This window comes from Equus asinus, chromosome 23 (genome assembly GCF_041296235.1).
Source record: "Equus asinus isolate D_3611 breed Donkey chromosome 23, EquAss-T2T_v2, whole genome shotgun sequence".
Lineage (NCBI taxonomy): Eukaryota > Metazoa > Chordata > Mammalia > Perissodactyla > Equidae > Equus > Equus asinus.
In genome coordinates, this window is record NC_091812.1 from 62,095,210 (window position 1) to 62,167,298 (window position 72,089).

The 72,089-nt window shown below is 43.6% G+C and overlaps 1 protein-coding gene and 1 long non-coding RNA gene across 3 annotated transcripts; one reads left to right on the forward strand and one right to left on the reverse strand.

Annotated features, from left to right (window-relative positions):
- Window positions 1-7,810: 7,810 nt before the first annotated feature.
- TMEM215 (transmembrane protein 215) lies at window positions 7,811-11,012 on the forward strand. Its single transcript, XM_014857503.3, has 2 exons — window positions 7,811-8,060; window positions 8,310-11,012. The coding sequence occupies exon 2, from the start codon at window positions 8,368-8,370 to the stop codon at window positions 9,073-9,075; it is 708 nt and encodes a 235-aa protein (XP_014712989.1). The 5' UTR covers window positions 7,811-8,060; window positions 8,310-8,367; the 3' UTR covers window positions 9,076-11,012.
- A 9,546-nt stretch (window positions 11,013-20,558) lies between these two features.
- Window positions 20,559-38,241, reverse strand: LOC139041709 (uncharacterized). Of its 2 annotated transcripts, none has more exons than XR_011497428.1 (3): window positions 38,029-38,238; window positions 34,873-34,938; window positions 20,559-22,038 (listed from the first exon to the last, which is right to left on the reverse strand). It is a non-coding gene; the product is annotated as an uncharacterized lncRNA (long non-coding RNA). The 2 variants fall into 2 exon arrangements; XR_011497427.1 differs by having other exon boundaries at window positions 20,570-22,038; window positions 34,751-34,938; window positions 38,029-38,241.
- Between the last annotated feature and the right edge of the window lie 33,848 nt (window positions 38,242-72,089).

Consider the following 72,089-nt stretch of genomic DNA (forward strand, 5'->3'; position numbering starts at 1 on the left):
CCATCAGTGCAGGATGTTCAATCTAAGGACAAGAGAATTAGAAAACCAGATCAATCTTTAGTTTGGGGATCAAACCACATCAGAATTCTCTACCTCCAACTCTTCATGATTCCTAACAGTCCATTTTCTTGTCCTTTCTTTAGTCCCTTATCCAAGATCCTGTATAGAAACAAAAGGAAGACCACATGCAGAAGGATCTAAGCCGTTGAGTCAGCCCGGTCCTGGAGAGCAGGATGTTGGGCTGGAACCGCTCCAATACCTAAAAGGTTTTCATCTTTGGAACTATTAATCTAACATTTTCCCTTGCACCAGCTTTATTTTTTAACTTAAGAAAAGATTTGCAAAAATTCTAGGCTTCCTTTGTACTGAGTTCTGCACAATCTGATGAACTCTAATGAGCTGCAAGAGATTTTCAAACTCTGTTAATTCAGCACTGGAAAAACAATGGAAGCTACTTTACATCTCTGGGGGCCCCACGCGGAATAAGGAAAGCTAGAGGTGTAAACACAGCCTAGAGTGAGGATCTGAGCTACCTCCCAAGAGGTAGAGAAGATGGGAGGAGGTACAGAGCAGGCATGAACACAGCCAGAAAGGAGGCGGCTCTCAGTAGAGGTTTGCTATACAAATGAGTCAGAATTATAGCCAAGAAGAAAAAAAATCAAGCCTTTAACCAAGTGCTTCGAAACAATCATGTTTAAATCAAAAAAGGGGGGGGGGTAATAGTATATTTATTATTGTTTAGGTTGAAAACAGGGTTATAAGAAATCTCAAAAGTGGATTAGTATAAATTTAGTAGGAACCATAAGATCCCACCTCAGTCCAACATGAAAACCTATTTGTTCTCTTTCAATTTTCATCTTTTCTCAATTTATCCACATCCTTTTCCCTTGTATGAGGACGTGCCGGAATGAGGAAGGGGTCAGGGAACTCAGGGAGAATATAAAGTTGAGAACCCTTGCATTTGTTCACTCAGTCTTTCAAATCTTCATGAATCATTAATCAACAACCATTTATTGAGCACTTAATATGTGCAAGAGACCATTCTTTTGTTTTAAAAAAACTTTATCTTCTTATAAAATATGACTGGAAATTTTTACTATTTCATAAAAATATAGAGAAAATAAAAACGATTATGTGATGTTCCACCATCTGGAAATAACCACTGTTAATATTTTGAGAGTATTTCGTTTTTATTTTTTTCTATTCTAGTTTTTTTAGTAATCGAAGTCTTATTAAATATAGAATATTTTTCAAGTTATTTTAACAGAATTTTTTATTCCTATTTCTTTTCATTAGCGTTATTGAGCCCATTGTCATGGGTCATTAAAAAATCTTTAAAATATAATTTTATGGATGCATGATATTCCCTCAGTTGAACATGCAGTCTATCCTCCAATGGATGCACCATACTGTATACAACCTTTCCTCGGTTATTGGACATTTCAATGCTTTCCAGTGGTTTACTACTAGGATATTATAAATTAGTTTTTTTCACATAAATATTTTTTTGTGCCCCTAGATTCTAGATTGCTAGGATCATAATGCCTGAGCCAAGTGGATCATGATAAGCCCTCAGCTCAGCCCACCCAACAGAATGTTCTGTGATAATGACACGGTTTATATCTGCACTATCCAATATGGTCGCCAATCACCACATGTGACTACTGAGTACTTGGAATGTGAAAGTAAAACTAAGAAACTGAATTTTTTATTTTATTTAACTTTAAATTTAAATGGCCTTCTGTGGCTAAAGGCTACAGTATTGGACAGTGGAGCAGCAGCTGCTCTGAGGTCCTCATTTGATTGACTTCTGGAGAATTCCACAAAATGGCCCTCATTCTGTTTCCATAGCACTGAGTTCAAGAAAGTACTCAGACCAGTTGTGGGGGCCTGGAGAGTCTGAGGATGATAATGAGGATTTTTTTTATGCCTCATGAACCATGCCCTGCTGTCATATCAGGCAGTCTCAGCAGACATGAGGCCAGGCCATGAGGAGGCCGGGATCTGCCTCATGAAGATAAGTCTTATGTATATATGGTGAACCTAGAGAAAAACTCTTCTACTTCTATTGGGTTAGATGTGAGTCTCTCTTACTCAAAGATTACCATCCCCAGCTGTGTGCCTGTTGGCAGAGCTGTGGCAACTTCCTTCTGTGCCTTGAGATAAGTAAATGCTGATTAATTTACTCAGATGGTGCCTGGGTCTTTTCTTTCCATCAATGCATACCTGTGGTTGACATTTTTCAATATAACGATCATGAAATGGTATGATTTTTTCAAGGGTCTTGACACGTCTGGACAGATTTCCTCCACTCAGGAGTCAGTATCAACCCATTCCCACCATCAGTGTGTGGGAGTGCTCATCTTACTGCACCACCCCTAGCACTGGTATTATTTTTTATATTTACAAATTTAATGGATAAAAAATGATTTATCATTGTCATTTAAATTTATATTTCTTACATTTCTCTATGGGCAAAATGTTAAGATAGCTCTTATCTTTTAAAAAGTTTTCTCTCTTGACCCCACACTCCATCTCTGGCTATCATCTCATTTCTCTGTTCTCCTTAACAGCAAAACTCTTTGAGGTGTCTTTGCTCTCTGCCTTCCTTTCTTACCCTGGACTCATTTCAATCAAGTCTTCACCCCCACCCACTCCACCACAACTGCTCTTGTAAAGATGACCAATCACCTCCATGTTGCTAAGTCCAATGGTCACTTTTTAGTCTTCTTCATCCTTGACCTATCAACAGAATTGATGCAATCACTACGCCCTCCTTGAAGTGCTCTCTTCTTTTGGCTTCTTGGACATCTCATCTTCTCACCTCACTGGCCAATCTTTCAACAGTCTCTTTGGCTGGTTCCTTCTGATCTTTCCAATCTCAAAATGTTGATGCTCCTTAGTACTTAGTACTCGAACTTCTCTAACCTATCGGTGCTTCTCCCTAAGTTGTCTCCATGGCCCGGGGCTTTAACTGCTAACCGTATCCCAACAGCTCGCAAATTTCTATCTCCATCCCAGACTCCTCCCCTAAAGTCCAGACTTGCACGCCAACTCTATCAACATCTCCTCTTTGATACATCAAGTGAACATGTCCCAGACCAAGTTCCTGATTTCCCACCTGAAATCTTGGAATCGTCCTTGATTATTCAGTTTCCTTCACATCCCAAATCTATTAGCAAATAGTCAGCTTTACATTAAAATACATCCAGAATCTGACCACTTCTTGCCACCTCTACTGCTACCACCCTGACCCAAGCCACCATATCTCTCACCTGGATAGTTACAATAGTATCCCAGCTGGTCTCCCTGCTTCTGCCCTGGAGTCGTCTTGAGTCTATTTTCTACACAACAGCTAGATTAAGCCTTTTTTTTTTTTCCCTAAGAAAGATTCGCCGTAAGCTAACATCTGTTGCCAACATTCCTCTATTTTGTACGTGGGTTGCCATAACAGCATGGACACTGAGGAGTGGCGTAGGTCTGTGCCCAGGAACCAAACCCGGGCTGCCAAAGCAGAGCGCATTGAACTTAACCTCTAGGCCACGGTGCTGGCCCCAGACTGAGCCTTTTAAAACATGAGTTGGGATTTCTCCCTCCTTTCTCCAAACCCCCTAACTGGTCTGGTTCTTCCATGTGTGAGGCCCCAGGCAAGAGTGAAAATGAACACTGCCTTTTTCTTCCCACCCCTGGCTCTGTTCTGAACCATCGAGGGGCTGACCTGCAGAGTGTAGACACCCTATCTGGCATGCCGAGTTTTATCTATACTTTACCTATACAAAAACACAGTGGCCCCTTGACCATCCCACAGGTCTAGGGGTGCACACACCTGCAGTATGGTCAACCCTTGAGAGGATGGACCCAGCAAAGAATTGTTCATGAGCCCTGGGAGCTGGTATGGAGTTGTTAAGGTAGGGAATTCTAAGTTCCCAGATGCCCATGCCATGGTCTAGAAAGGGAGGGCAGGTCTGCAGATGGGGCACATCACTTTGGCAGATTCTTTGGCCTATAGGGAGGGGCAGAGCTGGAGGTGCTGGAGAGAAGCCGCTGAAGCGAAGGCTCAGCACGGGGCCTCCAGTTGCCTGGATTCAATGGACTAGCAATGTCCCAGATGCAGGCTGCTTGTCAGCCTGGAGCCCAGAGTGAAGACAGCGTGGGGCAGGGCTATAGCTGACTCGTGGTGGGCATGTGGCACGAGCATCCAGCCTTTGAGATCTGGAAGTCTTTCGTTGCCATGGCATAATCTAGCCTGTCTTGACTAATCCCCATATCCTGCTCTGTGAATGTGAGTTCCGTAAAGCAGACCGTACCTCATCTCGCCCGTGTCTCCAGCACTGAGCCCAGCGCCAAGCACACAATAAATACTCAAGTAATAGTGAATGAATACAACCTTTCTGGGTTTCATCTGTACAATAAAGGGGGTCAGAGTAGATATTCTGTAAGATATCTTCAAATTCTATCATCTCATGATCTCTATAATTTCAGAAATAAAAGGTTCTGTGTTTCATTCTCAAATACCCACATGCCAAAGCCTCATTCCAATCTGAATTTCCTTTCTCTTCTGATGAAACCTTTTGTACGTGCCTGTATATGCTTTCAGCATTGCAAGAACTACTTAAGGTCTTAAAATCCTAGTGCAGTCAGCCTGTACAGGCAAGAAATTAAATACCAAGAATGCCTTTTCTGTCTCTGAATATTGTGACCCTGAGTGATGTCTCCCACCTCCACCCACTTGGGGTGCTGCTGACGTGGACAGGTACACCTGCTGTTCAAAGACCATCAGAAACTCCCTCTAAGATGGAACTGCTTTGAGAATGAGGCTTATAATTAAACAGTAATTGAAGTGGCCTATGGTTTTATGCATGGGCCTTCTCTAATGCCTTAAGTAGATGAACTGCATGGCTTAAAAGTCAGAATGGAATTAGATGCTTGTGTGAGTGAGTGGAGGTCTCTGTTCAACCATGTTGCTTCTTTAGGACCCAGCTTGGTTTCCAGCACTATCGTGGGAGCACCTGCACAATGCCGACATCAGTTCAACCCTGCAGAAGAGACGTCAGAGATCCAGGGGCTAGTAGAGCTGAAATGGACCTCTGCCCCTCCTCACCCAAAGCCCTTGCTTCACAGGAAAGTGAAACCCAGGCAGGAAACGTGATCTGCCTCAGGTACAGGCGGGAGAGGAGGAGATCAAGGGTTATGGGAGGGAAGACTAGGATGACTTGGGTGACTCCTGGATATAAGTTGTTAGGGAGAGAAAAGAGTAGAGGACAATTCCAAAGTTTCTCAGCTGGGGTCAAATGAGAAAGAGCAAGTGTGAAGGAAATTTGATGAGCTCAATCTGGGCCATGTTGAGGGTGATGCGTCTGTGTGTCATACAGACAGATATCAAGCAATTAGATATTATAAATCAGAAACTGAGGAAAAAAGATGAGGCTAAACAGCTAAATGTAGGAGTCCTCAGCCTGTCTGGTTGGTGTTTGCAACTACCACAGAGTGAGAGGAGCAAAGAAATCGGAGAGGGGCTAACAGAGATGCAGCCAGCAGAACAGCAGCATCGAAGGGCTTTGTCAAAAATAAAAATAAACAACGTAGAGAGGAGTCTGCAAATTGGCCCACAAATGAGTGGCCAAGGAGATGGGAGGGAAACAGGAAGGACTGGTGTCAGCAGAGGCAGGAGAGAAACTTCCAGAAGGCTACCGTGTCCGGCAGGTGCAGCACACACTGCTAGCTCCTTCCCCAATCGTCATTCCCCCTTCTTTCCTTGCTAACAAAACCTTGATTTTTTTCAGAATGGCAATAAATCTGATCAAAAAAACACAACAAAACATGACTTCCCAGGCTACTTTGCATCCAGAGGTGGCCCCTATGACAACCTTCTGGCCAATTAGATATAAGCAGGTGTCTATCCACTTGGTGGGGCTGCCAGGGAAACTGTTATTTTCTTGATACAAATGATCAAACAGCTGGCATCTCACCTTTGCCCTTTCTTCCTTCTGGACTAATGATTCTGTGTCCAGAAAACAGCAGCTATCTAATGAGCTGAGTAGAAAAGACACACTCCACAGATGCTGGAGTGGAAAATTAGGAGTCTGATCCCGAGTCTGATCCTGACAGTGAGGAACTAGGGAGTCAACCTTGACTCTACAGCCATCTTCCTTCCTAGGACCCAAGACACTGGATTCTACCCTGAAAACTCCTTCTAAATCCCTTTCTTCTAACCACCCCTACCAGCCCCGCCTTGATCAGGCCCACATCATGTCTCGCCTGGCTAACTGAACTGCCCTCCTAACAGGTCCCCTGCTTCCACACGCCACCCCCTCTAACTTGTCCTCTAACCTGCAGCCACCACCTGTCAAAAATGGAATACTTTGTGTTGTTTCCTGTTTACAATACTTCCACGGTCCTTCACTGCCTAGTGGATAAAGTCAAAGGTCCACAGACAGGCCCTTCATGACTTGGCTCATGCCTTATAGTAATTATGACACGCTATGCAAATATACATTTCAACCATTTCGTGAACAAGGACCACGTACCAAGCACTGTGCTAGGAAGTATGCATTCATTTAGTCTTCATCACGTTCCCTCACATATTTGATGGTGATATTCTCATTTTACAGTTTCTCAGAGAGGTTAAGTCGCTTGCCCAAGACCACATAGTTAGTCTAAGTGGGGAAGGCCTGGATATCCAAGTTCACTCCACCAAGGCAGGGCCTTGACAAGAAAGACGGCACCCCCAGCCCTGCGGCCCTGTACCTCTATTCCCCCTCTACCCTGTACGCGAAGCCTTGCTGAAGAACCACAGCCGAAGCCGGTCTTGCCCCCGCGGCCAGAGACTCCATCCCCCGCTGCAGTGGGAAGGAGAGCGGTTCTCCACTCCAGCTTCAGCAAGGGAGGAGAGAATCGCCCCGGGCTGGAGCGGCAGCGCGGGCCATTCGGCCTGTCCCGCCCAGTCAAGGCCCCTTCCTTCTCCTCGCTACCTGGGTGTTGGGTGGCAAGCGCCCAGATGGGGATCCGGGGGCCGAGAGCCCTTCTCCTTTGACCCAGCCGGCCTGGCTGGCACCACGGCCGTGTCGGAGTGGGATCCGGGCTCCAAGACCACCCTCTCCCGGGTCCGGAGCTGGAAGACCAGGGGAAAGGACTCTGGTGACTCCCCCAAGGCTCGAGCAAGACCGGGCATCCACTAACCCTCACCACTAACTCAGCCTGGGCGCTGGTCCTGTGCGCTCCGCTGCGCAGCCTGCTCTGGGGCAAGAGCGCTTGGCGCGCCGCTGCCGCCCAGCGCCGGACCGAGAGCGCCCGCGGGCAGCGGGACCCTGGAGGAGCGCCGCCCTGGAGCCTTGAGGTTGAGAGACGCGTGGTCCGGGAACCTCCTGGGAGCTGTCGTCGGGGTCGGGGAAACCCAGATTTGTAACTGGAGAAGGGTCCAGCTCCCCGAGGGACATCTCCAGCTGGCACCTCTGGCCCTCGGACCGCGGACTCGGAGCCCCGGCTGCCCCGTGGGCAAACCGATCTGAGTTCTGGTCTCCGGCCAGCGAGAGCCTGGCACCCGAGATCCCCCCCGGGCACGGAAGCGGATCCTGCCGCCCCGCTCAGCCCTCCCGAGCAGAGGCGCAACGACTCCCGGCTGCTCCAAGCACCCCAGCTGGACTCTGGGCAGCTTCTTCTGCCCCGGTGGCCTCTCCCCGAGGTCTGACCCCCTCGCGCCCCCGCGCGTCCTTCGTTGTTTCTGAGCTTGCTCTGAAAGTGATGTAACGAGGCCAAGCTCGCGCGCCGCTTTCCCTCTTCCCAGACTAAGTCCTCCCTCCCTCCAGCAACCGGAGCTCTGCGCGCAAAGCCAGGCGCTGGGCTGCGCCGCCGCTCCGCTGCCAGAGCCCTGGGGACGGACGGGCGCTGTTGAGAAAGATACGCTCCCACGTCCCACCTCCTGGATGCAGAGTCAGTAGGAAAAGCCAGGTTTTCCTTCCAGAAACAAGGGAGAGAGCGGAGGAGACAGCTGCTGTGGAGGTTTCTAAGGAGACTCAGACTGGCTTCTTTCCCTGCTCCCAGGAGACGGCAAGATACCTCAGGTACCCCGGTGACCCCAGTGGGTGGATGTTTATATGAGAGACAGAGGTTACAATAGTAAAAGAGAGAGAGAGAGTAAAAGAGAGTGAGAGCAACACAAACGGAGAAATAGAGTCATATTCAGAGACCAAGACTGATGGACAAGCAGAGAGAGATAAGAGTAAGAGAGAGCGAGCTGGTGGATGGGAAATTGACTTGGGTTTGTTTTAGTCGGTTTTTTTTTAAACCCTCTGCGGTTTTGCCTCTGACAGAAGAGAGAAACGCTGCTCCCTGGCCAACAAGCAGCCCCCAACCTGGATGGAGTGAAAGATGCGGCCTGATGACATTAACCCGAGAACTGGGCTGGTGGTGGCCCTGGTCAGTGTCTTCCTGGTCTTTGGCTTCATGTTCACCGTCTCTGGGATGAAAGGAGAGACTCTGGGAAACATCCCCCTCCTGGCCATCGGGCCAGCCATCTGCCTACCAGGCATCGCGGCCATTGCCCTGGCCAGGAAAACGGAGGGATGCACCAAGTGGCCTGAAAATGAGCTGCTGTGGGTCCGCAAGTTACCCTGCTTCCGGAAACCCAAGGACAAGGAGGTGGTGGAGCTGCTGAGGACACCTTCGGACCTGGAGTCGGGCAAGGGAAGCTCAGATGAGCTGGCTAAGAAGGTGGGCCTCAGGGGAAAGCCTTCCCTCCAAGGGCAGGCTGAGGTGCCCATGGCCAGCTCCATCACCACCCCCACCCCCACGGAGGAAGGAGAATGCCAGAGCCTGGTCCAGAGCGGGCATCGGGAGGAGGCATCAAGATACCTGGATGGCTACTGTCCCTCGGGCAGTTCCGTCACCTACAGTGCCTTGGAAGCCAAGTGCTCAGCCTGGGACCGGTCCCAGTGCCCTGAGCCTGAGGACAGCATCTTCTTCGTGCCCCAGGACAGTATCATCGTTTGCTCCTACAAGCAGAACAGTCCCTATGACAGATACTGTTGTTACATCAATCAGAGCCAAGGCAGGTGGGACCACGAGACAATACTCTAAGCTTTGCATACAAAGGTTGCTGTGTTGATAGACACATGACTACACTCAGCTCCCGAAAGAAGGAAACTGCTCTGCTCCAACAGCCTTCACACTGTTAGAAATGGACCTGGTATGTGACGGGTGTGCAAACGTCTGGTGCCTGAGAGCCATGTACATAGGCATGTCGGAGACACATTTCAGGGAAGGGTGATGAGGGCTACGGACACTGGAAGAGGCAGTGGGTAGGAGAGGAAGCAGTTCCAGTCACTTTTTAACGATTTAAACTGTGCTGGATGTTTTGTAAAATAACCCAAAAAAGTGCTACCCGGCACCTGCTCAAAGTAAGATAGGTCTAGAGTGGGCTGCAGATGCCAGGCATGAAATGATACAGGGGCTGTCCACAGGGAAACAGAGCTGCTTCCGGTCTGAAGAAATGGAAAGAAAAAACAGTTGAATGCTTCATTATGTGAAACGATTTTTATCTGGTGAAAGCTTTTCACACTTAGCATTTGCTGAAAGAAAGATAAATCAAGAAAAAACAGCTACATCCCTCCTCAGGTGGGGTGCTTTTCAGACAAAGGGGAGTTAAAGACAGTTGAATTATATAATTGAGTTTTATGATATTATCCTCTGACAAGATCAGGGATTTCAAATAAAGTAAAATAAGTGTGACCAGCTGTGTGAAAAACTAGCATTTTTAAATGGCTATGTTACTTCTTAAACTCTTCATTTAAATTGATTTACTGGGTCTTTATCTGAAGTGTTTTTTAACATTGATGATCATTCATGTGTAATTTCCTCATCAGGTGCAAAATAACAATGTAATATCTTCATAGATTAGAATTTGTTTTCATCAAGTCAAAATGGATTTTACATATGTATCGAAGTGTTTTTAACATTTCTGGGAGACATGTACTGATAATTATCCTTCCTATATGCCTTTTAAAATCTAAAGACTGTGAAGTCAATACATTAGTCTTGACTTTATGCAGAATTTACGTGAAATGCAATGGTTAAACTTCTGGAAATGTCATTATTTGTACATTTGTTGAACACCTCCAGAGACTGCAAATGCCAATGAAACAGGAGTTAACCTACTAGATTTAACTAAATCCCAGATTTTATTAAGTTCACCTGATCAGTGAACATTACATGACAAAGGTCAGTTTTATTTCGTACTTTATTTTTTTGCTGCTGAGGAAAAAAAATCACAGTGGGATCCTGAAATGTATTTCTCATTTCACTTGCTCAACTGTAATAGACAAGACGGCAATCAGCCAGAACACCATGTGATCCCCGTTGAAGAGAAGTGTTGAATTACATATAGAAATAGTGGTAAATTTCATCCTGGAGATCAGGATAATTTTGCATCCTTCAAAGGATGATGATTTATTTTTAATCATCAGATAGTTTCAGCCACTTTCTCCCAAAAGGGGAATTGAGGATGAAAATTTGGGGTATACCTCTTTTGTGAATTTCAGGCCCAACTCTGCAATTCTTCAGGTGTAGCAATTATGCTGTCTTCAGACCCATGCCCTTAAAAATCACCATTTTCAAATCAAATTCAACATCAAAAGTATGTAATTTTTGTTTTAGTAGGGCTTAAAAGTCAGAAAATGAGATGTGTGATCCTGGGCAAAATTTATTTTCTCTCACCTCAGTTCCTTGAAGCGGGAGGAGTGGAACCGACTGACACCAGATTATTTCTATAGTTCACTCCCAGTTTGAATATTCTATGGCATTATGTCAAAGGCACTTTATATACTGCCAGGAAATGAGTTACAGAAAATGCATGCCAAAGTTACGCAATTCATGAAAACACTTATGCAACGTGGAGTGAATTCTTGCTACAAAACTCAAAAGAATTTTGTAGATGTACGAAAGCAGATTTGTTTTATTACCAAATATCATTTATTCAACCAAATACATTTCTGGGAATAAAATAAAGATGTTGAGAGTAAAATATTTTTGAAGAGAAGTTTTTCAATATTGGCATAGCCCCAAATAGTCTAATGCATCCCCTTGCACTAAATGTACTTTACTTTGGATTTGGCATGGAGGGAAAACAGTTTCCTAAAATCACAATACCCCTTAATATTTCTAATGCATTTTGAAAGATGGAATTCATGTTTTTATCAAAGTGAAAATTATTGGATAACTTTTAGGAATAAAATCTTCCTCTAATTTGTTCCTCATTTGTGAACATCTTTAGAGATGAGGAGACAGCAAGCCCTCAGAGAGAGATGGTCACAGAGCCTCAGCAAACCCTACACAGGGTCTGAAAAGAGATGCTTGTAGAGTCAGGTGTAGTTTGGGGTTTGGAAAAGTTACTTTCTAATTTCTTGGAACCAGCTCAAACTCCTGGATATCGTACGCACACACACACACACACACACACACACCAATTTCCAAATTCAAAGTCAACTACTAGTTTAGAGATATAAGGTGTTTTATCATATTTTCAAGTTCTATTTCAGAAGAAGCTTACTTTGGGTTTCTTCTTGCATCCACCTACTTAAGATACTGAAGGTATCTCAGTATGCATTTGAGGGAATTTTCTGCAGGGCTAAAATATCAGCATGCAAGTATTGTGCTGGGAGGCTTAACTTTGATCAGAAAGAATAAAATGTGTGATTGTGTGTGTGAATTTTTCTTAACATCTTATTTTAAGCAACCCCCTCCTAACATGAAGCAAGGTAGCCTGGTGCCCCAAATCAACTACTATTCAGGGTCAGACTGTCATTCTTTTGAACAGAAGTGGAAGCGAAGGAAAACAGGAGAGAGAAATGTCTAAGCACTTGAGAGGAAAACAGAGCAGTTCATGCCAATCAACAGTTTTAGTAAATTGTTCTTATTAACTTAATAGATGTGAGGATTGTTCCTGGTATCCTTTGGAACTTTTGGACAGATATAAATTTAAGCATGCATTAGTTACTTTTTTTTATTTGCTGCTAAAGCAAATAGTCATTTCAACTTGATTTTTAAATAGGCATTTTATTTTCAAAATTTCTCTATTGAATTTCCCTTGCTCTATATTCCTACTTATTATGCAGACGGGTTCTTTTTCCGAACTGCTTCTTGATTCCAAGGTGTGAATTCAGCCAAGATACCCAAGCTGGAGTATATTTAGACAACTGTTTCGAGATTTAGTTTCTGTTGCAATCATCATGGCAAACAAAATCCAGATACACTTAGGTTCAGGCCCTCTTCCAAACCCGACTAACCAGCTCCTTTGAAAATGTTTTCAGAACCGTGGATCTTAATAACCACTGAGCTGACAAATGTAGGGAAGGAAGATTCATTCCTTTAAATGTTTTCTCTTTTGTAACATCCAACCTCTACTTATTTATTAATATCGCCCCTCTGTACCGACAGTACCATTTATTTGGTGAATTCACTGTTATTACTATTATTTTATAACATTAAAGAAAATGTTTTTGAAAATCCACAGTCCCACTATCCTAAGAGAACTACTGTATTTCCATTTTAGTATATTATCTTCCAGGCCTCCTCCACATGCTTAGGTACCTTACATATTATAATCATGTGTTTTTCTTTTTTCTCTTAATTATATCCTAAGTATGCTTTCATGTTTCTATGCAGTGTTCCTAATTATCATTCAACAATTGTGTAATATGCCATTGTGATGTACATAGTGATGTACCATAATTTATCATGCCATTCCTCATTGCTAGCCAGAAACCATGTTTTATAGGTGGTTTCGTATGTTACTTTTTTCTACTGTTGGTAACACAGCTACGTTATTTGTCGTTTGCCCGAAGAGGTGAAAATTTACAATTGAAAAGCTGTCTCCTCATAGACGAGAGTAAGGGGGCAGAAATGTGTGAATGGGTTAAATGCTTCATATTGTTGGTTTTCTCTTCACACGTGTAGACGCAAGACATAGGGTAAGAGACAAAATAATGCTTCTTCGAAAAGGTCCCCCCTCAGGACCAGAGCCAGGATTTTTAGGAGTGAGACGAGACATTTCTGCAGTTATTACTAGCATGTATTTCAAAATCAGATGACAGAGGTGTCAATCTTCAAGAGCATAATGTTGAACAAGCAAAACGAAATATAGATGTAGACAATAATAATTACTTTGTAATATTTCAAAAGCATTTTCTTAAAGTATCTCACCATACATTTTATATTATATTTAATATGTATGTATATGATTACCTATCAATGACTTACAAATGAACTGGAATTTCAGAAACTCAATAGACTCCACCCATGAGTTTTCTATGTTTCAGTTCCTCACTGGAAAAATTAAACTGAAGACGGAGATATGGACAAATGCTTGGTTCAACTAAATATCTCAATAAAGAACTGAACTCCATTCAGCCTCTTGTCCAGATTACATAAAATCATGTAAGCACCATTGAGCCAGAGGTCGTGTCCTTGATTTCTCACCACCGACCACAGGGTCCTTACTCCATGGAACCCAAAGGAAAGAAATTTGTACATGACGCTGTCCAGATACTCACACAATAGACCAGCACTGACATTAGAGCTCCACGGTTTTTGGCAAGTTATTCCTGGACCTGGCCCTTGCTAGAGATCCTTTCCTTATTTTTCCCTTTATTCTTCCTCCTGACCCCATGTTAGAGCCGGTAGACTTGGCAGCCTCAGCAACAGCCCAAGCTTTGCAGGTTTTATCCACAATAAGGTACAGAGTGACGGAATGGACCGGTTATGAAACAGGACATAAAGCTATTAAAACCTCTCTTGTGCTCCTCTTGGACAAATCTGGCCCGACAAAGTTAAATATAAAAGATAGTTTTGCAGTTAATCACTTTCCTATTTTTCATGGTAATGAACTATTGTATATGAGACAACTCATCAGTCTGAGGCAAGACCATATTTGTTTAAAATAATTAGGCTTTTGAAAATCACCTGAATCACATGTAATTCAACATGAAGAGTGTGGACGATTACCTTCGATGTAAGTGACTAGACAATCAAACCAACTCAGAACGGCCCACCAGCCCCCCTGCTCTTCCAACCGCCTCCCCCGACTGCAGCGGCATCTTGCTGTTCCGACTATGCCTTGCAGCTGACCACCGTGAGCCTGCGCCCCAATCATTTTCTCTGCCTCAAGTGTCCAACCTGCCTTCGCCCCTCTGCTGCTTGATGCCCTAACATCCTTCAAGGGGCGGCTGCCACAGCTTCCACAATCTTTCAGATTTTCCCACTCAGAACTGACACGTCCATTCTTCTCTGGTCTGACACCTCCGCCATTACCATTGTGCATCTTAGTTGCGTATGTGTCTGTCTCTCCAGCTAAAATGTGAGCTATTTAAGGGCGGGGGCCACATTTTACTCATCTTTCCACTCCGCCTTCTCCGCACACACACTCTGCCTTGCTCAGTGAAAACTCTCAGTCGCACCATTTGGGTCACCGTCAAAGCTTACTTCCCCTTTCTGGCAGGAGAAAAAATTCTGCCTTGTCGAATTGAATTAAATTAAATTGAATATAGTCAGCAACAATGTGGGCTAAAATAGGCTTCTCTGGGCTGGGACCCTCACTTTGACTTAGCATATTGTTTCTTTGGGGAAACCACATCTTACATAACGAGGAGAAGAAAGAGATAAACCTCTCCAGGACATTTTCTCCTCCCGCCACGGTTGACCTGACTCCCACTCCCTGCCTCTCTCCGTGAGTCAGTGGCCACACCGTCCTCGTGACAAGAATGGGTGGTTCCAGAAGCACTTGACAACCAAGCTTTTTGAATCCCCGACCAGAAAGAAGGTGAAGCAATGTACTCAGGTTAATCCTGTAAGTAGGTCAACAAAATATAATTCCTCGCCTTTGACTATTGTCCCTCTGTTATGCTTCCATCCAATATTTCTTCACAAGACATTCAAGGCCACCAGGGTATTCTCTGGGGTCAGTCAGGACCAACTTGCAGACCCCCACTCCCGACCCCCAGGGAAACTTCCCTTCTCCAAGAAGGCTGGGAGATGCTCAGAGACTGTGATTTGTGGCCTGGAAAAGCCCTGGCTTGTTCTAGAAGATCATCGCATTGCTCAGCAATCCCCCTGAGCATAGTCTTAATAACTTCCGACCGGTATAATTTGTCCCGTGATTTTCCCAAATGATCTGACCTGGTAAAAGTAGGATTTAAATTAAGTAACTCTTTTCCTTGACCATGGTGAACATCAGGTTCCCCTCTAACAAGAGCGAGAAGGCTCTGCTTCGAGTGTGGGTGGGGAAGTGGGCCGCAAAGGGAGAGCAAGTCTGACAGAATTGTCAGCACAGAGGGAAGAACCAGACCCCCTGATTAAGACAGTCACCTCCTCTGTGCCCCCCACATCACATTTCTCACCTGGAACTTGGCAGCAAATGCTAGAAAATGGACTAAGAGGATAAGCCAAACAGAAAAGTGTTTTTAAATGCAAAGAGTAAAAGGAAAACGCCAGAGAATTTTGATACATTTTTTAAATGACCAAGAAAAGAAATATACACATTAATTTAAAAGCGTATTCCAATAAGGGCAAAATTTAGCTAAAAATATCCTGCTGAACGGGGTGAAAAGGAATATAAAATAGCATCCAATAAACAAGATCAAATAGTCTAAAACCTCAATAATAGACTGAAAAGTACAGTAAAAACTAGGAAGTTAAAGGAGTGTAAAGTGAATACTATTAGCTAAAGTATTAGACATATAAAAATAGTAAAATTAAATGCTTTTAAATGCAGAAATTCAGCCCACATGTCCCACTGAAAGAAGAATGGGGTGTTAGATGCAAGCAGTGTCACCGTGGTCAGGACTGAGAGCCCGGTGAGGTGTGCTCGCTGAGCAAGGACAGACGCGGAACAGGGCGGGCTCATTCTCCTGCCGACAGGACTCCCCCAGGCAGGCTCTCCCCCTTCAGAGCCCAGAAATGCAGCCCCTGCCAGCCCGAGGTCCCTCCAAAGCTCACCTCTGACCCTCCCGGCAGCAGACTAGAGGCCATCAGCAAATGTGTTTAGACGTAATGGGCTCCCATGGCCGTGGGGACGTCCTCACACAGACATGCCCTTGACAATGCTCCTGTCAGCTGTGCCAGGTCTCCGTCCTCCTCATCTCTCCTTCCCACAAGCCGTCCCAGCGTCCGTTCCTTCACTCACCAAGTCCTGGTTCAGGGGCGGGTATGAGTCAGGCACTGTGCTGGGCCTGGGACCGGACAGTGAACAGAACAGACCAAGCTCCTGGCTTCATGGAGCTCACAGCTGAGCCAGGGAAGCTGATGAGTAAACGACCTGAAATGAAGACGCTTACAGCAGCACTCGGCAGGGCCACCTAACCCTCACCTTTTTGGGGGAGGGTGGTGAACAGAAGAGGTGTCTAAAGGGGTTCCACCCCCAATTCCAATGTACGTGTGTGGGAAGGGTGTTCTCATACGTCCAAGCAATTCTCCAGCACCAGCGGGGTGTCCTACAATTCCCCTCGTTCTGACACTATTTACCCGGAGACAGCATCAGATCCCACAGGATGAGGGTTCAGTCCTACAAGACGGCCCACCCCCAACTTCAGATGCCAGTCGCAAGTCCAGGTTGTCACGCGTGCTTCTGACCAACCAGCCGCAGATCAGAGGTTCCAACGACCTCCTCCTAGGTTTTGATTAATTAGCTAGAGTGGCTCACAGAACTCAGAGAAACATTTTACTTACTCGATTCCTGGTTTATTATAAAAGGATATAACTCAGGAACAACCAGATGGAAGAGATGCACAGGGCAAGGTATGGGGAAAGGGCACAGAGCTTCCATGCTCTCCCAGAGCACACCAAATCTCCCCAAATCTCCACGTGTTCACCAACCCAGAAGCTCTCCCAGTCCCGTCTTTTTGGGTTTTTATGGAGGTTCCATCACATAGGCGTGCTTAATTAAATCATCGGCCATTGCTAACTGAACTCAGTCTCCAGCTCCTCCCCCCTCCCCGGAGATCCAAACTTCAAATCACAAGGTTGGTTCCCCTGGCAACCAGCACCCATCCTGAGATGAGGTCCAAAAGTCACCTCATTAACATAACAAAAGACACCTTCCTCCCTCTCATCACTTAGGAAATTCCAAGGGTTTAAGAAGTTCAGTGCCAGAAGCCGGGCCCAAGACCAAATATATATTTCTTATAATAAATCATAGTATCACAGTGGCATAGAAGAAAAATATCTGATACAAGAACTGAGGGATGCGTAAGACATAGCTGACCAAAGACAAGGGAGAAAGAGTGTTCCAAGCCAAGAAAACGTGCATATGAAGGCCAAGAGGGGAGAGAGTATAACACACAGATTTGTTTGGAGAAATGCAAAGGATCATCAAATGGCTGGAGATGGAACCAGGGAGGGAAGGGCAGTTATGGCTTGGGCTTCTCCTCCTCTACATGAAGGCTTTGCTGATCCAAGAGACCCTGTGTTGGATGGACTGTCAGAGATGGAAGGAAGCTTAGAGATCATCCTATCGGCCTCTTATCCTGCAGGGAAACAAGCCCTGGTCAGCCTGCTTGTCTCCAGAACAGCATAAGGAAGGACGGTTAGACTCATCTTGACTAGGGCTTGCAGGTTGAACTGAATTCTCTTTAAGAATTCATTCAACAGGCAACTATTGGGTTTGGTTGCATTTCAGGGGTGGGGTTCCTTTCCACTTGGGGGCAAAGAACTAACCCAACTAAGCAGTCCTCCCCTCCAAACAGTCGTCCTGCTGTTGCGTGCCCTAAAAGAACTCGGAGCTCTTAAATGAAAATAGCTGATATGAACTCAGCTTCTAAAATCACCATCCCTGTGATGCTTATAATTACCACAGACAGCTTGACACGTGGGAAAACTTTTTCCCTCATGGAGAGGCCGACAATGATCATGACATTAACCAGATGTACGTCTCTAGGGTCGACGCCTTCTGTGCTTCAAAATCTCCCTAATTTCTTCCTTACTTCGGCCCTGGCACTCAGGTCCCTGGCACAACCCCGCACAGATAATCTATCATTCTCAGAGTGTCCCATTGAATGTTAGTTCCTTGAGAGGTGAATAAATGTTACGTAACAAAAGGTTTTAGTAGTGAAATAAGTTTGGGAATTGCTGGGTTAAACCAAGATAAACAGGTATTTTTTTTACTGTCTGTGTCCTCAACAGTCAGAATAGGACCTAGTACAGAGTGGGCACTAGATAAGTCCTTATGGAACCGGGGAACGTAGCACTCCATGGAGCCATTTGTTCACGTGCTCTGGGACACACAGGAAGGGACCGAGTGTGCAGTATTGCCATGAGGCTTCCCTCAGGATCAGCATTCAATGAAATGTACTTTGTGAAATCTTGCCCTAATCCCTAAATCTAGAAGCACCAATCATGACTAAGAAGCCAAATTTCCAGAAATCAGAAAGAATGAAGAGTCAAAGGAAAGAAGGGCAAGTTACATAACCCCCAGAATTACCCTCAAGTTCTCGGCCCCTGCCATTCACCCAAGACAGTTTCCCAACAAACCACTCTGCCCTCAGGAGGAGAATTGGACGATGAGGGCAAAGATGTATCTGCTGTCATGTTGTATTAATTTCCCCAGGTTCGCCCAACAAGGGTTGCCAGGTCCTGCCTTCAACTCAGAAATTGAGTTGATCCTAGATACCAGTAATCGGTGAGGAGTTTTTTTAAGAGTTCTAAGAAGCTCCGTGATGCAGTGCTGTGGAACCAGCAATCCACGGGAAATTGTAATCCCTGCCTCCCCTAGTCCCACCCCATCTGAACCAGCATTTTCAGCCTCACCCCAGACCTGAGCAAATATCATCAGGGTAGGCCAGTGGTTCTCAAACTCTAGCATACACCAGGATCACCTGTAGGGCTTGTTAAACCACGGATTGCTGGGACCCAGCTCCAGAGTTTCTGATTCAGTAGAATTCACATTTCCGAGAGATTCTCAGGTGATGCCAATGATGCTGGTCCCCAGTTACTTCCTCATCGCTACATGTGCTTTCAATTGGTTTTATAGCCACAAGCCTAGTGTAGACCCACGGGTCCAGCTGTGCCCATGCAGCAGTATTTGGATTTAATGGCTTGTACTTAATAGGCACTCAGTAAATAATGTGACTGGATTAATGAATAATTATCTACTCCTTAAGACTGGGGTTCTACTTTGGGGAAGTGAACTCCACTTTCCCTGATGGAACTGGAATCCACTCCTCTACCTCAACTTGATCAAGTGGACTCACAACCCCCTGCCTGTCTCCAGACCTTACAGGGAACATGAGCCCAAAAGCCAGACCTTTTGACTAGTGACCGGAGATATGAGTCGTCCAAGTGGGAGAGGCCCTCTTTAGATCCTAGGATGTAGACTTCTGGCCTCCTGGTAAAAGCCAATTCCATCATCATTCCATCAGTCTGGTTTCTCCCAGCCATTCCTGGTTGATTCCTCTCCTGGCCAGACCACTCGTGAGCTCCCAGCAGGACCCTGGCTGAAGCTTCACTGCCATGTTGGGATCACGGGGCAGGTATCTGAACCAGGTTCCAACAACGGTTTTGAAATAGACCTGGACTATCTTGGGAGCTTTCTCAATCAACCAGACTAAAGAATGGTTTACTTCATCATTTTCTCTTGTACTATCTTATTCATACTTTAAGTGCACAGACCCCAATAGCTAATTTCATTCTTCCCTCCCTGTGACCCATATTTGTGAACTATGTGGAAAAGAAAATTGTACTATGGCCTTGGGAGAGCAATATATCCAGGCTTTGATGGATGACGGGAAAAGTAAATTCCAAGGATGCAGGTTTTTCCAAGAAATTCAGAAGGAAAAGTTAAAATCTGTTGTTTATCAATATCCCAACATTTTAATATTCTGCACAATCCCGCACTACTAAGGAAGTCCAGGTAACCACGTATGTCTAGACACCTGATGGAAGAATGACCCATCTGTGCTAAGCCCCAGCCCTCCCACTCCTTTTGTGTTGCAGCTTCTACCACTGTTTCCCTTGGAAACCGAAGGAGCAGCTGCCTGCAAAAACCTCTTCTCTCCCTCCTCACTCATCAGTCCCAGGCATTAGCAGCCTGTTTTCTGGTTCAGTGAAAACATCTGATGTTGGATGGCATGCATAAGGGGGACAACACAAAAAAACATTACCACAGTGGTTCAGATACATTGTGCATTCTGTCTAGTATTCTTTCTAGGATGGTTTCATTTTTCCTCCTCATTGTATATAACACAATATCAATTTCTTCTCTGTGTTGCAATGATTTGTATACACAAATCTTCTCTACTAGATCTTAGGCTATTTAAAGTCTAGGAAGGAGGTGGTCTTGTGTCTGGCATTCCCTACAGAGCCCTAGCAAAGCCCTTTGCTTAATAAAAGTGAGCTCGATTATGTAATTATTGATTAATATGATTTTAACCCACTGATGAAAGTTTTAGCATTCATTGATGATCCTTACCTGAATTGGTTATTACTCTAACGGTTGCTAAATATTCATTTTTCTCACTCATTCTACTTTCATCAGTTGGAATCCGACCCTAAGAAAGAAACTTTCCTTCTCCTCCATTGATTTGTTCACATATTTATTTATAAATGAGTATGGACTCATGAATTATTATTTTATGCAATGGGTTACAATCTGTTACCATCATTTTTTAATGATCATATTGTCCCAGATTTGGCCAGGGGGAGCCCCTTCAAGCTTGCTTCTGTGTCACATTGACATGTCTCCATCTTGCTTTAAACATTACTCTCTGTCACAAGATGTTTCCATAACTTATTAATTCCACTTATTAATTACAAAAGAATTACTAATTCCACTTATTAATTACAAAAAGAAAAATAGTAATTTTACAGTGGATAAACCTGGTAGACAAAACCTTAACCAAGTGATCAAAGTTACTATCACCAGTAATGGCGCCTGATGTTATCATACGGTGAGAAGGACACGTCACCCTGATGGTATTTCTGCCAAAAAGTGAATAACCTCAATCTAATCATGAGGATTAGATCAGAAAAGTCCAAGCTCGGGGACATTCTACATTCTACAAAATAACTGGCTTATACTCTTCAAAAATGTCAAGGTGATAAAAGGCTAAGAAATGGTCTTGACCAAAGGAGACTAGAGACATGGTAGTAAATACAATGCATGATCCTGGGTAGGATATTGAACCAGAAGGGGAAAAAAATGCTGTTAAAAATTATTGGGACAATTAGTGAAAAAAACTTTTTTTGAGTATTGGCATCTGAGCTAACAACTGTTGCCAATCTTTTTTTTTCTGCTTTTTCTCCCCAAATCCCCCCAGTACACAGTTGCATATTTTAGTTGTGGGTCCTTCTAGTTGTGGCATGTGGGATGCCACCTCAGCATGGCTTGATGAGCAGAGCCATGTCAGCACCCAGGAGCCGGACCAGTGAATCCCTGGGCTGCCAAAGCGGAGCGCGTTAACGTGACCACTCGAACTCAGCGTGGCCCCTAGCGAAATTTTAACAAAGTATTATATCGATGTTTATTTTCTGATTTTGATAATTGTGCTATGGTTATATAAAAGGATATCTTCATTTTTAGGAATTTAGACGCTGAAGTACTGAGGGGGAAAGAGCATCACGTCTATGCCTTACTCTGGAAAGGTTCAGAAGAATGATAACGCAAAAGTGGAAATTTGGTTGAGGAACAAACCAGGGGAGAGTATGCGGGCATTCCTTGTGCTGCTCTTGCAGCTTTTCCAACTAAGAGTTGAAATTTTCAAAAGTAAGAGTTACAAAAACAGATTTGGATAAAAAAATTACTTCTACCATTTGTTTATTTTTATTCATTTATGCTCCACTACATTCTAAAAGGATTAAAGACAATTCATAAGCCTATCTGCTCCATAGGATCTTTACAGTTAATTAGTGAGTTCTCCCCGATGCACACACTGAACCAAGGATCCGAGTGCACGTAGTTTGTTTGGGACGTGATCCTGAAGAGCATCTTGCCTTGCAAGAAATGTTACGAGAAGTTCTTCAGAGAGGAGAATGATCAGGATGCTGGTCAGCAACTTGGATCTACATGAAGAAAGGAAGAGCATTAGAGATGGAATAAGTGAAGACAAAATAAGGACTTTTATTTTCCTTGTTCTTAGTTGATCTAACGAACAACAAGTTGTTCAAAATAATACTAGCAACAATGTATTTGATGATTATACCTTATGTATAAGTGAAATGAGTGACAGCGGAGACACAGAGGACAGGAGAGAGGAGTTAGGGATATTTTGTAATAAGGTACTTGCACTACTGGTGCAGTAGTACAGTGTTGTTTGGAAGCACACTTGGATTAGTTGTAAATGTATGTTGCAAACTCTAGGGTAACTACTAAAAAAGGTCAAAAAAAAAAGTATAACCCACATGCTAACGAGAGAAAGGAGAAAGAATGGAATCATATAAAATGCTCAATTAAAACCACAAATGAGGGGCTGGCCCCGTGGCTGAGTGGTTAAGTTTGTGTGCTCCGCTGCAGGCGGCCCAGTGTTTCGTTGGTTCGAATTCTGGGCGCAGACATGGCACTGCTCATCAAACCACACTGAGGCGGCGTCCCACATGCCACAACTAGAGGGACCCACAACGAAGAATATACAACTGTGTACTGGGGGGGCTTTGGGGAGAAAAAGGAAAAAAATAAAATCTTTAAAAAAAATCATTTAAAATAAATAAATAAATAAATAAATAAAAAATAAAACCACAAATGACAGAAAAGGAGTTGAAGACAAAATTAGGAACAAAGAACAATGACAAGAAATAGAAAATGGTAACAAATATGGTAGATATTAATCCAACTATATTAATAACCACTTTAAACAATGGTCTAAATACACCAATTAAAAGACAGAAACACAAAACAAAACTCAACTATATGTTGTCTTTAAGAAACTCACTTCAAACGTGAAGCAGATTAAAAGTAAAGGGTTGGAGAAAGATATACCATGCTAACACTAATCAAAAGAAAGCTGGAGTAGCTGTAGTAATTTCAGGCAGAGCAGACTTCAGAGCAAAGAAAATTATCAGGGATAAAGAGAGTGCTATGGACTCAACTGTGTTCTCCCCAGAATTCATATGTTGAGTCCGAAGGGCCCCAATATGACCATATTTGGAGACAGGGCCTATAAGGAGGTAATTCAGGTTAACTGAGGCCAGAACAGTGGGGTCCTCATATGACAGGATTCCTGTCCTTCTGAGAAGAGAGCTTGCTTTCTCTCTTTCTCCAAGTGTGCTCAAAGAAGAGGGCATGTGAGCACACAGTGAGGTGGCAGCCACTTACAAGCTAGGGAGAGAGGCCTCACCAGAAAGTGACCATGCTGGCACCCTGATCTCAGATTTCCAGCCTTCAGAACTGTGAGGAAATAAATGTCTCTTATTTAAACCACCTAGTCTATGGTATTTTGTTATGGCAGCCCATGCTAAGATGGAGGAGCATTGCATAATGATAAGCAGGACAATTCTCCAAGAAGAATAACAACCCTTAATGTGGATGCACCTAACAACAGAGTGTCAAAATACGTGAGTCAAAAACTAACAGAACTGCAAGGAGAAATAGATAAATTCACTGCTACAGTTGGAGACTTCAACACCCCTCTATCAGAGATGAACGTATCCAGCAGGCAGAAAATCAGTCAGGACATAGCACAATTCAACATCATCAATCAACTGGATGTAACTGAGATCTATAGACTACTTCACCCAACAATAGCAGAATACACATTTGTCTCAAATTCACATGGAGCATACTCGAAGATAGACCACATTCTCACCTCAATAAATTTAAAAGAACAGAAATCAGGGGCCAGCCTCATGGCCAAGTGGTAAAGTTTGCACACTCTGCTTCAGCGTCCCAGGGTTTCACTGGTTTGGATCCTGGGTGCGGACCAGCACTGCTCATCAAGCCATGCTGAGGCAGCATCCCACATAGCAGAGCTGGAAGGACCTACAACTAGAATATACAACTTTGCACTGGGGGGCTTTGGGGAGAAGAAGAAGAGAAAAAGGAGAAAAAGATTGGCAACAGATGTTAGCTCAGGTGCCAGTCTTAAAAAAAAAAAAAAGACTAGAAGTCGTATAATACATGCTCTCAAACCACAATGAAATTAAACTAGAAATCAGAAACAGAAAGATAGCTGGAAGATCTCCAAATACATGGAGATTAAACAACGTATGTATAAATAACACATGGGCCAAAGAAGAAATTTCAAGAGAAATTTTTAAATATTTGGAACTAAATGAAAATGAAAACACAACTTATCAAAATTTGTGGGGTGCAGTGAAACCAGTGCTTTGAGGGAAATATATAACATTTAATGCACATAGTAGATAAAGAAGAAAGGTCTAAAATCAATCATCTAAGCTTTTTGTTTTCTTTGAGGAAGATTAGCCCTGAGCTAACTACTGCCAATCCTCCTCTTTTTGCTGAGGAAGACTGGCCCTGAGCTACCATCCATGCCCATGTTTCTCTACTTTATTTGTGGGACTCCTACCACAGCATGGCTTTTGCCAAGCGGTGCCATGTCCTCACCAGGGATCCAAACTGGTGGACCCCAGGTGGCCGAGAAGCAGAATGTGCGAACTTAAACACTGTGCCACTGGGCCGGCCCCTCAATCATCTAAGCTTATACCTTTGGAAACTAGAAATGGAGCAGCAAATTAAACCCAAAATAAGCAGAAGAAAAGAAGTAATAAAAATCAGAGCAGAAACCAATGAAATTGAAAACAAGAAATCAACGGAGAAAATCAATGAAACCAAAAGCTGGTTCTTTGAAAAGATCAATAAAATCGGTAAGCCTCTAGCCAGGCTAACTAAGAAAAAAAGAGAGATAACACAAATTACTGATATCAGAAATGCAAGAGAGGATATCATCACAGCTCCCATGGGCACTAAAAGGATAATAAAGGAATACTGTGAACAACTCTATGCCCACACATTGGATAACCTGGATGAAATGGACCAATTCCTTAAAAGACACAATTTGCCAAAACTCACACAAGTAGAAATAGACAATCTGAATAGGCCTATATCTATTAAAGAAATTGAATCAATAATTAATAACCTTCCAAAACAGAAAGCACCAGGCCCAAATGGGTTCACTGATAAATTATTCCAAACATTTAAGGAAGGAATTGTACCAATTCTCCACAATCTCTTTCAGAAGACAGAAACAGAAGGCATACTTCCTAAATCACTCCATGAGGCAAAATTAGCCTAATACCAAAACCAGACAATGACTTTAAAAGAAAATCATAGACCAATATCTCTCATGAACATAGATGCAAAAATCTTCAACAAAATATTAGCAAATCTAATCCAACAATGCATAAAAAGAATCACATATCACAATCAAGTGGGATTTATCCGAGGTATACATTGCTGGTTCAACATTCAGAAATCAATTAATGTAATCCATCACATCAACAGGCTAAAGAATAATTAGGGGTTGGCCCCATGGCCGAATAGTTAAAGTTTCATGCACTCTGTTTCGGCAGCCTGGGTTCACAGGTTCAGATCCCAGGTGTGGATGTACTCCACTCATCAGCCATGCTGTGGAGCCATCCCACATAGAAAGTAGAGGAAGATTGGCATAGATGTTAGCTCAGGGCTAATCTTCCTCAAGTGAAAAAAAAAAAGGAAGATTAGCAATGGATGTTAGCTCAGGGTGAATCTTCCTCACCAAAAAACAAATAAATAATAAAGAAGAAAAATTAGATGATCATATCTATAGGTGCAGAAAAAGCATTTGACAAAATCCAACACCCTTTCAAGATAAAGACTTGAGGGGAATAGAGGGGAAACAGGAACAGAGGGGAACTTCCTCAACTTGATAAGAAATATTTACAAAAAACCTACAGTTAACGTCATACAACCATCAGTGATGGTGAGAGACTAGAAGCTTTCCTGCTAAGATCAGAAACAAGGCAAAGGTGTCTCCTCTTACCACTCTTTTTCCTTTTCAACACTGTGCTGGAAGTCCCGGCTAATGCACTAAGACAAGAAAAGGAGATAAAAGGCACACTGATTGCGAAGGAAGAAGGAAAATTGTTTTTGTTCACAGATGACATGATTGTCTATGTAGAAAATCCAAACGAAGCAACAAAAACCCTCCTGGAACTAAGAAGCCGTTACAGCAAGACTCCAGGATATAAAGTTAATCTATAAAAATCAATCACTCTCCTATATATCAGCAATGAACAGGTGGAATTTGAAATTAAAAATACAACACCATTTACATTCACACCCCCAAAAAATGAAATACTAAGGTGTAAATCTAAGAAAATATGTACAAAATCTATGTGAAGAGAACTACAAAATTCTGATGAAGGAAATCAAAGAACTAAAATAAATGGAGAGATATTCCATGTACATGATTAGGGAAACTCAATATTATCAAGATGTCAGTTCTTCCCAACTTGACCTACAGATTTAATGCAATCCCAATCAAAATACCAGCAAGTTATTTTTTGGATGTTGACAAACTGACTCTAAAGTTTATATGGAGAGGCAAAAGACACAGAATAGCCGAGTCAATACTGAAAAAGAAGGACAAATTTGGAGGACTGACACTACCCGATTTCAAGACTTACTATAATGCTACAGTAATCGACAGTGTAGTATTGGTGAAAGAATAGGCAAATAGATCAATGGAACAGAATAGAGAGCCCAGAAATAGACTCCCATTAATATAGTCAACTGATCCTTGTTGCAGGAGCAATGGCAATACAAAGCAGGAAAGATAGTCTTTCCAATAAACGGTGCTGAAAGAACTAGACATCCACATGCAAAAAAAGAAAAAGTGAATCTAGACACAGGCTATATGCCTTTCACAAAAATCAACTCAGAACAGATTAGAGACCTAAATGTAAAATGCAAAACTATAAACTCTGAGAAGATAACGTAGGAGAACTTCTAAATGGCCTGATGACTTTTTTTGGATAAAACACCAAAGGCACAACCTGTGAAAGAAATAATTGATAAGCTGGATTTCACTAAAATTAAAAACTTCTGCTCTACTAAAGACACTGTGAAGAGAATGAAAATACAAGCCACAGACTGGGGAAAAACATTTGCAGAAGACACATCTAATAAAGGACTACTATCCAAAATATGCAAATAATTCTTATAACTCAACAATAAGAATACAAACCACACAATTTTAAAAATGGGCCAAACAACAGGTCCGTGAAAAGATGCTCAACATCACTAATCGTGGGGGAAATGCACATTAAACCACAGTAAGCTATCACCTCACACTTGTCAGAATGATTATCATCAAAAAGACAAGAGATAACAAGTGCTGGCGAAGACGTGGTGTAAAGGGAACTCTTGCGCACTGTTGGTGGGAATGTAAATTGTGCAGCCACTATGGAAAACAGTATGGAAGCTCCTCAGAAAGTTAAAAGTAGTACTACCACGTGACCCAACAATTCCACTTCTGTGTATATATTTGAAAGAAGTGAAATCACTATCTCAAAGAGACATCTGCACTCCATGTCCATTGCAGCATTATTCGCAATAGTCAAGACATGGAAACAACCTAAGTGTCCATTGGTGGATGAATGGATAAAGAAAATATGTTATGTATGTATGTTATGCAATGGAATATTATTTGGCCATAAAAAAGAAGGGAATTCTGCCATTTGAAACAACACGGAGGAGCCTTGAGGGCATTATGCTAAGTGAAATAAGTCAGACAGAGAAAGACAAATACTGTATGGTCTCACTTATACGTGGAATCTAAAAAACCAAACTCAAAGAAACAGAGAGTAAATTGGTGGTTGTCAGAGGCAGGGAGTGAGGGTAATGGGTGAAAGTGGTCAAAGGGCACAAACTTCTAGTTATAAGATGAATAAATTCTGGGGATCTAATGTACAGCCCGGTGACTATAGTTAATACTGCATTATACACTTGAAAGTTGCTAAGAAAGTAGATCTCAAAGGTTCTCACCACGGGGGGAAAATGGTAACCATGTGAGGTAAGAGATGTGTTAGCTAATCTTATTGTGGTAATTACTTCACAGTACATTCATATATCAAATCATCACATTGTACATCTTAAACTTACACAATGTTACATGTCAGTTATACCTCAATAAAGCTGGGAAAAAATTTAAATTTTAAAAAACGTTTTAAAAATGGGCCAAAGACTTTACCAAACACCTCACCAAAAAAGATACACAGGTGGCAAATAAGCATAAGATGCTCCACATCATGTCATTAGGGAATTGTAAGTTAAAACAACAGTGAGACACCAGTATACACTTATTAGAATGGTCAAAATCCAAAACACTGACAATATCAAATGCTGACAAGGATGTGGAGTAATAGGAACCCTCATTCTTTGCTGGTAGGAATGCAAAATGGTGCAGCCACTTTGGAAGGTAGTTTGGGGGTTTATTATAAAACTAAACATACTCTAACCATATGATCCAGCAAGAGTGCTCCTTGGTATTTAGCCAAAGGAGTTGACAACTTGCGTCCGCACAAAAAATTGCACACACGTGTTTATAGCAACTTTATTCATAATTGCCAAAACTTGGAAGCAGCCAAGGTGTCCTTCAGTAGGTGAATGGATAAATTAACTGTGGTACATCCAGACAATGGCATGTTATTCAGTGCTAAAAAGAAATGAGCCATCAAGCCATGAAATGACAGGGAAGAACCTTAAATGCATATTGCTAAGTGAAGGAAACCAATCTGAAAAGGCTACATACTGTATGGTTCCAACTATAGGACATTCTGGAAAAGGCAAGACTAGGAGACAGGAAAAAGATCAGTCTTTACCAGGGGGTAGGGGAGAGGGAGGGAGGGATGAATAGATGAAGCATAGACAATTTTTAGGGCAGTGAAACTAGTCTGTGTGATGCTTTCATGGTGGATACATGTCATCACACATTTGTCCAAATCCATAGATTGTACAACAGTAAGAGTGAACCCTACAGTAAACGATGGACTCTGGGTGATAAGAGTATGTCAAAGCAGGTTCACTGATTATAACAAATGTACCACTCTGGTGGAGGATGTTGATAGTCGGGGAGGCTATGCATGTGTGAGGGAGGGGGTTTATGGGAAATCACATACCTTCTACTCAATTTCGCTGTGAACCTAAAACTGCTCTAAAAAATAAAGTCTATTTAAAAGGAAACAGAAATTACTGATTTTAGCTGAATGGAAATTATTACAAAACATTTCTGCCCTCTGAAAGCTAATAAGAATCCACACAGCTCTAGAAAGTATATCCTACGTAATGGGTCCTTGAAGTGGAATCCATGACCAAACTCTATAAAAATGTGTGTGGGTGTGTGTGTGTGTGTGTGTTCTTACATACATGCACCTTTCCCCTTGGGAAAAATTCCAAAACTTTTATCAACTTTCTTAACGCTTGATCACCACTCCCTTCCCAAAATCTTAAGGATCCCAGCCTATGACAGTCAGCTCTGAGTATCTGCTTCCAACATCTTCATTTTTGCCCCAGTGGCTGATACACAGTCAGCAAACGGTACAGTCACAAGGTCCTTCGCCAGCCCCACATAAGACACCAGTCTGCAGGCTGCCTGCCATTCTCAGATTTTGGCTGATTGTCCCTAACAGAGCATCAGCTCACATCCCTTCACAAGAGAGACTGCAGATGTTCTCAATCTGGAAACGCCCCCAGCACAGGAAACACATGGTGACACTCAAGAGTAGCATCTTCAGACTCAGACGTGACCAGTTGCAGGACATCTTTCCCTCAGGAGAAAAGAGGAGGTGGAGGAAAATGTATGGCATAAGCTCATAATTATCAATATTGTTACAGCTGTGCCTGCCCCTCCTGGAATTGCTTGACTTTTTAGAGTCTAACCTAAAACGATTTTTTTTAAAAACCTGCATACCTCAATATATTGTGTGGTATTTTCTTCCTGCTACGAAGTAAATATGATTTAAAGAAAATGCAGAGGGAAAATCTCTGTTCTCTCCTACTTTGTCCCTTGCAGAGGCATCCACCTCTCCCCAGCACGTGTCACCAGTCCTCCTAACCCCACAGTTCCAGGTCACCATGTGTTTTTCTAATCATATGGAGTTGAAATCTCAATCTTCTTACCTTTGACTTCTCCATTCTCTTCACACTCCTCACGTAGCCAGTCCCCAAACCCTCTCGGTCTCCCATAGCAACAATTCTCACACCTAGTTATTCCTCTCTCCCGACCCTGGCGCGGTCCAGAGCACGCCACGCAACAATGCTGATGACATTTGCTCCCTCCATCAGTTTATCCTACCACTTGTCTTGACAATAACAACATTTCTCTTTTATTCGAAAATACAATATTAAGTGATTGCTGTGTACCTCAGTAGGGCCTAAGAACTTGAACACAACTCTGGGAAGTAAGCATCATCTTCCTTCTTACAGAGTAGGACACTGAAGCTCCCGACACGAAAGGTGTGAGTTGTTAGGACCGCCAGAGATAAGGTGACAAGATGATTAGAAAAAGAGGTGTGCAGAAGTCTACCAAATCCCCCTTCGTGAGTTTCCTTACGTCCTGGCTATGTGCTAACACAAGCAAGGGATCTGAATGGACTCAGATGACAACGCTCCTATACTGACACATTTAGACAGACACGCTGAAGGTAGAACACAGCCAAGAAGTCCACTTGAGTTTGACTCGAGAGAGGCCTCCCAAACTTTGGCAAGCCCTCTATCTGTTTTGACCAGTGGTCGATAAGTCAGGGGTTGGGGCTATTTCCTTATATCTTCAAACTTGACAAAAATGGTGCATTCTTCTCAACAAACCCACATTGGCTAATTAAAATGCCTATGCCATTGGCTGGGGCTATCCCAACTCCATGAAGTAACGGGGTTTGCTCCTGCTAATCAGAGCCTCCAGTTGGCAGTGACATAGACTTTTGATTAATAAAAGATTAGAGAACAAATTCAGCATGTTTAGTAAGTACAGTTTTACAGGGAAAAACTTTTTTCTGAAAACATTCATAGAGTCCTTGATGGAAGTCCAAGAAGAAATCACTGGCCTTGATCACCTGCAGCCATTTTATTTGCTGATTCTTCTCGACATTGGCTTTGACACGGCCAGGCGTTGACCTGACCTGACCTGACCCCCTGCAGCCTGCCCTCTGGTTGCTGGTGTTACCAGCTAGCACTGCTGGCACAGCCAGACCTCCAGCCCTGTGGTGTTGGCACTCGTAGCTGTAGCAGCTCAGCCATCTGACCCTAACATCAGCCCTCAGGACAATAACCAAAATGTGGCCCAAGGGGACGGTGAAAACAGGAGTTCAGGACATCTATTTCTGCCTGTTTCATTAAGTGAAAGCTAAACCAGCAGACTGCTTAGCACTTACAAGTTGTCCAGTCCCAAGAAATAAGGTGAGCTAGTGCGCATCACGATGTGGAAAGACAAATAGCATGCCAGACTCACGAGAAACATAACATACTTCACAACAGACACCCGGGATAAGAGGAGCCAGTCACTGCCAGACGTAGTTGAAAATTGTCTTAGTAAATATTCAATACAAAAATTATCTTTTGAAAGACCACAAGGCACTGGACACATCAAGATGATTGAGACACAAGCCTTGCTCTCCAGGCATCTACAATCTAGATAAAGAACAACTGAGTAGGTACACAAACGGTTATCTAGTGAAACTGAGTACTTGCTAAGAAGTGACTATGACAGTGTCATTGGGGTTCAAAGAAGAGAGAGGTTTCATCAGGTTTCATGGAGGAATTAGTGTTTGGGAAATTCAACCAGCAGAGCTGGGAGAGCACAGTGAGCGAAGGAAAGAGCGAAGGCGGGAACCCCAGGAAGGAAGAGAGGTGAAACAGCGCGCCACTCACTTCCCTGGGATACACGATGAGCAAGCAGTGAAAAGGGAGGGTGGAGAGGAACGTGGGGCCCACCTTAGAGAAGCGAGAATTGTGGTATTAAAGGGTATGCACACCCAGGGCCACACTACAAGGGTTCAAATCTCCACTCTGACTCTCGCAAGATTGCGACCTTAAGTATAACTTCTCTGTACCTCATTTTCTCCAGCTGTAAAATGGGGACAATAATCGTACCTGCCTCACAGAGTTGTGGGAATGAAATGGACGAACATGTGCCAAGTGCTTAGAACAATGGGGGGCACAGAGCAAATGCAGCATGAGTGGCACCTGCCAACGTTATTACCATGGGGGGTCTGAGAGGCCAGAGGGAAGTGTCTGCACTCCCGTTTGGACAGAGAGCCAGGGACGCTTTTCTGAGCTGGGAAGTGATAAGGCTAGAACTGGATTTTAAGAGCATAAGTCTGGTAAGCTGGAGGCCACGGAATGCAAGGGGGGTGGGGGTGCTAGTGAGTGAACACAGTGCAGGTAATGGGCTCGGGGCCCCGCTCTCTCCCCGAAGACAATGCGGGCCGTTCTGAGGGGGCCCTGAGTGTGTGAGTGGCTGCATTCCTTCAGATTCCTCCTCCTGATTCAACCACCTGATAAAAATGTAGAGAAAATTGAAAAGGATTTAACACCTGTGGCAAGAAGCTTCTACCAGCCTGAACCAAAGGATAGAAAGCAACTCTTGATACATCAAAAGGAAAACCAGCCTCTAAAAGCTTCCAGTTTCCCTTCTGTAGCCTCAGCCAAGGCTGAAAGGAAATTAACCGTCTTGTTTAAAAGGACACACAGTTCTTCACAAGAACAGACACTGTCCTCCGCGGAAGGTGGCAAAGATTGCTGAAATTCCCCTTCCACGGGCTTCCCCACAAACCTGGGTTCTCATCGTGTGTTACTTCCATGAGATAAAACAATGGTGACCTCTATTAAAATGTAAAATATCACCTTTCCCACCCAAATCTAATATCACAACGAAAGTAATTACTCAGTTAACAATAAGCCAGTCACTAACGAGGCCCCACAGGACGGGTGGGTTTGACTGAGAGCCTGGAGGAGGACACGATTTAGAACTCGGGATGGGAGAGTGGCCGTGAGTGTGGGGCCAAGCAAAAGCACAGGGCAGGAGGGTCGGGGGGAGGCCACATTAAGGAAGGAAGCGGATGTAGAAAGAGCAAAGGGGCTTAGAGAATACAGGGATTTGGGGATTTGCCAATCTCAAAATCTTGTTGAAAACCAGCCCTGACACGTTTAATGAACCTATGTCTGCCACCCAAACTGGACAAACTCGATCCTTGCTGCTACCTGACTCAGCACTCTCTCCTTTTGGCTGCATGAACACTCCTGCCAGGGACCTCTACTCACTCATTTTCCTTAGGAAAAAGGAAAAAAAAAGAGAGAGAAGGGAGGGGAGACTGACCAGCCATTTACAGTTTTAATCCTCAGTGGTTTCAAATGATCCTAAAGGAGTAGATGTCTCCCTTCCCATTGGCCTGAGACGCCACTAAAATGTCAAAATTCCAGGCCCTCCTGTGCTTCCTGAGAAGACTGTGACAGCCTACATGGCTAGAAAGGGTCGAAAACGAGGTATATAACAAAGAAATGACCCTAAGCTGAGTTACAGAAAGGTTCATTGTTAAATACTCTGGGAATTAAACTAAAAGAGCTTCTCTCTCGTCCTTGAATGGGGACGGTGGTGCCACAGACCTCCATGGGGACTGCAGCAAACTTCTTTACTGCCAGCCCATAGGTGACCATGCCCCCTTTTCCCTGGGGAGTGTTTAATTAGGGAAGAAATAGCCAGCTCAGCCAGAAAGGGAGCCATCTGGTGACAGACTGGCCAACTCATTGGACATGACAGAGCACATCCTCAGCTGCCCAGGGAACCCTGGGGTCCCCAGAGGCCAGCATCCCCTGAGAGACTGCTCTTTAATTGGCTCCCCACATAGCTGCCGAGAGCTCGCCCTGCACTCAGGGCAGTGACGACTCCTCCGTGGGCACCTCGACACACCGGCTGACTAATGAGTCATGGTCCCCCACACGCACTCGCTGATGCTGCCGCGGCTGAGGAGTCCCACGTGTGCTGGCAACCAGGAGGGGAGGGACAGACTGGGCTCTGCAGGTACTCAGCCCTTCCTGCAGAGCTAAAAGAGGATGATGACCCAGTAACTCTGAGGACTGACATCTTCTTTGGAGGATGGTTACTAAGCAGGCAGTAACCCCAAGTGAAAAATGAGTGCCCCTCCTTTCCTGTGGATCAATAACACCCTCCCAACCCACGGGGCAGAGCCTTGGCCTCTCATTCACATGGAAACTGGTCTTCGGAAGCTTTTGCTCTAGATTCACTTTCATGCACTCTGAAAAATTATATACATGCACCTGTATTGCTGATCAAATCTCACTGAATTCATCGCGATCCACTTCATTAGAGAAAGACTCATGCAGGCAGCACTCTGTGCAAAACAAACTTCAGAGCTAAGCCACAGGAGCAAGTTGCTTTTCCTTGGGCTTTTCTCCGTGGGTTACCATGGCACTCCCTCTGAACATATTTCATATTTTAAATATACAAAAATACCACAGAAACTGTTTGGACAATGTCTGGAGGGAACCACCCACAAATAATGCACACGCATCTCACATTATTTTACAGCTGGTTAAATTGGCTTCAAGCAGAACTCGTTTATTGAGTGTCTTACTAAGCCACACAATCATTACTCCTGTGGCTTTCATCTGGAGGAGCTGGAGCAGAGTGAAGTGTCTCGGGTCACAGCAGAGTTAGTGTGAGCAGAGAAAGAACCAGGCTCTGGTGGAGGGAGAGACAGTGGTGCCCCTTTCCCAGACTCACCTCCCCATGGATGGAGCCAAGGATTTAGGGACTGAAAACCTCACCTGCTGCAAATTCTACCAATGGGTTTACTGAGAGGAGAGACCCACGGGACTGTAGTGGCTAGTTTCCTTGCAGTGATTCTCTCACAGGTGTGCCTCCACAGGTACAGGTGGCCAATAGCTACCTTGACTTGTAGATTCCCACACGCATCAGTGTGTTGCTCCAGGAGGCGGTGTGCATCTGACCTACACTGGATTTTCAGAGCAGAAGGACAGAAGAGGAAGGAACACAGTTACACAAACCCAGTCAACATCCCCTGCTTTTGCCTTGCCCTGAAAAGTCAAGCAACTCTAAAGCATGATCAAGGAAATTCAACTCCAAGAATCTCACCAAGTAAAGAGGGACCTCAGGGCACATCCCAGCAAACATCCCTAAGTGCTTCATGGAATGTCCTACACCTGATTAGCTTTTCCCACAGCAGTTATGTGGCAGGGGCTGCTGACCTGGGAAGACCTTGCGTATTCTAGAGACAAGTTGATGTCTACTCTTTTTGGACAGTTCTCCAGGAATATCTGCCCTTTTCTTATCACATACCTCCCGCCGGCAGCCAGCTTTGGACTACCTGAAATAAGAATGTTCAGAGCAAGAAGAAAGACAGAAACCCCGTGAAAACAGTACAGTCTTACCTAACCATTCCTTACATCCAAAATGGTGGGCCTCTACCTGGTCAGGTACATCCCGCATCATGACTTTAGTCATAACCTGTACTATGATTGAGTTAATATTTTTCTTTAAGTGGACTCACGTAATTCTTTTAACAAAGAATAGCAAAACTTATAGAGTTAAAAACATCCTAGCACCAAATGAGTCTCCCTTTTCCTTGACCTACTCACAAGGGCTGCAAAAGAACTGAAAAAGAAATAACTTTCTCACGATATGATTTAACAATATTTAAAGCCTGTCCCTTGACCTCCAAAATCACCTAGTAGTGTGACCCCATACTTGGGGGTGAGGGGCTCTAGGGAAAGCTCAAGCACCTTCCCCACACCTCTACATACACACACACACACACACACACACACACACACGTCACCAAAGTGGAGCTCTGATCCATCCTCAAGTGCCCCAAAGCGGGCCACAGCAGTCAGTGGAGGTTGGAACTTTGGATGGTTAAACCAAAGGGTTCAGTCTAGATGGGAAATGGACCCTTTTCCACATCTCTTCCAGGTCACTTCTGCTCCCTCCCTTCTGTCCCACCCTACTGGGTGGTCAGACAGGCCAGAGGCTGTCTCCCACTTCTCAGGGCTCCCAATCCTCCACACTCACTCTTCGCCCTCATGAACAAAGAAAACTGGAGGAAACTAGAGGAGGCATGGAGAGGACAGCCTGTTCTAGAACTCATAAAAAAGGAATCTGTTCTCCTTAGGAGTCTTTTTGGATCTTCTCTTACCCAGAGCCTTAGAACCTTGCGCTGGGGGAAAAGGACCAAGGAGGCCTCACCCTGCCTTCCCCACATCTAAGCCTTGAGCTATAGGGCAAAGGAGTCCTCCCGGCTCAGAACTGTTCTGCTCAGTCAGCAGGATCCAGATGTCACTGTTTTCCTCTGACACAGTCAACCCTAAACCTTGATAACAAGTGACAACACTGAGGGGCCCTAACTCCTGTTTTAATCACCCTGCCCACCTGATTACATTTCATAAAGCTAGGAGGTAAGCAAAATTTGGGTAATGTCAACCAGAATAATTGGTTCCTGAATAATTGTATTAATTGTAGGACCCAAACATGAATGAACAAAAGAAAAATGAAAAGTGTGTTCATTTCATTATAAAGCAGATAATAAACTTGACGTAGCACTTATTTTCTATTTTTACATTAAAATTCTCTTTTGAAGCCCCATAACGACTTTGTATCGTATTAATAATTATTACCATCTGTTGGCACTTACTATGTGCCAGACATTGTGCTAAGACTTTACTAGCATCCCTCAGAGGTAAATAGACTCACCTCCATTTTACAGACTAGGCATCTGAGGCTGAGGAGGTTAAATGCATGCCCAAGACAACACAGCTTATAACATGCAAAGCCAGGATCCCAAAGTCAATGCTTTAAACACTTCAATAATATCACTCTAAATCCTAAACTATCCCCACTCCCATAAAGATAAGTCGTGGGAAGCAGAAAATGGGTGAACTTAAATATTACTGTCTGTATAGAACAGAGAACACATTTTCCTAAAAGGAAGGCCTTATTCTGAGCTTTTGCCAACCCAGTAGAGGATTGGAGAGAAGACTTTTAGTAGAATTCTAATATTTTGCCACTAAATCTTTTACTTTTAGTTAAAGAGCTTCCATTAATGAAGGAAAGTGGTTTAGAAAAGGGCATAGGTCCTTGAATATCATCTTTTGTTTTTCACAAAGTGAAATAATCTGGGTGGTATGCATCATAACAATCCAACTGGAAAGTTTCCAGTTGGTGTTTGACTTTGGACCAAGTCAGCCTTAACAGTCCCCTCAGCTTGATTAAAGTCCAGACAGGCTTCTTCCTGACTATAAGCCCCTGATCTCCCTTCTCTTAGAGCATTTCCTTTAGAAAACTTGGCATTGTAAATTCTTTGTTTGTGCCTTTCAGATGTAAATCTTCTCCCAGCCTCTTGCCACTTTTACAACCCAGGAAAGTCTTTCTCAAAGACCTGGGAGCCATCCCTTTGAAATGTAATCGTCAAGAAAGATCATGCCCCTACCTCCCAGTCCTTTTGGGAGGGTGGGAGCCTAACTTTCTTAAGCACCAATTAGCAAACACCATGGCCTAACTGCATTGGCTAACCTGCCCCCTAACATCCTCAGTACTCCATCACTGGCTCATCCCAGCACTTGAAAACTCTACCCCTTTTGTTTCAGTAGAGTTGAGCTCAATCTCTCTCCTCTATTGCAATAGTCTTAAGTAAAGTCCTCCTTGCCTGTTTAACTCAATCTGGTACAATTGTTCTTTGACACTTTTGATTCACTATAACCTATGCTAACCAATTCTTTCTCCATTGGCAATGACTCTGTGCCGACAGTGACCCAGGGACTGCAAATTCTCACAAGATGAGGAGGTAGAAATGAGTGCTTGAGGGTTACAGGTACTGAACATTGCTGACTTGTGTCTTCTACTCCCCTGTGACCAGCTCTCGGAGAGACTACAGTGAAACCGTCCCAATATAGGCAAAAAGCACCACATTCAGCCTTGCTCTATACCCATCCCATCCCTACCCCCATCACCAGAACTACTTTCTACTTATTGGAGGTTTGCTTAGGTTCATATGCAAATACCCCCTACATTGAACTCAAATAGAACATACCTGGAAATGTTCGGGATCCCCCCACTGTCTTTAAGACCATGGAAAACATGCAGATCACAATCAGCTCGCTGAAATGATGACCTTATATTTCACAAAATTTCCATCCAGCTTGCACTGCCTTCTGTACAGAGCCCCAGTAGATGTTTCCTCAGCCCCCAAGTCCCACCTCTGCCCTTCAAGCTTCACTGGTTCTCATCTGAGCAGTTGTGATGTTGACGCCCTGAATTGAGTCTATTTAGACTTGACATAGAAAGTTAAAAGAAAAGAGTTTCAAAGAGTTTTTTCAAAGGCAGCAGGCAGAGGCATTACAATACAACTTAACGTGTAGGAAAACACACTAACTAGCTCCTTGGAAAACCAGATCTTTAACTCCGTGCCAACGGGGTCATTCGCCTTGGCTGGTTGACCCCATTCTGTAAGCTGTTTTCACAGTGTCTCCAAATAGACAATATCTAGGCATTTTGGTCCCAATAACTCTAGCAACCACTGGCCCTAGTCAGGAGAAAATTCATGAATTCAGAACCTGTAAGCCTATGAAGCAAGTTGTAAGTCTAAGGTAAGAAAACATGAAGCTACCAGTACTCAATGTGTATCTACTATGTACCAAGTGCTTTGCATTCTCATTTTATTTGATCATCCTAACAACCTTGAGGGGCAAGCCCTATCACCCCCATTTTAAGTCATACAACTAGCAAAATAAGAGCTAAGTTTCAAACTAGTGCTAGTTTAATTCCAAACTCTGTTCTCTTTCCACTGTACAATACTACACTTAGTTTTGGGAGGTATCTAATCAGCCTTTAACTCTTATTTCTTCATTCCTGAAAGGAATGCAGCCATTTGTTTAGCATTCAGAGAATTTGCTCTGTGGTTCAGACAGGAGGCATCTTATAGGCAGTATATGATTAACTGAGATAGAAATTGAAGGAGACTTTGATGAGAAGTTAATAGGTTTGGTTTAGACATGTAGACTCTTATGCACATGTAGGACATCCAAATGGAGGCATCTCAGGAACGTTTGTCAACATTTGTCTATAGCTCAGGAGAGAGATGTGGGGTAAAGATAATGATTTGAGAGTTTTTATCAACAGAGTTGTTTGTAAACCATAGAAGTGGATGAAACCACCCAGGGACAATGGAAAGAGTGAGAGGGCAAGAGGGCTGAGGACAAAGCTCTGGAGCAGAGAGGAGAAGGAACCAGTGAAGGAGACCTGGGGAAGGGGCAGCCAGCAAGGTAGGAATAAGGAAAGGGGAGTTGTACGCAGAGAAAGGGGAGAGATGGATGAGATGGTCAGTAGAGTCCCATGCCTCAGCCAGATCAAGTGAGGTGAGAATTAGATAATGTGCAGGGCACAGAACAATTTATAATGGGTTGAGGGGTTCCAGAAAGTTGGAGATGGTGAAGACAGTCAATGGAGATGATGCTAAGGAATCCAGTGTTGTAATAATAATGGCTAATACTTACAGAATGCTGACTAGAAACCAGGCACCATTTACATACAGCACCTCACTTAATCCTCATAGAATCTCCTGGAGAAAAGTACTATTATCATCTCCATTTTATGGATAAAGAAAATGAGGCACGAGCAAGTAAAGGAACTGGTCCAAGATCTCAAATCTAGTAGATAGCAACATCAGGATTTGAGCCCAGGCAATCTGATCTCAGATCCCAACTTTCTAACCCTAAAGGTAAATCGCTTCTCTTTGTAGAAGAAGGAAGACAAAACTAAAGTTAAGTAAAGAGAGGTGCCAAGAGAGGCTTTCTATACATGTTTGATTCTGGACAGGAACGTTTTGAGTATGTTTTCAGACTGAGGGAAAGGGATCAGTGGAGAAAATCTGACGATCCTAGGAAGAAAAGCAAATCAATGGAAGAAAGTCTCATAGGAAGAAGTGGATCAGAAGCTATTCTTTATCTATTATTAATTCCTCAAGTCCTCAGTGAATGCCTACACATCAGACTCTGCTTGGCATTAGGGATACAGTGGTGAAACAAAGAGATGGGGCCCTGACCCCAGGAAACTTCCAGCCTGCAGTGGGGAGACGGGTGAAAAGCAGGAGATATTGTATGTGATCAAGGGAACAAATGGTGCCGAGACAGAAAACAACCTCCCCTAGTCGGAGAAATTAAACTGAAACCTGGAGTTTGGGAAAGAGGTAGCCTTGTGAAGATTGGAGGGGAGGGGTCAAGGGGGAGCATGGAATAAGGTGCCCAGGAGAGGTCAGCGCTATCCCCTGGGTGGCTTTTTAAAAATGCTGTTGACCAGGAAATTAGAATATCTGGTGGAGGTGGCTGGGCACAGTTATTTTTTAAGTTCTGCAGTGCAGCCTGGGGTGAGAAATGCCATTTTAGTACAAGCATTTCTTCAAAACCACAATAGAGAGTTTGCTTTTTAGTCAAGATGCAATGGGAAGCATCTGGGAGTTTAAGCAGAGAAATGACATCATCACATTTATGGTTTTAAACAATCAAGAAAACTAAATGGAGGGAGGGAATTAGCTTTATAGAGGTGAAAGGGCAACTGTTTTTTAAAACAGGAAAGATAAATACTTTTACAGATGAGTTTAAAGGTGGAAGGGAACTTACTTCTTAAGAGCTCTATTGCCTCTAAGAAAGGAAAGACACAGTTCCACCTGCACTGACTGAAGGACAAGGGGAAGGGGGCTCAAAGGAGAGACGGGAGGTCAGAAACAGCCAACAGAGGGGAGAGGGAAAGAAGACGCCGAGGAAAACAAAGGACCTAGAGGGTAGCACTTGGAGCCTCAGAAGATGCCAGAAACCAGCTCCTTCAGTGGAGCATCATTGTTGGGCACGGTTATATAAGCATCTTCACCGTGCAGAAGAGAGTGGGGATTGCAAGACCAACTGAGAGATGTGAACCGTAGAGCAAGGGGGAAAACCAGGGAGTTGAGAATTCTTGATAAGAAACCGTTATAGAGATTGACCATGGATTCCAGGCTGTGTCAGAAAGCAAGCCAGGAAAGCCAGTTAGACTGGAGCAATAGAGATCCTGGAGCCTTGAGGCAGCTGAAGGACAAACAGACATAGTGAGAGGGGGAGAAAAGGGAGGCAAGCATGTGGATACCAGGTGGGATTTCTTAAAAGGAGCAGTTTCAAGCAATGACAAATCCTGGGCTGTGACCACAGGAGCAACATTGGCAGCATCCAGTTCACCCATCACCCTCTTCAGGGAGCCTTGCAGACAGACAGGCTTTTGTTTATGGATGTTATTTAGATTCCAAATTAAAAGTGCTCTACAACCACCAAGTATTAGAGTATTATTGCGAAGGGATGCTGTGGAGATGGCTTAGGGTCATATGCTTGATGGTCACCTGGCACCTTCCCTGAAGCACTTAAACCCTGACTACAAACAATTGCCCATATGTATTATCCCAGTGAGTGGGCAAGTTCTATTTAAGAACAATTTCCTCTATTATGCCATCAAGAAACTACAATCACTGTCTCAAGTCAAAATGTCACTCTCTTGCTGATACCTAGTTCTTACAGCTCCCAGTTATTTCTCAGTCTTGGATGAAATGCCTGTCAAGACCTCAGCTGGCCTATTGCAAGGTGATTACCCATGGGTGGATGGTTTGGTTTTGGTTTTTTAGTCAACCAAAGGGTTGTCTGTGAGATTCAGCTGACAACCCCGGGTCTGCTTTGAAGAAGTGAGGGTGAGAAGTGGGAATTGAAGGTGCAAGCGCCAAGAGTTAAGACCACTGGGTTGGTGGTCAGATCTGGCATCAGACTCCATCTCTACTTGCCAGCTGAGCAGACAAACCCCATTCTCAACGTCCTGTTCTAGACTGTGGACTAATAATACCTACTTTGCCTGCTTTGTTACAAAGATTAAACAAGATCAATTATGTAAAGCACTAAAGACAAGGTTTGGCACGTTGTACCATACAGTTCATTAAACAGTAACTATTATTATTATTAAGTTCTCGAATTGTATGCTTAGGACAAGGAACCACTTCCAAGACATTGCTGAGGGGTGCTAGCCTCTGGAAGGCTCTCCAAAGCAATATATGAAGTGATATGCTAACAAACTGGTTGGGGAAAAGGTAAGGAGGAGAGGAGAGCCCTGACTGTAGTGGTTACCAGTTTCCATGGTATAAACACATCCACCATGACCGCTTCAAGCCACCAACATGACATCACTAAAAGCACATTTGGCTCTCAGGAATCAACATGAGCTGGCTCCTGTACACCGCTGAGTGTTTATCTGAGAATTCCCCCGAGTCCTTGAGAGTCCATTTATTCATATTCATATATAAATAGAAAGAGAGAAACACATACACACACATACATCAAACACCTATTCTATTCCATTATGGGCCAAGCATCTACTGTGCAAAGGGGATTTTTTAAATGCACAAAGAAGACATGGCCCTTCCTTCCCTGGATCTTGCCATCAGAGAGGGGATGGATGATTAAACAGCCATTGCAAGGCTGTGAGGTAGGAGCCACGTGGGGAGAGCAATGTGACAAGGAAGGTCAGGGATGGGCACCTCATCCAGACCAGAGTTCAGAGAAGGTTCCTAATCTAGAGGATGAAGCAGAAGCCAGCCCGGTGAAACAAGAGCTGGGAGAGTGTTGAACGGAGGAAGTGGTGGGTGCTAAGGCACTATGGCCTGGAGGTGTAAAAGCAGAAACTAAAAGGAGTTTAGTGTGGGTGGGTGTGGCATAGAGGGCAGGGCACAGCTGGAGAGGCTAACCCCACCAGGACACGCAGGGCCTCATGAGCAGTGTTAGGGGAGCCAGGGCAGGGTTTTAAAGAGGAGACTAAGACTACTGGATTTGCCTTTTAGAAAAATCATTCTTGCAAAAACTATGTAGTTAAAAACAAAATTTTTAAGTGAAGAAAACAAAGGTCAGCCTAGCTACAGTGTGGATAAAGAAGTAGTGGGGAGGGATGGGCAAGACAGAGGCAGAGAACCCCACTTAAAGGCTGTTACTATAATCTGGGCAAGAGATGATGGTGACCCGCCCCAGAGTCTAGTCGGGATGGAGAAAAGGAGACAGATCTGCAAGATGGTTAGGAGCTAGAGCTACAGGACCTGGTGACTGAGAGGAATCGGGGTGAGGGAGAAGGAGGGGTAAAGAATGATTTTCAGGTGTCTGACTTAGGCCACCAGGTAGACGGGGGAGCCATTCTCTGAACTATTGAAAACCAGAGGAAGGAGAGCAGCTCTGGAAGAAGAGCGTGGCATTCCGTATTGGTCATGTTGAGGTGAAGGGAGTGGGATACCCTCTGTAGTTCAGGAGAGAAATCTGAGCTGGAGATAAAGCCTTCAGAGCCCCTAGCATACAGGTCTTAGCATAAGTCATGGGAGCCGTCCAGAGAGGTGTGTAGAGTTAGAAGATGAGGGAGTGTAAGGTAGAACTCTGACGGTCATCAATATTAAGCCCCAGGAAGAGGAAGCACCTGTAGTCACCTGAGGAGAAGCAATAAGAGAAGTAGAAGGAGAACCAGGTAAATGAAGAATCGTGAACCTTGAGAGAAGTCTGTTGTAAGAAGGAGGAGTCAGTCAGCAAAGCCAAATGCTGCTGAAAGATCAAGAAAAGGAACACTGAGAAACATCACTGGACTGACCCTGGCAAAACATATTTCAGAGGTGTGATGGGGATGGACACCAAACTTCAGGGGCCAGCGGAGGAAGGATGTGGAGGCAGCAGGTGTAGACAATCCTGCTGATTGATGGTGAACAAGTACAGAGAGATTGAGCAGTAGCTAGACATGAAATGTGGGGTTAATGGAGGGTTGTTCTACTTTGTTTTAAGTTTAGATATACATGCACATGTTAAAACGCTGACACGGAGGAGCCATTAGAGGTGGGGGGCCAAGGGAGCAGTAAAAAGATGTAATGGGGGCCGGGCTGTGCCTGAAATGGACCGAGGCTTCCAGTCACCTCTCCAGGATGGAAACTGAACCCTAAGGGTCTCAGAGCCCCAGACTTCACTGCTCCAGTGCAGAGGATAGGGGGAGAAGGGAGAGTTGGGGAGGCGCTAAGGAAAATGTGTAAGTTAGATGGCTGGGGCCACACCAGTCTGTGAGATTAGTAACCTAGTGGAGCATGCTCCAATTTTAGTCAAAGCACCACCATTTGGAGGAAATGAGAGTAAAACTCATTTTAAGTTATTCTATGAAACAAAGCTTCTGGCTTTTGACCAAAATAAGTCTTTATAGCCTTTAAATGCTTAGAAATGGGGTCCAGACTAGCAGCCTGTAGGTCCAATCCAGCTGGCAGGCTAATATTTTGCATAAATAGTGTAATAAAATTCAGGAAAGTTCACGTAAAAATCTAGACTTTTGAATTCTCTTGAAAACTTGAAATAGGAAACACTGGGACCACATGGCGTCCATCAGATGAGCTAAGAGATTGCTACCTCTTTGAAAAGGGCAAGTGCTTTCCAGGTTGTCCCAGCCTTGCCCAGCCTCTTTCATTTCCTGCCCAGCCCCTATAGGGGGACTCTTCCACTTGGGCACAAGGTTGGGTTAGATGGCTCTGCCGTCTGTTCCTGCCTTTTGTTATATGTGGCACTTTCTAAGTGCAGGGCAGAGAGCTAAGGTACTGGGGAGACAACATGGCAACACTGTCCCTGCTCACAGACAAGGAAGCTGGAGAGGCTGGTGGAACCTTAATCTCAACAAATCTCTCAAAAATATGGGGCTGCTGGCACCCTTTGACAGTACGGATTTAACTTTGCATTTAGAAAATATTCCAGCTGTCTGCTCATCCCACACACACACTGATGAACAAAAGCACATTCAGAATGATGCTCAACTAGCTATAGAAATTTTGACATGAGTTTCCTGGAGTCTGACATTGTGTTGCAGCACATTGCTTTGGGAGTCAGGCCAGACCATGGAATGAAGAGGCCAGGGGAGAACAGTTTAGCACAAAACTAGAGAATTTAAAAGAGCACGGGGATGTTTTTGGCAGGAGCCATCTCATTGGATTCTCCCTTTTTCTTTACAAGCTGAGTCATTACCAATATTGTGCCAATATCTGACCTTGTCTTTGCCAGGCTCAACTGAAGAGAGAATAAAACAGTAGAGGAGGTATGGCCCATAGACCTCAGAAGATTTATTTGTTTTGCTAAAACTTTGCAGCTGATCATTTGGCGAGTGTAAGCACGGCTGCCTGCCTTGTCCCTTGAGGGTACTGTTTTAAGGAGAAGGTGCTCCTGGAACAGAAGGGCTTTTCACTATTGAGTCTCCCTCTGTTCCTGCTGCAGAGAGAATAGGAAAAATAAATTAGATAAACTTTTAGTGTGGACTGAAAAAGGCATTTCACACACAAGGAAGACATTTCTCTTTTGCAGTAGAATTAATTTTCATTGAATAAGAAACAGACAAAAACAGCTGAGGTCCCAAAGAATTTCATATAATAAGACTGAACTAGAATATTCCTGTTTTGAGAACTAGTATTAATCAAAGACTCAGAAGGAGTGTGGAATCAAGGTAGAGGAGACAGATTGTTCTAGGTTCTGGGCCAAAACAATGACTAGATTTAGAAGGGAGATTGCACAGGCTGCTCTGTTGACTCAGTGGTCCTCTCTGATTCTTCCCTTCCAAATAAAGACAGCAGCATAGCTCAGTGCGTTGTGGATCATGGGCTTTCGTTTGCCTGAGACAGACCTGGACTTGAACCCCAGCTCTGCTACTTAATAGCTGGGTAACCTTGTGCACTTACTAGCTGGTAACCTTGTTACCTAATGTCTCCCAGCTTCAGTTTCCTCATTTATCAAACAAGGCTATTAATACGCATTTCAGAAGGTTGTGGTGAGCATGGAATGAGAAACCTTGAAGAGTTACTGATCCATAGCAAGTGTTCAGTAAGAGGGACCAAGAAACACACTGAACTCTTCTGAGCATACGGTCAAAAAATTGGGGGAATCTTTTTATGATATCAGTTATCAAAATTTGACATCTGGAAAATTCCATGAGAGAGTGACATCAGCATCATGGAGTGAGCTCTTCCCTTGGACTCTCCCCCCTAACATACTATGAAAAGGACACTCATAAACCAACAGAGGACATTCACACAACACAGTAGACGTCTGAGAGATCCACACAGCCATAAGTTTGAAGGGGGAGGTGCTGGACTACCCCCCCACCCCACCCACCGGGAGGCAGTGGAAGGAGGTAAGGGGATCTCCTCTCTCTCCCTGAATGGCAGTGACCTAGGGCACAGGACCACATGCAGCTCTGAGAGGAGAGGGAGGAGGGGGCAGCCCTCCACAGAAACACCTTCACTCTTGGAATTGCCTCCCAGCCTGTGGGAAAGCTCCACACCAAGGAGGCTAAGCAATCATGGGGGCATCTTCACCAAGCCAGGCACCCCAGGAGGACAGAGAGTGAGTACAGAAGAGGAACACCACAAGCATCACACACATGAAACAAAGTGCCTCTCTTCCTGCCTGGAACACTAGCTCCACTGGTCACCCAGAGCAAGGGACACCCACCAAACTGCCTGCACATACATTTGTAAAGCAGCAACAGTGAGCATGCAAACACAGACAGGCCCTCAGCATAGCTTCCAAAGGACAGACACAGCTGCCAGGGATCATGGGGGGCCCAGATCCCTGCCTCTCCCTCCCCCAGGGACGGCAGGTGGAATCTGAGACCAGATACTACCACTATGCAAGGGCACAGGTCCACCCCATCAAATAGCCTGAAGAAGTATATTAACTCTCCAGACCAGAAGGAAAATGACAAGCACCGAGAAACCAATCCTGAAGGCACAGAAATTTATAATCTAAATGACAGAGAATTCAAAATAGCTATCATAAAAAAAAACTCAGCAAGGGGTCGGCTCCGTGGCCGAGTGGTTAAGTTTGCGCACTCCACTGCGGCGGCCCAGGGTTCAGATCCTGGGCATCGACATGGCACTGCTCGTGAGGCCACGTTGAGGTGTCCCACATCCCACAACTAGAAGGACCTGCAACTAAGATATATAACTATATACGGGGGGGGGGGGGGGGGGAGGGGGCTGGTTTGGGGAGATAAAGCAGGAAAAAAAAAAAAAGATTGCCAACAGTTGTTAGCCCAGGTGCCAATCTTTAAAAAAAGAAAAAAAACTCAGCGAGTTACAAGAAAACTCAGGAAGACAGTTCAATTAAATCAGGAATAAAATCAATGAACAGAAGGAATTCTTCACAAAAGAGATTGAAACTATAAAAAAAATCAGCAATGTCAGAGATGAAAATCACAATGAATGAGATAAAGAAAAATCTGGAGTCCTTAAACAACAGAACTGATGTTATGGAAAACAGGATTAGCAATTTAGAGGACAGAAATATAGAAGTACTTCAGATGGAAGAAAGAGAACTAAGACTAAAAAGAAATGAAGAAAGTCTCTGAGAAATATCTGACTCAATTAGGAAATGCAACATAAGAATTACAGGTATTCAAGAGGGAGAAGGGAGCGATAAAGGAGCAGAGAGCTTGTTCAAAAGAATAATAGCAGAGAATTTCCCAAACCTGGAGAAGGAGCTGGAATTACAAGTAAAAGAAGCTAATAGAACTCCTAATTACATCAATGTAAAAAGACCTTCTCCAAGGCTTATATTAGTAAAACTGGCAAAAGTCAATGACAAAAAAAAAAATATTAAGGGCAGCAAGGCAGAAGAAAATAACCTACAAGGGAACCCCTATCAGGCTGTCAGTAGATTTCTCAGCAGAAACTTTACAGGCTAGGAGTTAAATTATATATTCAAAATTCTGAAAGGCAAAATCTCTCAGCCGAGAATACTCTATCCAGCAAAAATACCCTTCAGATGTGATGGAGAAATAAAAACTTTCCCAGATAAACAAAAGTTGAGGGAGTTCATCACCACCAAATCCCCCATACAAGAAATGATCAAGAAGCCCCTCATACCTGGTAAAAAAAAGAACAGGTTTTACAAAGGCTTGAGCAAGGAGATTAATAGGTGGAAAAAAATCAGAAAATTACAGCTCTCTATCAGGACAGGTTAGAAAACACTTAATTACAACGTTAAAGATAAAGGCAAGGAAAATATCAAAAACAAACATAATCACTTCATTTTTAAGCACAAACTCACAACAGAAAATGGAATAAGATGTGACACCAATAACTTAGAAGGGGATGAGAAAAGGGATGGAAGCTTCTTGGACTAAGGAAATAAGAGGCTATCAGAAAATGGACTATCTAGTCTATGAGATCTTTTATACAAACCTCACAGTAACCACTATACAAAAAATAAGAACAAAGACACAAATAATGAATAAAGAGAAAACTGAGAAAACCATCATAAAGAACCACCAAACTGAATTGGAAGTCCAAAATACATGGGACGAGAAACAAGGGAAATACAGAACAACTGGAAAACAAGTGATAAAATGTCAGTATTAAGCCCTCATATATCAATAATCACTCTAAATGTAAATTGATTGAATTCTCCAATCAAAAGACACAGAGTGTCTGGATGGATTAAAAAGCAATATGCTGCCTCCAGGAAACACATCTCAGTTCTAAAGACAAACACAGGCTCAGAGTGAAGGGATGGAAGACGATTCTCCAAGCTAATGGCAAACAAAAGAAAGCAGATGTTGCCATACTTATATCAGACAAAGTAGATTTCAGGATGAAAAAAGCAACGCAAGACAAAGAGGGGCCATATATAGTGATATAAGAGATGCTCCACCAAGAGGATATAACACTTATAAATATATACACACCCAACACAGGAACACCAAAGTGCATAAAGCAACTATTAACAAACCTAAAAGGAAGTGTTAACAGCAACACAATAATAGCAGGGGAACTTAACACCCCACTTACATCAATGGATAGATCATTCAGACAGAAAATCAACAGGGGAATAGTTGAATTAAACAAAAAACTAGCCCGGATGGACTTAATAGATAGATCTAGAACACTCCATCCAAAAACAGAAGAATACACATTCTTCTCAAGTATGCATAGAACATTCTCAAAGATAGACCACATATTGGGAAACAAATCAAGCCTCAATAAATTTAAGATTTAAATCATATGAAGTATCTTTTCTGACCATAATGCTATGAAGCTAGAAATCAACTACAAGAAAAAAGCTGGGAAAATGAAAAATATGTGGGGACTAAACAACATGCTACTGAATAACCAATGGATGATTGAAGAAGTTAAAGGAGAAATCAAAAAATATCTGGAGACAAATGAAAATGAAAATACACCATACCAACTCACATGGGATACAGCAAAAGTGGTCTGAGGAGGGAAATTCATAGCATACAGGGCCATCTTAACAAACAAGAAAAATCTCAAATAAGCGATCTTAAACTACACCTAACAGAACTGGAAAAAGAAGAACAAACAAAGCCCAAAATCAGGAGAAAGTGAGAGATAATAAAAATTAGAGCAAAATGAATGGAATTGAAACCAAAAAAAAAAAAACAGGAGAAAGGATCAGTGAAACTAAGAACTGCTTCTTTGCAAAGATAAACAAAACAGACAAACCTTTATCCAGACACACTAAGAAAAAAAGAGAGAAGTCTCAAATAAATAAAATTAGAAATGAAAGAGGAGAAACTACAATGGATAGCACAGAAATACAAAGAATTATAAGAGAATACTATGAAAAACTATATGCCAACAAACTGGACAATCTAGAAGAAATGGATAAATTATTAGACTCATACAACCTCCCAAAACTGATTCCAGAAGAAATAGAGACTTTGAATAGACCAATGACAAGGAAAGAGATTAAAACAGTAATCTAAAGCATCCCAAAGAATAAAAGCCCAGGACCAGACAGCTTCCCTGGGGAATTCTACCAAACTTTCAGAGAGGATTTAATACCTATCCTTCTCAAGCTATTCCAAAAAATTAGGGAAGATGGAATGCTTCCTAACACATTCTACGAGGCCAACGTCAAAAACCAAAGCCTGACAAGGAAAACTACAGGCCAATATCGCTGATGAACATAGATGCAAAAATCCTCAACAAAATATTGGCAACCCGAATACAGCAATACATCAAAAATATCATACATCATGATCAAGTGGGATTTATACCAGAGACACAGGGATGGTTCAACATCCGCAAATCAATCATGTGATACACCACATTAACAAAATGAGGAATAAAAACCACATGATCATCTCAATAGATACAGAGAAAGCATTTGACAAGATCCAACGGCCATTTATGATAAAAACTCTTAGCAAAATGGAGATAGAAGGAAATTGCCTTAACATAATACAGGCCATATATGACAAACCCACAGCCAACACCATACTTAATGGGGAAAAACTGAATGCCATCCCTCTGAAAACAGGAACAAGACAAGGATGCCCACTATCACCACTCTTATTCAACACAGTACTAGAGATTTTGGCCAGAGCAATTAGGCAAGAGAAAGGAATAAAAGGAATCCAAATAGGGAGTGAAGAAGTGAAACTCTCACTGTTTGCAGATGACATGATCTTATATATAGAAAACCCTAAAGAATCCATTGGAAAACTATTAGAAATAATTAACAACTACAATAAAGTGCAGCAGTACAAAATCAACTTACAAAAATCAGTTGCATTTCTGTACTCTAACAACGAACTTACAGAAAGAGAACTCGATAATACAATTCCATTTACAATCACAACAAAAAGAATAAAGTACCTAGGAATAAATTTAACTAAGAAAGTGAAGGACTTATGCAATGAAAATTATAAGACATTATTGAAAGAAATAGATAATGACATAAAGAGATGGAAAGAGATTCCATGCACATGGATTGGAAGAATAAACATAGTTAAAATGTTCATGCTACCCAAAGCAATCTACAGATTCAATGCAATCCCAATCAGAATCCCAATGACATTCTTCATGGAAATAGAACAAAGAATCCTAAAATTCATATGGGGCAACAAAAGACCCCGAATAGCTAAAGCAATCCTGACAAAAAAGAACAAAGCTGGAGGCATCGCAATCCTTGACTTCAAAATACACTACAAAGCTATAGTAATCAAAACAGCATGGTACTGGTAAAAAAAAAAAAAAAGAAAAAAGACACACAGATCATTGGAACAGAATTGAAAGCTCAGTAATAAAACCACACATCTACAGACAGCTAATCTTTAACAAAGATGCCAAGAACATACGGTAGAGAAAGGAAACTCTCTTCAATAAATGGTGTTGGGAAAACTGGACAGCCACATACAAAAGAATGAAAGTAGACCATTATCTTTCGCCATACACAAAAATTAACTCAAAATGGGTCAAAGACTTGAAGGTATGACCTGAAACCATAAAACTCCTAGAAGAAAATATAGGCAGTACACTCTTTGGCATCGGTCTTAGAAGGATCTTTTCAAATACAATGTCTACTTGGGCAAGGGAAACAAAAGAAAAAATAAACAAATGGGACTTGATCAAACTAAAGAGCTTCTGCAAGGCAAAGGAAACCAGGAACAAAACGAAAAGACAATCCATCAAATAGGAGAAAATACTTGCAAATCGTATTTCCGACAAGTGGTTAATCTCCAAAATATATAAAGAACTCATACAACTCAACAACAAAAAAATGAACAACCAGGTCAAAAAATGGGCAGAGGATATGAACATTTTTTCAAAGAAGATCTACAGATGGCCAACAGGCACATGAAAAGATGTTCAACATCACTAATCATTAGGGGAATGCAAATCAAAAGTACAATGAGATACAGCCTTATACCCGTTAGAATGGCTATAATCACCAAGACAAAAAACAGCAAATGTTGGAGAGGATGTGGAGAAACGGGAACCCTCATCCACTGCTGGTGGGAATGCAAACTGGTGCAGCCACTATGGAAAACAGTATGGAGATTTCTCCAAAAATTAAAAATAGAACTACCATACGATCCAGCTATCCCACTACGGGGTATTTATCCAAAGAACTTGAAATCAACGATTCAAAGTCACTCATGCACCCCTAGGTTCACTGCAGCATTATTCACAATAGCCAAGATGTGGAAGCAACCCAAATGCCCACTGATTGATGATTGAATAATGATGATGTGGTATATATGTACAATGGAATACTTAGCCACAGAAAAAGACAAAATCGTCGCATTTGCAACAAAGCAAACGGACCTTGAGGGTATTATGTTAAGCAAAATAAACCATACAGAGAAAGACAAACACGGTATGATTTCACTCGTGTGTGGAAGATAAACTAACACATGGACATAGAGAACAGATTAATGGTTACCGGAGGGGAAGGGGGTTGGGGAGTGGACATAAGGGGTAAAGGGGCACATATATATAGTGACTGACAAATAACAATATGCAACTGAAATTTCACAATGTTATAAACTTTATGACCTCAATAAAATTTTTTTTAAAACTGACATCTGAATTCAGTATTCTTAGCCTAATTTTCAAACTATTCAAGTGCCCGTTCTGTAAATCCAAAGAACCACTACAAAAGGTAAACAGGGTTTGAGAGGGCGTAGACCAGGGGACAGAGGGGATAAAAGACGGGTGTGGGAGGGGAATTACTTTTCACTGTTTATACACTTTTGCATGCTTAGAAATTTTTCAGCTTTATTGACGTATAATTTACCTACAGTAAAATCCATCCATGTTTAAGTGCATAGTTTACTGAGTTTGGGTCATGTATATAATAATGTAATCACATAGCCACTCAATCAACCATACAACAGTTCCAGCGCTCTGAAAACTCCCCGCTGCTCTTTCATGGTCAGTCCCCTCCTCCGCCAGTGCCCTGGCAACCGCTCAGCTGCTCTCTGGCGTGATTGTTCTGCATTTTCTAGAATGTCTTACAAACGAAATCAGACAGTACGTAGCATTTGACCCATATGCTTAGTATCTTTTTAAAATTCATCCACCTTATTGCATGCATTAATATTTCGTTCCTTTTTATGGATGAGTAATAATCCATAGTATGGATTTATAATCATTTGTTTATCCTTTCACCAGTTGATGGACGCTTGGGTTGTTTCCAGTCTGAGGCTGTTATGAATAATGCTGTTGTCAATATTTGCATGTAAGCCTTTGTGTTGCACCCTTTAAATTTTGTTCCAGATACATGTATTCCCATTTTTTAAATTAGGATGTGGAAGAATCACCTTTCTGAGTAAGTGGAACCTGGAATAAATGAATATAATTACCATTTGAATGACCAAGATTTATATAACTTCTCTCCACATGCAATACTTGGTGTCTTACTGTGTACTGTGTATGTAAATACACAACAACTATGCAGCTTTCTCTAAACAAGATCTCCCCAGCAGGTAAGATCAAATCTCCATGACGATGTAAAATGCTTCTCTGTGGGCTTAAGGACATTTGATTTTCTTCAAGAAATAATCGTTTACGGCTCCTTGCGACAACATGTAGGGGATGGGAATCCATGCATCTGGAACAGAAGAATACATAAATTCAAATACAGGCAAAATTAATCTAGGGAGGCAAAAGTCAGGTGAGCGATAGCCTCTCACAGGGGTCAGTGGTGATGACAGGTGCAGGGAGGAGGGGTGGGCGGGGCTGTGATGGAGTCTCAGGATGCTGGAACTGTTCTCTCTCTTCATCTGGGTGCTGGTTCTGTGAGGGGATACATAGATAAAAATGCATCAAAATGTGCAATTAAGATTAGTGCCCTTTACGTATGTTTACCTCAATAAAAAAAGCCAAAAGCAAATAATAATAATAATAAAATTTTTTAATCTTGGGTCAAATGAGATCATACGTATGACTGCCTGGCATTATACCTGGCACATAATAAGTTGTGCTTAATAGATGTTCATTTCTTTCCCTTGCTTTCATCACCAAGGGAAATGTTTGGCACAATGTTAACATTACAATCATGGAGTTTAAATGTTCTCTTTTTCTGTTTTTTTGGCCTGCCTGGGGGGGGGGGGTCACATTGTCTCCCCTGCAAACAGGTGCGTCGTGGGCTATGGGGGAGGTGCTGGGCGGGATTTCCATACATCCTGTCTTGCCTTACTCCGGTGGATCCCAGCGCGAACTTTCAGCTGGACGTTGGGCTCGTGTGGAATCTCGAAGGTCTTGCACAGTCACCAGGTCCAGGGCCGTGCTTGCTACTTCTCCAGTGTGGAGGCTCTCACTGGCCTTGGGCACCCCAGATACCATCATGTCTGAAAACACATGAAACAATGGCACCCCTGAGTCAACTAAAGCAGACTGATTTTTTAAGGCTTGCCATCCCAAACCTTTACCTGGACCTTCCCGTGCAGCTTGGAAAGTTCACGTAGGGCATAGGGTCCAGAAAAACTTCCAGGAATGGGTCTTTGAAAGCAAAAGTCTCCATGTTTGGGTGATTTGGACATGAACTGATCCAGTGAATCTTTCTGGTCCCACAACGTGAACAGATCGCCTCTTGGCAGCTGCTGTCAATGCTCCTTAAGTTCACGTAGCATTGTTCTGGAACAGCCTTGTCCTCTCATACTCAGTTTCAAGACAATAAAGAGAAAGAGTTTGGGGCAACCAGCCACATTTGAGTCAATTTCTTATGTCTGCCTTCACATCAAGAATAGGGACTCTGGGCCAAAGCTACCAAGGGTCACAAGAAATAATAAACTGATGTATCAAATGTTAATTCTTTGACTTCCACAAGACCATTTATGCAGTGAGACGGGTACTTATGGAATAGCAGCCCAGTAGCTTGGAAGAGCAGCAGAGCTTCCAAAGATACGGAAAATTCAGAAAGATCAAGTCCTGGGCTCAGTGTGAACAAAATGGATTTCCTGGCTCAAAGATGAATGACCTGTCTTGAAAAGCTGACCTTCTTTAGAGAAATGTGACAAAATATCAGAAGCTGGAAACAGTATAATCTGCAAGTGATTCCCCAGAGTGGGGTCCAGGATGCCAGAGGTTCCTGCAAGACATCAGGCTGGAGAAATTGGGGGGAAGAAGGCTGACATAGCGAGGCAGCAGGATCAGAACATAGCTGAATCGTAACCGGCATTGATACAAAACAGAATGAGAATTTAGACACGTAGACACCGACCTTGAATGTATGCCTACTCTGATCTGCTGGAGACAATAGCTGATTGTTGGGGATTTTAATTGAAGAAATGATGCTGAATGAAGTTTTAAACCTTTTCTGACACTGTCATTTAAATGGATAGGGAGACACTCTCTGCTCAGCACACCCACTCTATTTCTGCCTTCATACTGAAGGTGCTGCCTGCAGACACCATCCAGCAGACACACACACACACACACATATACACACGCATGGTTGTCATGACAATTGAGGCCTGGTCTAAATAAAATACAGATTGAGGCCATATCTGAATGAAGCCAGTAATTCAGACATTTTGGTAAAAACATTTTTGTTTTGGTGTGGATAAGGGAACTTTTTGTCTGCCCAGTAGCAATAAACATCCATCTGTCTACACAGCAGACAGTGATCCTGCCTAAGTGCTGAATCCTGGGATCTTGAGATACTAAAATTAAAGTGTTGGTATTTAAGGCATCAATTATTCTTCAAAAGCGCTCTCTGGATGGGATTTGCCCATCTCTTCTAGGTTCTAACTCACCAGGGGTCATAGGAACTGGACCACAGTAAAAATAAGTGCCAAACCAATCTAGCACAAAGTTCTGGTTTCTGGGAAGTGTTCCCCCCCGCCCCCCAGGAAACATTTTTGGCCATTTTGTTTTGTGGGAAACATTAGGGTCCACAAATGTCGATCTACCGCTGGCTTTTGTTGACTTGTAAATATTCTGAAGCTCAATTTGAATTTGATTATCTCAGCATCTATTGACTCACTTAGGTAGCTACACGTCTAAATTAGAGCCCAAATAATCAGAAAGAGTGAGATACAGCTAACAAATGTGCCTAATTTACAATCAAAGAGAAACTTAGTTCAGTTCATTTCCACAGAGATTCATTGAATGCCTCAGACACCAAGAAAATTATTGTCATTATTAAAAAGCATCTTCTGAGCAATTACTTTATGGTGGACACAGGCTACAGAGAGACACAAAGCTCAGGAAAGTCTATAGATATAGGCCACATCAAGGGCCACGCAAGGCAAACACCCACTAGCTAGAAAAGTGGGTGATTAGGAAAGCTTGGGGAAAATGACAAATATTTCATAGGGCAAATGAGACTTGAGCTGAGCCTCATAAAAAGCATAACATTTAAGCACTCTGGGAGTAAAGGAGGAAATGTTACAGATAAAAGAAGCTGGATGAAAGCATGGGGTGGTTTGGGTGTTGCCCTGTTTGGCCGTGATGTCCTATAGAAGAGCAATGGGAAATAAGGCGGTGTAGTGAAGAGTTAACCTTGACCAGAGAGAGGTCTGGCCTTTGCCCTCAGCTACCAGGAGTTGATCTCTAAGACTCTGGAATGTCCTACCTGCTAGGGAGTTTTGGCCACAAACAGTCTAACAATGTGACTCATGATGGGGGCCTCGGGGCCACACAGTATCAGTTATGACCTCCAGAAGAACTGATGACTATTGGCTGGCCTGGTGGCATAGTGGTTAAATTTGCACACTCTGCTTCAGTGGCTGGGGCTTTGCAGGTTCAGATCCTGGACACAGACCTACACTCCACTCATCAAGCCATGCTGTGGCAGCATCCCACATACAAAATAGAAGAAGAGTGGCACAGATGTTAGGTCAGCAACAATCTTCCTCACAAAAAAAAAAGAAAGAAGAAGAACTGATGACTAAAGGTATTAACCCAACCTCTGGAAGTAGCTGGAGACTAAATAAAGGTCAGCCATGTAAGCAGTATGTGATGGAGCCCCAATAAAAACTCTGGACACCAGAGGCTTGAGTGAACTTTCCTGGTTGGCAATATGTTATGTGTATTGTCACACATGGTGACCGCAAGGAGGTGACGCTGTCCATGACTGCATGGCTCCATGGAGACAGAATGCTGGGAGCTCTGCATTTGGACCCCTCCTGGACTGTGCTCCATGAGTCTCTTCCCTCGGCTGATTTTCACTTGTATCCTTTTGCTGTAATAAAAGTGTAATACTAAGTGTATCACTCCTGAGTTCTGTGAGTATTTCTAGCAAATTATCAAACTTGAATGTAATTGTGGGGACTCCCAAATTCGTAGCCAGCTGGTCCGAAGTGAGCATGGTCCCGGGAGCACTGAACCTGTGCTTGGTGTCTGAAGTGAGGGCAGTCTTGTGAGGACTGCTCCCTCAGACCGTACAGTTGGCAAGACTCATGGCAAAGGCTGAGGAAGTCAGTTACGTGGGGCACTGCCTGCAAGCCTGGAGACTTTGGAAATGACGCTGCAGGCAACTAAGTTCTTGAGCAAGGGAACAAGATAAGCATAGTTTCATCTCACAATAGTGTAAAAGACAGAGGCTAGGAGACTAGTCAGGGGACTGCTTTTGTCTAGATGTAGGAAGATGAAGTCTGGATCAGGGCTAAGGCTAAGAAAGGGACGGGTCGTGTGAAGAAAAATGTTTGTTGAGAGCATGTGTGTGCCGGGCATCATAAGTACTCTGCACCCTTTTTGCTTTGCTTTGTTTTGCCTTTAAAAAGAAAATGTGCACAGGGGCCGGCCTGCTGGTGTAGTGGCTAAGTTCTCTCACTCCACTTTGGCAGCCTGGGGCTTGCGGGTTCGGATCCTAGGTGTGGACCTGTGCACTGCTCATCCAGCCACGCTGTGGCAGTATCCCACATACAAAATAGAGGAAGGTTGGCACAGATGTTAGTTCAGCGACAATCTTCCTCAAGCAAAAAAAAAAAAGAGGGAGATTGGCAACATATGTTAGCTCAAGGCCAGTCTTCCTCACCAAAAGAAAAAAGAAAAAATGTTTATGGTCCCTGCTTTATTATCATTTAGTCACACACACACACTTTAAAACACACTCACGCACTCACAAAATACCCAAACGTCAGGAATTAGAAAGGCTTAAAACAAGGGGCTCACAGGCCGAAAGACTATCCTAGGCTTCAGAACAAAACAACACCAATCAACTGTTGAAAATGCCTTTGATCAAAACACAAAGACGTTTTGTTTTTAATGGGAAAGATTTAGGGACAAGAGCTAAGCTTGTGCTGCCTGAGGTAGGGCCTGGCTTCTCTCCATACTCTTCTAATGCTCCAAACAATCTTGCAAGGTGGCCAATGTTATTATCCCCAGTTTACAGATGAAAAAACTGAAGCCCAGAGAGATTATTTAATCTGCCCCAAATCACCCAGCTGGCAAGTATCAGAGCAGAGATTTGAACCCAGCTGGAACCTGACTGCAGAGCCCTATCCGTAACCATCCTGTTGCATGAGCTCTACCTCATGCAAGATGCTGTGGTGAAAGGATCAACAGTATTTTCTGGCCAACTGGACATGAGAGGAGAAAGTCAGGAAGAGTAGAGGACGGGTCCACGGTTTAGCACATTGATAAAGAGAAAGATGTGGATGCCCCTAAGGCCTGGTACTTCTATTTCACCATGAGCAAAAAGGACACAAGCCCAGGAGATCTGAGGCATGGGCCCAAATGTGCCACTAACAAAGGGATCTTCACTAAGTCATTTAACTTTCCTTGGCCTCAGAGTTTTCAGTGGGAATCAACCCCTAAATTTGCTGCCAGCTGTGAGAAGCAGCACAGTGAGCAACCAGAAGCACGAGCTCTAGAATCAGGCAGGTCTGAGTCCCGCCTCTGCATTTATGAGCTCTGCGACCTTGGGCGAGTAACCGAGCCTCAGCATTCTCATCTGGGAAATGGGGATTATAAGATCCAGGTCACAGGGCTGTTGTGAGGACATTTACTGTAATGAAACAATCCATGTGGAGACCTCAGCACAATGCCCGGCATATGACTAAGCATTTGGTACCTGGTGGATTTATTGTTCGTATTCCAGCTCTAACAAGCTATGAGATAACACAGAGCTTGATAGCCCTGATCCTGCCATTCCAAATAATTCCACTGGCCAAACTCAAAGGTGAACAATTAATTTATCAAACCTTCTCAATAAAGGTGTAAGAGAAACTAACATTTTTCAGCTGCCCTCATGCAGATGTATATCCTGTATTCTACTGTGATGGTCGTTGTTGTCCGGAGTGTGGTGATACATGCGATAAGTACAGGAGTTCACACCAACACATAACCAGGTTGTGCAACAACAAAACAGACAACATTCGAGAAAGGAGGTTCAGCACCACAGCGGACCTGATCAAAACACAAGCAAACCAGCACCTCCCTAAAGTGGAACTAAGCAGAACCTCGGTTACAATGAGGTCCTAGATGCCCAAGTACTTAAGCCATTTTTCGTCAACTCCAAGCAAAATTTACTTAGAATTTAGCCGAAGGATTACTTCGATTTTCTTTTTTTCCCTTCCATAGCGGCCAACAGAGATAGTATTACGACCTCATCCACATTTCTGTATAATGAGCTTACCCTTGGTGAATGAAGGAAAATCCCTTAAATCTGGGGATTATTGCAAATCAGCATCCATGCTTACTATGTACCTCATGCCCTATATTTACCCATTAACTGAAATCTGTTCAAAAGCATCATGTGTGGGTCTAAACGCCTGTTCATTGGTTCTAAGTTAGAGGCCCAGGGAAGAAAAACCCAACCAGAGATAAAAGTGAAATGCAGATCAAATGTGGTTTAATTACATGGTCATGTATGATAGCAACTTTAATTTCAGAATGCGGTGTTTTCCAGTAATGAGAGGAAATAGGGAATTGTACGAGCACACTAGTTTCATCAACATTAACCTCATGATGCAGCATTTTCCAGCAATGAACAGAAAGAAAAGGGGCTGGGTGAGTTGCAGTGAAGTCTGCAGGGGGCTGCGTGAGCGCAGGTCAGGAAGGAAGGTGAAGTGGGTGAGTGTCAGTCCCCGTCAAAATGGTCGCTGGTCCCTGTCCTTCTATTTATCACTAGACTATAAGGTCCCTGAGGGTAGAGATCTCGTCTGTCAAATGAAGCCCCGTAACCTCCAGAGCTCAATGCAAACTCAATGTCCTCTGCATACTGGATTCCTAATAATTATGCATTGAACAGACGAATTGTAAATATTTTCTAAATCTATTTTCAGTTTGCCTGATGGCTAGTGAAACATTTCCTTGTTCCCTTCTCAATTTAGACAGTTACAACTGAAATCAGCAATTGCAATGATTATTGATATCATTTCATCTAATGATTGTTCTGTGTTTTCCACCTCATCTTTCAGGATTCACCTCCTTCCCTCACTGGCTCTGGAGAACAGGAAATATCAGTGTGAATAAATGGGGCTTAGAAGTCATTGAGCTAAGTGCCCGAGATGCTGACCGTAAAAATAAAAGTATAAAACCAGTTTGTTTCCCTTATGATTGAACCAAGATGGCTCGAATCGAATCAGTGGACGTTTTCTGGGTGCCCACTATGAGAAAAGCCACAGGTACCACAGAGGCTGCGAAGAAGATTTGCTTCCTAAGAGCTTATGACCTAGGAAAGGTAGAATTTTTATATAAATTATTATTCTGTTCATTCCTAGCTTTGCTCCCGCTGTGGTTTAATATTATTCCACTCAAAGGGAATGCCCATCCATCAGTAACCACTCACACGCACCTCCGATCGGCTCCTCCTTGTGGACACAACGATCTATAACGTCACCAAAGGTGATATTTGGCTTGCACAGGAAGGCCCACCCCCCCCCACCCCCCCCCCCCCCCCCGCCCCGGTGCAGCCAGCTGGCCCTGGAAAGCTGAGCGAAGCCCACGAGGTCGCTGGAAAAGGGCAGTGAGGTAGGAAAAGGCTCAATCGGGCAAACATAAGTGGCAAGACCTGATTAAGCAGTGGCACCTCCTCAGTAAGCACAATTCTTTGAAGCTCTCAGAATTCTGAGCCAGGGAGCCCAGAGAGTGACGGGCCAGTTAATCGCTTTAGAAAATAGTCTGAGTTGTTCGAGATGTTAGGTTGGCTTTTTGTGTTCAGTTTTGGGTTTGGGGTTTGGGGGCTTTGTTTTTTGGTTTGCTTAGCTTTGTTTTCGACAGTGTCGGCATATTCAAAGCTAGCGCCGCTTGTTTGATGAGACTCTGCCCCTTAACATGTGGACTCGCCCTGTTTCTGTCCATCAGGTGAGCCGGTTTATGTAAGAGATTTACCTAGATTGAGACGCTGTGCAAAGCTCCACTAGAGAAGTCCCAGGTGGAGGTGAAATCGCGTGCCAGGTATCTTGACTGCTATCTACAATCTCCATCTCTTATTTCTTGGTTATTGATGGGGCTTGCATTTCTTCCAATAAATTGCTTTGAGTTTATCCTAGACTCTGCTGGGAAGAGGCTCTCCTGCCTTTCCCCCCACCCTCGGAGAGAGTCTCCGTCAACCACAGGGTAGGACCTGAGCTCTGTGCTAAACTCTGTGCTGCTCACTTTCTCCACCTGTGAGACAGGGAGGGTCCCTGGACCCCCAGCCAGGCACTGACCACGTGGAGCGCCTGCCCCAAACCGCTCATGTGCAAATCGTTTAGAATGTTTCAACCTCACAGCTTACAACTTCGATGGATGGGGTTTCCTTTGAGCTTTCAAAACTCGCCCCCACGCAAGACAGCCTCACTTCTGCCTCATCGCTGGGGCGGCCGTTATAGCCTTTGTTATGGAAGGGAAGAACTATAGGCCTGTTTACTTCAGATTTTAAAACGCGTTCCCTGAAGTGAAGTATACCTTTCTAAAGCAATTTCCCGCTGTTTTTGCTAAACTAGATGCCTTTTAGCTCTAAGAAATTTATTTAAGATAAAAAAATAAATAAGTGGTGGGGGTGGAGGCACTTAACCAAGTCCCAGGGCCGGGCCTCGTTAACAGCGAGCCCGAGCTGAGCTCCTGCCGCTCCACTCGGCAGCGCGCGTTTTCTTATTTTGCAGATGTTATTTACTCTCCAGCTTCTAGCAGTCATGCACAAATTCTTTTATACTGTATTCTGACCGATCTCTCCGCCTTTTGAGTTGAAATCCTAACTCCAGTCATGTTCATTTACCTGAAAAAGATGGCTGCACTCCGGTACCTCTGAGGTTGGCAGGTCACCCTGGTCTCAGGGCGTCATCCCTTGTTTGGGAACATGCCTGTTTTCAGGTATGAATTAGGACAGTTAATTGTCCTCAAGGAAAGGGATGCACCGGGCCCAATCTTCATGTCTGTAGCATCATTTGTCAACCGTTGGCGCCTTCAATTGTTCTCTCCTCCGTACACAGTTGTAGGGTATTGTTCACATTCTTGGCCTGGACATAATGGATTTGTACCAAGTCGAGCACATTCCCTAACCAGGCTCCCCTGACACCACTGTGGAGATGGGCTCACAGGTGCTGTCAGGGTAGAGAAAGAAGGAGAGTTGGCACTGGGCTTTCCTGACCGAGCACTGGTCACTGGCACTGGGCTCTCCTGACCGAACACTGGTCACCGAGACTGACGCCTCCACTAACGAGCACCGGACCAGGGACGCTCAGAGTGAGGGAAGCAGGCCCAGCTGCCGGCCCACAGGGATCTGCAGTGTAGCTGCTGTGAGCTGCGAGCAGCATCGTTAGCCCAGAGAGTTCCTGGGCTTTGCACCTGGGGGGGTATAGTGGGAACTTTTGTCTCCAAGAGCAGGCTGTGACCTTCTTCACGGGGAGTTTTTATGAGCAGTTTACCCAGCCTCCTCTAGTCTTGGGGATTAAAACTCTAAAGTTATTTAAATCTTGAGGCTGTTGGAAGAAGCAAACCAAGATCTCCATTCTGGCTACAGGGTAAAAACAATCAGAGTGATTTACTGGGCACATTTGGCACTCCTTTCACTTCCAGGATGCTGGGGACCCCCCTGGAGCGATAAAAGATGAATATTTATTGGAGTCTAATAATAGTGGGAAAATCAAACTGTATTTTTTCAGTAAAAGAAATAGGGTGATATTTTTGTATTTCCCTCAGGAATTTCTGTCTCGATAGGCCACTTTTGATATACATATTCATAATCTAGCCCAGTAAGATGCTAAATACTTCTAAATGCAGCATCATCTGGCTATCTTGCTATTTCTTGTATTCATTGTTAATTGGAGAATATAAAATGTGGTCACGTTTCCAATCAGTATCTACAGAGCACCTATCATGTCCCAGGCACTGGGCTAGGCACTGGGGACGCAAAAATGAACAAAATTCAGTCCCCTCACACAATAAGAACACACAATCCTGCTGGATAAACAGAAGTATATACAATTAATCACGTATGTGTCCTGGTTAAATGCACGACTCTGGCTTCCTCTGGCCAGGAGAAGATTTAAAGGGTTCCACAGGAAGTATTGATTATCTCTGCTCAAAGAGGGACTGTTTCAGGAAGACTTGGAAGGTTACTCAGCCCAGCAAAAGGAAGAGAGTAACTCCTCTGTGTGCATGGAGCAGGACAGACAAGGACTCCAAAAGCTTATGAAAATAAACCCCTCAGATGCCCTTGACTCTTCATTCTTGAGCCCTCATTGAGAATATGGATGAAAACATGGGTCCTTCCCTAGAAATGCACATATACACCCAATCATGCTTGCAATTTCAAGGATTCATGGACTACCTGAACCCTGTACTTGGTCTGCCTAGGGCACCAAATTTAGATGAGTGGACCAAAGAGCCAACAATGATAGTCTATGGCATTCAATGACATCAATATTTAGGGATGAAAAAGCATCTAAGGGACACCAACCAGAGAAGAGCCATTGAAGGAAACTGTGGCGCCATCAGAGTTAAGTTGGACTGTGGGGGCTGACCATCCAGGGCAGCTTCCTGTGTCATCAGTCACCAGTGGTTGATAATATATCAGTGCAAACGCAACAAGATGGAGAAAATCATATTCACCAAAACTTGTCTAGAAGGGCTTACCATATATGATTGAAATGGAATACTTAGATAATCCACTTGGGAAGGAGAGTGACAGCCCTAAAGGACATGCTCTAAAATAAAAGATCGTCCTCTACCTGCCTCCTAGGGAAGGCAGCACAGATTAACTACGAGAGTTTTATTTTTGCTGAGTAAGTTTTGTAGATTTGGGGCCAAAGCTGAACTGCTTGGGGTCGGGGTGGGGTGGTGGAACCTGGGAGGCTTCTCTGTCTTCAAACCTACATAGTTAGTGCTCAGCCCCTCCTCTCCATCATCATCCCCATCATCAACGTCATCATCATCACCGACATCATCACTAACACTTATTTTGCTCCAGGCACTGGTCTAAACACTTTACAAGGACTAACTCATTGAATCCTCACAACCACGCTGTGAAGCAGCTGTTGTGATCCCCATTTTACAGATGAGGAGGAGTGGGAGGATGAGATTTAAACACAGGGAGTTGAGAGCCCTCTTTCTCAGGTACAGTGCGATACTGACAACATTCAAGTGAAACCATTTTGAAAGGACAGAAAATTTTTGGTCTGTCCAGGGTGCCCAAATGTCTTATTTGAGCCCATGTCGTAGACCTTCCTTGAGTCAGAGTAGATGGAAGGAGAAACAAAGGAGCACAATGTCCTAGAAGCCAAGGGACAAAAAAGGAAAGAGTGATCACTTCACAAAGTTTTCAGAGACAACACCTAGGGAAAGGACTGAAAAGTGACCTGTGTGTAAGTCACAGCCTTGGTAAGGGCAATTCTTACAGAAGGAGAATGGGAGCCATACTGCCATGGGGTGAGGCGTGAATGAGAAGTAAAAATAAATCATTGAGTATATGCTACCTTTTCAAGAAGTTCTTTAGCTAAGAGAACAGAAAACAAATTTACTTCAGGATAAGAAAGTTCCAATTAAACCCTTCTCCCAATCCCTAACCCCAACTCCTGCCCCCCACCTCCCCACCTCACTCTTCTGTAGGAGAACCACCATTCATGGCACTCCTACTAAGAACCAGGCACTAAATTCCTTATATTCATTAGCCCACTTCATTTTCACACTAGCCTTGTTAGAATTATTTCCCTCGTTTTACAGATGAAAATACAGAGGCTCAAAGAGACTGAGTCACACAGCCCAGGAAGCAGAAGAAACCAAATCTGAACTCAGGATGGTCTGACTCCAAAGCTCTAGAGATTTCACTTGCATGAAGGAAAGGAGGGCTGAGTTTACTAGTGAGCCGAGGTGAAGGAGCTAAAGCCAAAGGACAGCCTGGAGGGACAGGCACAGCGGAGAGAGGAGACAAGTGATGGAGCAAGGTCCTTCAATTCTTTCCCTTTCTACTGGGTCTTTCCTTGAACAATTACATGTTGTATATTTAATAAAAAGCCTGTGACTCCTGCAGCTACAGCCACACTCTAGTTCCCTTCAGAACAAACTCCTTGAAGGAGTTGCCCATACTTGCTGCCTCTACTTCCTCTTGTCCTATTGTCCCCTGAACACGTTCGAAAGGCTTTTTCTCCTCCATGAGCCACCAAAACTGTGCTTGTTCAGGCAACCAGGAGCCTCCCATTGCCACATCCGCTGGTTGATTTAAGAATCAACCTCATCTTACTTGACCAAAACAAGCATTTAACACGGTTGATCACTCCCTCTTGCTGGTGACACTATCCTCATCTGGCTCCTGGGACACCATCTATCTTGATTCCAACTGATCCTTCTCGGTCCCCTTTGCTGGCTTGTCTTCTCCCTCCCTGTGACACTGATGGACCACAGAGCTCATGCCTAAGCTTGCCCTTCTTTTTACTTTTTACTTTATCTTCTACTTCTCTGCCCCACTGTCCCACTCCACTGACCCCCATGCTGTCCTTCCAATACACCAGCCATGCTCCTGCCTGTGAACCCCATGTTCCCTCTACCCCTAGATATCCCTCACTTCATTCAGGGTTCTGACCACACCATAGAAAACAGCAGCCCCAGTTACTCCCTCACTCCTTACACGGCTTCATTTTTCTTCTAGCACGTATCACCACCTGACATATCATGTACGTATTTGTTAGTTTGTACATTTTCTGTCTTCCTCCACTAGACTATGAGCTCCACATGAGCAGAGACTCAGTCTGTTATGTGTATTGCTGTATTATCTGCCTAGGAAAATGCCTAGCACAAAGTAGGTAATTAATAAGTAGTGGTTCGATGTCTAAATGAAAGGAGGCAGCAAGATGGGATCCAGAATCCAAGTTGAGAGGTTGGTCTTGGAAAGTAGAAGGCACAGCCCTTCCTCTCAGAAAAGAAGAAACAAGAGGAAGATGGGCCTTTGTTTGATAAGTTTAGTGATAGTTGGAGTTGGGGGCATTAGTCACTTTCAGACTTTAGAGGCTGTAATTGGGAAAGAGGGATGGTGGAGCAAGGTGATCCATTGAGAGTGAGGATAGATGAGATTAAGAAAGACTATGAAGAGGGGCTGGCCCTGTGGCCAAGTGGTTAAGTTCGCGCGCTCCGCTGCAGGCGGCCCAGTGTTTCGTTGGTTCGAATCCTGGGCGCAGACATGGCACTGCTCATCAAACCACGCTGAGACAGCGTCCCACATGCCACAACTAGAAGGACCCACAACGAAGAATATACAACTATGTACCAGGGGGCTTTGGGGAGAAAAAGGAAAAAAATAAAATCTTAAAAAAAAGAGAGAGAGAAAGAATATGAAGAAAGGAGTAAAGGTTATGAATTGCCACCAAGACAATTAGGGATAAGTAAAAAGATTGCCACACAGCTGTAGTCTAGGTGGCCCAGAACATCCAGGTCAATGGTTGGAACTTACACACCTGGACCTCAAGATAGTTGGAGGGTTAAAACTCCAGGTTTGGAAATCACTGGCATGTAGGTGGTACTGGAAGCTGGGAGCAGGAGCTAAATTAGCAAGGGCTTAGAACAAGTGAAAAACAGACCAAGGACACACCCCAGGAAATTGTCAACGTCCAAGGTGTGCATGAAGGATGCAGAGGTGCTGAAAAGATGGAGAAGGAGCCTGCTGAGCAGTAGGAGGGGAAGAGGAGAGACAGAGCAGGGAAATACAGGCAGGAGAGAGTTTCAAAAAGAGGGAGGAGTCACCAGTGTCAAGTGCCAGAAAGAGATCCAATGGAGGAAAAACAAATTATTCCAGTTGGTTATTAAAGAATTATGGGTTTGTCAATTATCTTGCTCCTAGATGTTTACTGCTTCTGTTGCACTAAAACAATGCTTAGTTTACTTGTTAAACTGCTAATCGGTAGTTTTCCAAGCAGGGCGGCACATTAGAATTCACCAGGGAGCTTTTAAAATACTAATGCCTACATTTTCCCCCTGAATAATTACAGCAAATGTGCGAGAGGTGGGGCCCAGGCATTAGTTTATTATGAAAGCCCCAGGGGATTGTAATGCACAGCCAGGATTGAGAAGTACTATGCTAGGAGAAACTGGGCTTTCTACAATAACTACATGGGGAGCCTCCATCCTAGCACATTTTGGGCAACCCTAGCCCCACCCAACAGGGCAGAGGACAGAAGGCTTTGGTCCTTGGGATAAGGGAAACAATCTCTTGGGATGCTCATGGACCTTGCCTAGGCACCTAAGCCTGGGGATATCATGCTCACTCTCTCTGCCAGGTACCATCTGTTTATTAGCTTCCTTGGTTGGGCAGATTCTTCAAACAAAGATCCTAGTCTATTCACATAATAATAACAGTAACAATAATAGTAATAATCTCTGTTGAGCTCTTCATTGTACCAGGTACTTGCTAAGAGCATTACCTGCATTAACTCATTTAATATGACACTCCTATGAAATATGTGCCATTTTTAATCCTTATTTCATGGAATAAAGAAAGTGAGGCTCATAAGGGACTTGCCCAAGGATCAGGAAGCTAGAAAAAGGCAGAGCTGGGACACTAATCCAATTCCGGCTCACTCCAGAGCCCAAGCTCTGAGCCATGTCTACAGCATACTGCTCCACTCCTCTGCTGGGGTTGGAATCCTCTACCTGCCTGAGAGCCTCTCCCGACCCCCCTACCCCACAGCTTCCTAGGAGGACCACTCTCCCAGCTCCACCTCCCCCCTAGGCTGGGCACTTCCTTGCAAGACTCGTGCACAGCTGTCCAAGATCCAGTGCTGACATTAACTCCTTTCCTTGGCATGACAGGTAAAGATTTATCGTCTACCTTTAACCTTTGACACACGTTAACTTCTGTTAAAGGAACTCAGAGTTATCAAAATCCTAACCCAAGTGAAAACTGACCCTTAAAAGTCCACATAAGCAGAACACAGAATTCTAAAACAAAGATGGAAAATTGTAATTTCCATGGCTTCAGCAATCAGCTCTCAGAAGAGAGCATTCCAGAGAAACAAGTTAAATAGAAATGCATGAGCTAACCAAATCAGTCTTTATTACTGACGTTGTATTTCAATAAGGCATTGCTAACTGTAGAGCAGGCAGTCGGTTTTTTGTTTCTCATGCACTAGGTATTGGGTTCTTTCTGCCACAAGTACTTCCAGGTGTTTGCTTTACTTCTCCATCTAAGCATCCATCACAAAGAGAAATTACTTCATGGGAACACTGTGCTCCCTGTGTATTAATCTCTGACTCTTTTAAAGCTCCTAGCAAGCAGGAGGGATTTCCACAGGGGGCCCTTGGGCTTATAGTTATCACCCCTTTGGGATCCAATAACCAAACCAGCTATGAGGGGGTGCACCACTGAGACTTGCCCTGAATGTTCTTGTGAATCCACACCTGAATGGGTGCAGTTACTGAGGATTAGGACCCATCTTACCAAAGACATCATCACACCCACTGGACTAGCTTTGTTTGGATTTGTCTTGTATAAGAGTTTCTTTACTATTCAAACATGGGTCTTTGGGATGGGTTGTTTTTCCCTGCACCTCCCAATCAACTGCAGTGATCAAAAGAAACAATCATGCACTGATTCACTGGGGTTCTAAACAGAACTGCAGAACTGAACAATCTGGAATCATCTAGTTCCAGTTTCTCTGTCTTTCTTAACGTTAGCCCCACCACCAGGAAGATTTGGTTGAGCTTTACTTTCAGTAGCTTGAACTACCAAATCAATATGTCTGATTTTTGTTCATTTTACAAATAGGAAATTTGATGATAAAATCCAATATGCTTTCTCAGATCACACGCAATATGCGCTCTTTCAGGAGACCATCTCCAGTTCTGATATGCAACCTGTATCTGCCCCCTTGGACTCATTGATGTAGGATCCCTTTTTCATTTTAAAGGTAAGGAAACTAAAGCCCAGAGATGCCAGGATTCCAGAGGCCTGGGGATTTAAGTTCTTGAGGGCAAATAATGCCATGGCTGGGCTAGAGCAAAGGGCTCTCTAACACCACCGGCTAGTCCTTTCCACTCCACCACTGTCCCATGAACTGTACTTAACCCTTTCAAAGTCACCATTCTCATTTTGTGTTTTAGTAAGTTAATTCCTATCAATGATACAAATTATCAGAAGTGCACACATGTGACTAAATCCCAAAGTGATGGGTATTATGGCACCATGGCTGCCTCTGTGGATGGGACATGCTGCATGTGAACATGCTTGCTTTATTTTCATCATCAGATGTGTCACTTGGTCTCCATGTTTTTATGGCACCAGAGCTCTTCAGGAATGCTGGGCTCCCATCTCAAGATCCTGCCACGTCCCTTCCCTCTGTTCTTTTTTCTCCATGTCTTCTCCCTAGGAGGCTTCATCTCCATCTATCTCCATCCCCAAATTTCTGTCTCCATATGAGTCTCTGTTCCAAGTTCCTGATTCCAAATGCCTACTGGATCATCTGCACCTGAAGCTGGATTCAGAAAAGCCAGAAAAATGCCAAGAAGTTGTTACTTGAGGCAACAGCTTACCCTTGTTGATATCTCTCTTTCTATGTAACATGAGCTCGTGCTCAGTGGATGTGATGGCTTCAGAGTCAGCACTCATCGAGTTCCCCTCCCTCCTCACCGCCTTCCCTCTGCACACTCTGAGGGCAGGGACAGCGATTCCCAGGCCTCCCTGTACTCAGCTCCTCAGGAGGGAGACACAAGGAACGAGGCTCTTCTTCCTGTGGGAGAGGAGAAAAGAAATGAAGAAAAACAAAAACAACTTAGCATTAGAAATAATCCCAACAGAAGCATGTGCCAAACTTTTCCAGAGCAAAATATAACTTAACACCTCTGAAAGCTACCCTCACTTTCCCTGACTTATTTATTCATTTGTTCAACTATTATTTACCGAGCACCTATCCTGTGCCAACCACATTCTAGGCACCCGGGATACAGCAGGGAGCAAGCGGACCAAGGCCCTGCCCCGGAGAAGCTTGTAGTCCAGAGGGAAGAGATAAATGGCAATCTATGTCAGTTTTTGATAAGACAAGAGAAGAAGAGAGCTTAGGAAAATCAGTCTGTATCAAAGACGGACTGTGGAATCTAAGCCAGGTGAAGAGGAAAGAGGGCTATGGAAGGGAGTGTGGAGGAATCCACTGAGTGAGGCCAGTGAATTGGACGTCCCAGCCTAATACTTTGGTGGAGTCGGGACACTGAAAAGTAGGAGGTGGGATCAAAGAGCAAGATGTTGACACGGACATTGTGGAGGGGATCCAGTTAGGGGTAATGATGATATCTCAGGTGTGATATAGAAAGGGGTAGCTGAGGCAGGTGAATGACAAGATCATGGGAGAAGATAGAGGTCAAAGACCTGACAGGACAAGTACTGGACACATCATCCTCACAGATATTGAGATCACCCCAAATTATAATGGAAGTAGGGTTGGAGGGAGAGAAACAGCCCAGGGCTGAATCTGTGTTCCTCCACCAGAGAACTAAATGGAACTAAGGGAGTGAGTTGGAGCTTTAAACGTGTCCCTCAGTCTCTCTGGGTATCAGTTGCCTCATCTGAAAATGAAATGGCACAAATAAATAATCTACAAGGTGACTTCCAGCTAACAGCTCTAGTGTTGGAGACCCACAAAGGGACAAAGTGAGAGGGTTGATACAACTCCTTGGCCTCCTCCTGACAGGTAAAAAGGGCCAAATTAGCAAGTGTATCAACTTATCTGTTAAACAACATTTAAAATTACACTGTGAATTAGGCTTTCCTTTATGAGATCCACTCGGGAGCCCTTACTAAGTGCCTTAATTAACTAGGAGGGAATGAAAATTCAATTCTGCCACCAATACCTGTCTCTCTCTTCTTTCTACCATGTCATTCTCACCATTTAAGAGCTGACAGTGCTCCTTTCTGATCACATGTGACTTTCTCAACATAGCATTTGAGAATCCATCCTCCTAGACATCCAGTCGTTCCCAGTGCTCCCCAACATGGGCTGATTGACTCTAACAATGGTGGTCTGGCCCTTTACTCCCCACTGCCCCCACAATCCACACCTTCTCTCCCCAAACACGTACACACTGCTGTGGAGGACATGGTGATGTCAGCCTAGTCCCTGCCTTAGACGAGCTCCACATAAGGCTACTGCTCAGTGTAGAAATGACTTTGCTCATCTGCACTTGTCTAAGCGATATGGATGACAAACGGTGACTCGGATGGCCCAATCCCCATGAAGAGTGGTAGTGTGTTGTGTGGTTTTGTCTTCGGTCTTTGTGGGATTACACTTAAATGCATAGTTGATGTTGAAAATTAATTTACTTAAACATAGATTAAAGCTGAGCAGTAACCAGATAACTGGGGGCATGGGAATAGTATACAAACCCAAATAGTATATTTATTGGTATAAAGTAAATTCTCCGTTGCAGTCAAAATGTCCTGATTCCTCTGATCTGAAAGTTGAGGCAGATTTTCTCACTACATACCTTCATCTCTCCTTCTGTTCCTCTTTGCATTTATTTAAAAGCAGCAAGATCACACGATGATGTTTGATTGTTCTGGTTGAAATTCCCATGTCCCTTAATTTATTTATTACACAGCAGAAGCACATGAAACTACTGGTCAAGGAAAACAATTCCCAAGGTTTTACATTTAAAATAATGAAATGAAAAAGTAATTCCAAAGAACCATACACCACCCTCACGCACCTCCTATTTCTCTTATAGATAATGTCTTTATGACAGTTTTGGTCTCTGTTGATAATGTGTTTAATTTTTGCAATCTGTTGGAATTTATAAACCTGGAGGGAAATTTCTTAAAATAAATAAACAGAACCTAAGGGTGAGAAGAGTTTATTTAAAGACTCCTATCCTGAGGCACAAAATGCACACTTTAACATCATTATGATTAGAATGTGGTCAAATGAAACAAATCCCAAAGGATC

Bases quoted from the DNA above. Each gene is read 5' to 3' on its own strand.
- TMEM215 (XM_014857503.3), top strand. From the start codon at position 8,368: ATGCGGCCTGATGACATTAACCCGAGAACTGGGCTGGTGGTGGCCCTG.